General features: G+C 49.1%; 1 protein-coding gene across 1 annotated transcript; it reads left to right on the forward strand.

Moving 5' to 3' along the window:
* The first annotated feature begins 3,958 nt into the window (after positions 1-3,958).
* On the forward strand, positions 3,959-58,637 carry LOC122384825 (neurogenic locus notch homolog protein 1-like). The gene is made up of 2 exons (XM_043372600.1): positions 3,959-4,225; positions 56,677-58,637. The coding sequence occupies exon 2, from the start codon at positions 56,686-56,688 to the stop codon at positions 57,985-57,987; it is 1,302 nt and encodes a 433-aa protein (XP_043228535.1). The 5' UTR covers positions 3,959-4,225; positions 56,677-56,685; the 3' UTR covers positions 57,988-58,637.
* Positions 58,638-72,089: the final 13,452 nt, after the last annotated feature.

A 72,089-nucleotide genomic window follows, 5' to 3' on the forward strand; every position in this document is an offset into this window, starting at 1 on the left:
CGGCTGGTGACCGGCTACAGCCAGACGTCGGCCCAGTTCGTCGGCGGGGTCGGGCCGGTGCGGCGGTCAGTGTAGTGGGGTCGGGACGGCAGACCTGGAGTCGGCGAGAGGGTAGGGACTAGTGGGGCTGTCGTGCTGGGGCTGAAGGAGGGCAGCCAAACTGCCTTTTAGAGTCTTAGTATGTAGGCTAGGGCTGGGGGAGGGACAGGAGCCGGTGGCACTGGGCTGGCATAGCTCGATTCGGTGAAGTCAGGACTCACCTGGGGCTAGAACATGGGAGCGAGGCCGGTTCGAACCGAACCATCCGTCGTCGACACTTGTCCTTCTGACGGCACCTGTGTCGGTATCAGTATCAGCACCGAAACGAAACGCATTATATATAAATGAACAGACAGGCGTTGCCTGTTGGTATTCACATGTCATTTATCTATAAAGATGCTAAAAATAAGAGTACTAAATAGGAGATACGTATAGACTGTCTATCTTCCTATAATTGGCCTGACCCAAGCGCTTCTGTGTATCCCCTCCCCTCGCACCCCTTCAAGGAGCCGGTTTCTACCAGTTTCAACCAGATACCGGGTCACGGTCGGGTCAGCCACTGTGCCGCGCCCCGGTCGACCTCAGCAGCGGGCCCGAGCCGCCTGCCTGACCCGTGTGAGTGCGAGGTCAGAGTGGCGGATACGGTGCCCGCTGCTTCCTCGGTCAGGCGTTACCGGCGCGTGACGGTCAGAGGTGGGACAGTGAGGCCAGGAGGTATCATGTAGGCAACAAAGTGTGTGGATTGTGGTGGTATGTGCTAGTATGCTATATGCCCAATGCATATTGAATTATGCATGTGTTGGCGTAAGTTTGCGTTGTTTCCCTTGCGTTTGAGTGCGTGCTAGTCCGTATTTGAGTGAGCAGGACTCAGATGTCGTATGTGTCCGCATCAGCACAAACCAAAAGGGAGACTGAAATGTGAGATTAAAAAAAGACGCATAGAGCAGTAGACATATTCTGCCACATAGCTGATCTACATATACATATAGACAGTATCTGCACATATTCTCATTACATATTAGCATGATGCTAGATGGAAAATGAAAAATGACAATAGCACCGGTTTAGAATGGAGACTGCAATAACCCACGCGACAAAAGCACCAGACTGGGTGGCGACTGCAGAAAAGCACACAACCGTAACACCATTTCAATGCAGAGACTACAATACGTCCCACGTCGCTAACACCAGACTGGATAGTAGCTGCATCAAAGCACACAACAGTATGTACAATCAGTTCAGTACGGAGACTTCAATAGTTCACACGGCACTAGCACCAAAATGGGTAGAGACTGCATCAAAACACACAACAGTAGCACCAGTTCAGTATGGAAACTTCATTAGTTCACCCGCCAATAGCACCAAAATGGGTAGAGACCGCGGCATAGCATATACATAGAGTAACACCATTTCAGTACAGGTCCTGCAGTACCTACTACCTACTACGTCGCGTTTCACTAGCACGGAGCACCAGTCCAAATTAGCATTAGCGGCCCGCGAAACACCATTTTAGGTGAGCCTTGTGTCAATTCTAGTTATTCAGAGTCGCTGCCAGGTTCCATATTTCAGATTTCTCTGTACTCTTAGTTGGACGTTCGCTGCTATGCAGTGAACTGGTTCTGAGCCTATGAGCTGTGTGTTCAATAACAGCACGCTGCCACACCATCCCCCGTCCCATGGTTCTGTGCGCCAGGCTGGCGGCAACCAACTGCCAACAGCCAACGATGAGATAGGGCTTAATTGACAGCCCATGGACCGGCCCTAGTGGCTGTTTGCCTTGTGCGTGCCCGCGGTAAAAACTTTGGTTTCAGTTGGTTCGCCCAATCAATGTCTTGTTACGCAGCTACCAGTTATTAGGATGCATAAACAATGGGTTTATAGCCTGGCCAGCTTAGCTTCTGAGTCAGGTATACCACCAGTTCAAAGGTAAAATGTAAGTTTAGCTTTTAAATATATATTAACTACATGGAAAACGTTGGGTTAAAATGCACATAAAGTTGGTGTTCACTTTTAAGTATATAAAGTAAGTTATAAGAAGTGTGTCCACTGTCAAGTCATTTTACTTTTAATGCTTAGGTACCTTTTTAACAACTCTTGAATATCTTCCATGGTAGCATGAATTAGAGACGTAAAATAGAAGAAAATAAAGGGAGAATATTGCAAGAAACAAAGCTGAGGGCTGAAGCAGAAGAATGCGGTACTGAAATGAATAGTTCCTGTTTTCACCAGACTTGAGCTCGCAACGTTATGGAAAACTTTACCTAAAGAGTTTGCATGAATTCCATACCCATATGCATGTCATAAAACATATCCTGATATTCTTGTTGGATCCGTCTACCAAAGCGATTCAAAGATTATAGTAATCGTATAATGTATTACTCCAACTGTTTTCATATATAAATTCAGACATTCAGGGCTATCCGACCTTTTGTTCATCCGTCAGGGCTGTAAAAAAACCGGAACCACATGCGCATTACCGAACTGTTACGTCAAAATTGATCACTCACATATATTTTGAAAGCCATTCTAAACTTTACATAACCAAGATTGTTTCCTTGTACGTTCTAAAACCATGCGGCATGCTCAATCATAAAATCGTGCATTTATGATAGGGCTTCAATAAATTTTCATGTATTTTTTATTCAAAGCTAACTGAATATAAAGACCGCTGCTTAAGCTTTGAAGCATTGCCTTTGGTTAAACGGGCTTGGGTTAATGCATCAAGTTCATACACAAAACACCTACATATGTGTGTACGTTTGAAATATACGTTTTATGTCCGTTCTTAGATTACGTATAACTATGAAATGATATAGCCAACTGTTCCTCAGTCCCTTCTAAATCCTGTTTGCACAAACATACCTCAGTTAGCTTACTGGGATCAAAGGGCGTTGTCTGCACTCTGCGCCACTTATATCTTATGTGTTCTTTCGTCATTTAAATCTGCTTTACGCGCACGTCTCCCTCCGGCTATGACGATCATCAGATACAGCCCGCGCCTGCCTGAGTCACTGAAAACACAGCCGTTTACGACGTCCCGGCTCATCAAAGTCCAGTCAGACTGATCGCGCCCATTTAGAGTCGATTCCATCATGAGGCTAAATCGGCATTAGCCTGCATTCAGAGACTCCGTGTCCACCACCTGTGCGCCCTCGGGCGCGGTTATAGCCGCCCCGGGCTGAGGCTCACAACACTCCCTTCACCCTTCCGTCGGTGATCCGGCCGGCCCTCCGATCCATCAATAGTGAAAGCCATATCCACGCCGAAAACAAGGTCACTCGCGAAATGAAGTGGATCCAAAAATGATAAACGGTTTGTTGTTTTGACCAGTCTCGGCGTCTTCTTCTATGTAAGTGCAAAGGGGTTGATATCTTGGAATCGAGAACAGAAAAGTCAGACTAGATGCCGTCCATTCGCAGTTTATACAATACATATTCATTTAAAGCTACCACAATCTGCACTCTAATTCATCATTCGTTAATAATTCATCATTTGCATACTCATCAATCACGCTGCGCTCGTGTTGTAAATTGATCCCGGAAGGGTGCGTGCGCCTGAACACCTGTTCAATGGTAGTTTAATGAATCAGCCGAGTATTTCCTTTCGAACCAAGGGTTATGTCACCGGTTCGCTGACATGTGAATGTAAAACAGTAGGCGGAACCGAACCGACGCACGAGCCTCTTCGAACCAGCCTGAACAATCTCAGTGGACGTCTCTGGGCTTGGTGGGCGTGCGTCATTTTTGTCAAAACTAAGCTGTCCTTCTGTGTGCAGCGCCCCTAGACGGAATTCCTCGTACATACACATCCTGTCGCTGCCACTGCATACAATGCGTACATTATATAACCGTCCGAACCGTCCGGTAAAAGTCTATTTCCATAAGCCGCGCTGCAGTTCCCTCCTTCTCCGCCAGGCGGCGGTGCGGGGCGCCGGTAGACTTTCCGTCGAGCGGTGCCGGCGCGGCGCGCGGCTGAGGTTAGTCCGTCGTGATCTCCCGCAGTCTCCGGCAGCGCACCGCGCCACTGCACCGCACCGAGTCCCGACCCGGACAAACAGACCGATTACTGTAACGGTATCGAGCAGCGGGACCGCGGCACCGGCCACCGAGACGACCCAGAGCGCCACCCGAGGGCACAGGACGCACACACAGCGGGGAGGGACCCAGTCAGGAAACATACGACACAGGTGAGATTTGAGCTGTGACGGGGGAGGGCACCGGGACGGGACTGAGAGATGACCGGCGGCTCCCTGTGCTAAAATATGAGTAATAAGTCTTAACCAAGGCTTAATGGGTGTTTAGTAGCAAATAATATGAAATTTCTTAGCGGTTCAATGCAATAAATGCATTGACTATTTCAGATTTTCAACGTTAAAGAAGAACTACACAGTGATGACCACATAATGTCTTATTATGCGAGCTATGCGGTGTGTACAATTGTTATGACACCTGAAAGGCTTTGAAATTATTCTTTCACACTTCGTCGGCTCGACAAAATGAAGAGTTGAACAGTCAATTTTGCAATCTTGTTATAAAGCATTAAAGTTGATATCGGGTCGGTTCAGGCATAATTAATGATTATGTAGAGCCTTTTTTAATGTGTGTTTTTAATGTAAATATTTTATTGATTGCGCTTCAACTTTTTACTTTAATATTATGATTTATGAACATAAAATTAAACATGATAAGCATGCTTGTGATGTTTAATATTCCTTTCTTTCTCAATATTCCTTTCTTCGAGGATAAACGAGCGGGATACCTTTCGTTCTTTTGACCTTTGCTGGCTGCACCTGCACACCAAGCATGAAACAATCAGTTTCCTATTCACGTTTACCGCTCCCAAAGCCTGCGGCTGGAACAAGTCGTTTTACTCCTGCCAAGCCACTCCTCCCAGCACAAACCGGTTTTCGCAATAGTCCAGTGCCCCAGACATCCAAACAGCGGTATGAATGGCCACCGGCGGCGGAACTAACAGCTCCGCTATCCCACATTATCTGCCCTCCCCGCGGCCCGCCCGGCTGACTCCCATGTGCTATAGACGGAGCTTTCTTCGTCGTGTCGCTCGCCGGGCCGCGACCGCCGCCCCCCCCCCCCCCCCGCCGCGACGCCTGCTCACAGGTCGTTCCCCGGCGCGGTGCCAGCGTCGTTTTTACAGTTAACGCCAGTGGAAAGTGGCTTCCGTGTTTCACTAGAGCGTCGGCGGCGGCGGGGCGGCGCCTCGTTTCACCTCTGTACCACGTGACTGAGCCGTGCCAGGCCGCCGCTGCCATACAGGCGGTCACGTGGGCGGCAGACGGGTCGCCGACGGGTCGCTGGGTTTGATAGGGCGGGAGGGTTCTGCTTCATGGTTACTGGAACGTGGAAAGCCAAGCAATTATTTCGGTCGATCCTGGAACAGATGACGCGCGATGGGGTGCCCGCGCTCGCGACGGCCTGCACTTGTGGCTGGTTTTCCCGTGTGAGGCTATCCCGTCTTCGGACTCTCGAAGATGTTTTCGTGGATCTGGAGAGAGGGATTACGAGTATACCATACAGGCTACAGAGTCTCGGCTCAAAACATGTGCAGTATGCACGGAGATAAGGATATGCTTTCCGAATTCACGTTTTACCATCTCCTTGCAATTTGCATGTAGAGATAGCAAGCAAATGAAAACATGCAACCATGCCAGGTGCATCGCTAATCGCTATACAATGCACCTTATTCTGATGTTATTCATCAGCGGCATACCTCACACGCTAAGATAATCTCTTAGATAATTTCAATTCCCCCCCCTCTCTCTCTCTCTCTCTCTCTCTCTCTCTCTCTCTCTCTTTCTTTCTGGGGCTACCGCTGAATTTATTCCGGACGTTGTATTTCCGTGTCGCAATGGAGAGAAGAGACGGGACACGGGCTCCTGGCACCGTGTCAGGAGACGGGTTCGTGGGGTCCGGCCGGCTCCGGGACGGTGGTCACGTGACCAGATGGTCATCGTGAGTATAGTGGGACCGCCTTCCGGTGGCTCAGAGGACGATAGTCATGTGACCATTGTTCCCGGGCAGGTGGAAAATATACATTCATTTTAAAGTTGATACAAAAACACCTGTAGCATACTACTGCAATTATTTACATAAAATATACCTCGTCTTGAACTATACGAATGAGTGAGGTCGGAAGATAAAATTTGATATTAGAATGTGTGCCCAAACTTCAATTAGCCACGATCCCTAAGAGTAAACCTTGCTTTTGGCATGCTATATCAACTCCTAGCTCAGGCCCATTATCACAAGAGGATTGATAGCGAGCGCCTGGCAAATACGCTGGCAAGTGAAAAAAGCCATCTCGCCTGGTAAAATAATACACTGTAAAAAAAAGTTTAGCACCATAGAGGTACTTTTCAATTGACTAATTTTCAGTACCCTAGCGGTGCTAAGCTAAGCATTTTATTCGTACTTAACTGAGATCTAGTTTAGTATCAAGGTGCTAATATAAGTACCCATATTTGTTTAGCACCCGTGTACTAAATGTAGTACCCTACACCTGCTAGACCAATTTTCAGTACCCTAGCGGTGCTAAACTTTAAAAGGTGCTAAGAATAGCATGCAGTTAGTACCTTCCGTACTCACATATGAACCGTTTTAGCGCTATTGTTACCCCACGACAAGTAGAACAATGCTAACGAAAGCATTGGGGCTGAAAGTAGAATATCTATACTAGTTAAAGCTGCTGCATGAAAAGTTCGCAAAAACTGCTTTCTTTAGCAGCACATACTTTCACTAGTTACTGCAAAAGGACTAATCAATTACCAAAAAGGAAATTGTGTAAGGCCGAAAAGACGTGCAAAAAAGGTTATATCCTATAGATAAGTGATAACTACAAGTCTCAATGATTATGTTTTGCATTCTGCAATATTCCCGTGTAAGTGCATCTTTCAAGCATCCAACACATTATAAAATTAAAAAATAATAATGGAACATTTATTAACACTTCATATCATCTGCATGAAAAAACAAATGTAAATATATACACAAACAAACGCACGGGAAATAACGAAAAGTCGCTCATACACCTGCACACTCGCAGTGACCGACGATTAACGCGAGATCGACTGGGGGAGGCGGGGGGGGGGTCGTTGAACCGACGTTCCGTTCATGGCCATAAGTTCGACCTCATCCACGACCAGACGGCGTTTAGTGATAGACGGAACCGGAGACCCCGTGTTGTTGTCGTAGTTGTCCTCCATTGTAAGTGGAAGTCGACGGAAGAACTGACCAGGCCCCATGCCTGGAGCAAAAAAAAAACTGGATCAGTTCCAAGATTTTTTTTTCTGTTGGGAGCTATTTTCGCAAACAACACAACTTTCCTTCAGACCAAGAAGCGCGATTTGCCAAAGTCGGAATATGAAGCACTTAAACAATATAAGATAATGTCAAAAGATACAACGTGTCAGACTCACCAAAGTCGATCAACGTCGGTGTCGGTGGCATGTGTCGGTGGCAAATGCTCATGTACCACCCGGCCCCGGAGCACTTCACTTCACTGCACTGCTGCACTGCACTTCCCTCCACCTCACTGCCTCCCGGAACAGGGGCACGCACTCCCATGCCACGCACGACGGATTCCACCGATAATAGCTGATTTAAGCTATCATTCCAGAGCTATCACTCGGTGGCATGTGCCCGGAGCACTTCACTTCACTTCATTTCACTTCATATACCGGAGCACGTGCACACACTCCCACCACGACCAACGGACTCCACTAAAATGGCGCAACACGTGGCCGGAAACAGCTGGCACGCGCATGCGCATATCGCTCTGCGCCGTCAAAACGTGCTAAAGGGCTGGTGATAAGACTCCCAGAGATTTGTAAAGCAGGGCTTAGCTACTTTCTTTGGCGCCAATTTCAAATTTGTTTCCTCTGTAAGCATGTCCGGTTCTATTATGATACTAACGTAAGCACCATATTCAGCATTACCAACTTCTAAAACACTTAAAATGGTTCTAATTAGAAATCCAGCTTGAAAGAGCACTCACTGATGGACTGGGTACTAGCAGAAGTAGACGTTAAGCTCAATAGAAGAATAGGTGATCTAAACTTATAATATTTGATGGTAATGTTAGCTATCATTAGCACAGTATTAGCACCATGCTTCTTTGTAAATACGTCGTAGGGTTCTTTTGACGCTAAAAGGTGCTACGAATAGCAGCCGCTAGTACCCTAAATGCTAAACTTTTTTTACAGTGTACGCCCAAGACTGCAAGTGATTCCCCGCTACGGTGCAGGGTGGCACAACCCGGACCATGCGCTCTGTCTGTAGGACGGCGGTGGTTGTAGAAAGTGCGCCGTCACCCGTCACGTGCTCATCCATGGAGAGGCACCGCTGCAGAACAAACCAATTCCAGCTGCTTCATCATAACACTGAACGTTCACCTCATGACCGGCTCACTGTTTGACGTAAAAAGACGTGCTTAACCCTCGCCGGCCGAGGGGGGGGGGGGCGGGTGCCGCCCCCCCATAGGCTTTTTTCGCGATAGCTCTAAACACGCTGGCGATAGAGAGCTGAGACTTGGCACACCTGATCATTGATTCAAGCCGGATCTTTTGACACCAACCGCATTTTTTGGTCAGGGCAGGTCACTGACCTACGACGTCATAAGTGAACCTCTGCACGGTCTTCAGATGTCGCAACTTCGCAACGCCCTCACTGCCAGAAGAGATGTCACAGGGAAATGAAACTTGCAGGATCTAGTATCCATTATGAGTCTCATAAGTTGTATATCTCGGATTTTTCCTAAAGGTCATATGAGGTCAGGTCATTTTCGTGACCTCACCATTATAAGTCAATGGGGAAAAATGAAAACTGCTATTCTGGCGCCGGGAACGATCTCCAACTATCTTAAGCACACAGAATCGTGATTTGATGCACTCCTTGCAAGGTTAGATGCGTCACTTTTGCAATGTTTGCCTTGCGTGACGTCATTTATGACGTCATCAAGGTCATATTAGTTTTTCGTCAATAACTCTTCATCAAATTGAGCTAGCGAGTCGGGAAAGCCACCAATGGACTTAGGAAGACCTGCCAAATCGAATGATATGCGACATGACCTCTTTCGACCAGCTTCGTGACCTGGGGGTGCTGACCTGACCTTGACCTGAGGTCAACACCCTAAGCTGACCTGACCCGAACAAAAAGTATATCATTCGACGCGCCTGAGCGAGGCAAACACGATGCTGCCAAAATCGCGGCTTTGCGGCCGTTTTTTGCGAAGTTATTCACCAAAAACTGAACCGTATCCTGGGGCACTTTACCTGACCTCCGAGGTCACCGGTTGACCTAGGGCCTTAAAATTGGGTACCAATCTCTGTGTCTCGTAACGGCGCACACGCTCGTTTTTTCCGCGACGCGCTAGCTCGACCAGGGGCGAAACGGCGAGGGGGGTCGTACCCGCCCCCCCCCCCGGCCCTCGGCCGGCGCGTATGTAGAAAACCAATAGGTCCGGCGAGGGTTAAACGGAGGTTGGCTAAGCAAGATTTTATACAATTATGTTGGGACTTACGTGGAACGTGTATCATTTTGGTGAAGAACCAAATGCAAAGGAATATCTTTCAAGCTGTCCCCTACCCGCCAATTGCATCGAAAAGAAAGTCATTTTGAAATTACGCGAGTTCTTGGTAGGGGAGAGTGGGGTAAGATGCCCAGGGTGGGAAAGACGCCCCACCCCCTCTAGCGGGGAAACAAAGAATCGAACCTGGAAATTAATGTTCTTAGCGTAAAGCGGAAGCTTGCCTTGTTAACTGCACACAAATTTGCGAAGCTCAGTTGGGCAACGGCTGGCTGGTGATTGCATGTTTTTTATTTGCTGTTTTCAAAAAATATTTTGGCGTCAAAACATTGTAAATATCAAAGAGGGTAGAAAATTTTTGCGTCCCTTGCTATAGTCGTGATACATTTACATGCTTGTACTGTGTCCCAAAGAGTTTGTTTCAGGGTGTAGTTTTATGGCTAACAAATTGTGCTGATTTAATGTTACTTCGGTACCTTGGGGTAAGATGCCCCCTGTCCTGATGGGGAAAGACGCCCCCCTAAATCCGTAGGCTGTCCTTCAAGCAGCCCGTCAAATCATTTATTACGTACTTGTGATGAGAGACAAAAGCCGATCTGGGACTATTGAGAGTCCGGTACGGTCGGGTGCTCCCCATGCCGGTCTCTCGGCCCACACAGCGACTTTTTGGGCGGCATCTGACTCTGAGAGCCCTCACGACGGCCTCTGTGGACCCCATTATTGGCTCCAGGGCCCCTCACGACATCCTTTGAGGGCTCCCACGTTGGCTCCACGGGCCGCGCTGGCATCTGAGGTCCCCACGATGGGCTCGAGGGCCCTCAAGCATGATGAAGACCTATAAGGGCCCCACAGTGGTCTCCGAACGCCACCACGGAGGCTTGTTTGGCCACGCTGGACTATGATGGCCCTAACGATGACCTCTGAAGCCCCTTACGACTACTTTTGAGGGCCCTTACGATGACGTTTGGTGTCTACTGCAGGCTCGAAGGGACTACTGATTAGTTCAGGCGATTCACGTGCCCATTTATGCCACTTATAGTGCAGGGGGGCATCTTACCCAACGCCAGGGGGCGTCTTTTCCACCCTGTGGGGTAAGATGCCCCCTTTCACTTCTTCAGGAAAATGCTTAATAGCAAAAAAAAAGTTATCATATTTCAGGCACAAAAGTGTGATATTTTTGGAGAAAAATGATGTCGGCTTCCGTTGAGACTCCAAGTTTTGGCTTTCCGATCGTCATTTTCGAATAATAAATGACATAGTCAAACCCTGGGCATCTTTCCCCACTCTCCCCTAATGATATGCATACTTATTTTGTCATTACACAGTACACGAAAGCTGTAGGCAAACTGAAAATGAAAACTTATCATAAAAATGATATGGTGGGGGGTGGGGGGCAAATTAACTTGTAACACTTAAATGCATGACCCTACGCAGAATGCTTCCCACATTATTTGATGTAGGCATTCCTGGAAGTTGTAAGCCACCAACCACAAGCAACCTGGTCCCACAGATCAGTTTTATTTCTTGTATACCTACTTACAGTCGCAAAAGAAGCTTACTCCCATCATTCCATGATAAGACCAGCATCCAACCACATAAAGGTGCGATGATTATAGTTTTTCTTGGTCGTCATTTTTTCGTTCTTCAGCAAAATCTAGATAAGCGGAAGGCCAAATTAAATTTGCACGCAAGGTAGACGCTGGGTGTATGCATGTACCAGAAGAATACCTACCGTTTTAGGACATTTGTATTCAAGTATCTAAATGGGTTTACTTATCCATTTCAAGTTTGTGTTGCTTAGTGGTAATGATTCGCATTACGATTACAAGCCTTATTTAAGTGTAATTGGAGCCTTTTGCATTGGAGTACTGTACCTTCAATATAAACAACAGTTTTTTTACGCAATATCACATAAAAATGCGTCCGAGATGATAAACACAAAACAAAGCTGTTACACGCAGTGGCGCGGGAACCGGGGAGGGGGGCTAGCGGGGGCTGAGCCCCCAACTTTTCGGCTGGGGGGCTCGTAATGTATTTGAGCCCCCCCCCCCCCAGCTGAAGGAATCGAAATCTGAAATCTACCAACATAATTTCATAGATTCATACATAGGCGCGGGAACCGGGGGAGGGGGCAGTGGGGGAAGCTTGCCCCCACAACTCTGCGGCCGTGGGGGTGATGCCCCACAACTTTTCATGAGGCCAGGAACCGTTGGGCAGCTTGTATCCCCAAATTAGGGGTTGTGGGTTACAAAGGAAGAAAGCATATAAGTGAAAAATCCACCTCTCTCACTGGCTTGGCAACTCATTTGGCAGATTAAAGCCTTATTTCCAGGTTGCCAAAACGGTAGTTTCTTCACTCAGCTGAGACGGAATACCTCACTTTTTGCAAATATATATTTTTTTTTGAAAAGGCCAAGGGCTGAAAAATAAGTGGCCTAAAACCGGTGAGAAAACTAGATTTGGGGGTACCCTAGGTTGATCTCTATTATGGTTCAGCCCCCCTCCCCCCTCCCCAGTCTGGAAGAAGTTCCCGCACCACTGGTTACACGTTTCAAATGCTAGCATAGCAAGGTCCAAATTATCACTTTATTTCAGGTACTTGTTCTTAATGACTCATAACCACCACTAAATCTGGGTCTGAACGACAGTTAGTACTGACAGGGCAGGCCGTGACCGATTCTTAGAGCATCTCCTTTTGCAAAGCTTTCATCAGCTCACCTATTGCGCCATTTCTGACTCAGCTGGCTTCATCGTCGCCCCTGTCTCGGCAATCCCGGGTTTGTTTGGCACTCGACCCCAACACAGCTGAAGGGCATCCAGATAATTGTGACAACAAGTTCACATCGCCCTATACTCTACAATGTTTGTTTGTAGCCCACTCGAGCTTTGGTGCCTCAGGCTCTCGAGCTATTTATTCTCGCGCTGTGCATTCGCGATTCTGCGAGGGCAGGTCGAAAACAAGTGGCGTCGATTAAGCCGTAGGGTGAGCGCATAACAAACCACAGTGGGGAAGGTCGTGATGGTAAGTAATTGGTGGGTGCGTGGCGGTTGTAAATTGTTAGCTGCACGCGTTTTCTGCAGTTGACTGGCGTGCGTGGGCAGGAGGAGGAGATTGACTAGACGGCAGCGTTGATACGCGAGACGAGCACCCACCCCACTATTTGTGCGCAGTAAATTTAGCTTGAGATAGTTCGGCGATGAGCTAACGTCGCGGTTGGGCCTCTCCCTAGTGGGACTGCGCATTTCGCAGCAAGCGAGATGGTAGCATTCTCCGCCCTTTGAGCTTTACACTCGGCTATTGCGAAGGCACTGATGATTAGCAACTTCTGAGCGGCTGGTTAGCTCATGACGTCGAACTATCACCTGTCGAAATCTGAACGCATCTGCTCACTGCCGGCTGTTGACTGTCAACGAAATGCTGTTATGACTGCCGGCGGACCACGAACGGTGGACTGTGGACTACTAATTACGAACAGTGGACCTCTCTGTGGCCACGGCGCGTGACTGGTGAGGTAAGAGCCGGCACGGCCGGCGCGGCCTCGTTTTTGTTCGCGGCCCGCCGCCGCCGCCGCCGCCGTCGACGTCGCATCTTTGTCTGTGGATATTCAATGGCACCGTCGGCCGGTGGTCTATGAGAACGATATGCTGACGTCTCCGGCACGTCGTAATGAGGTGTGAGGTCTGCTGGCTTGCCGGTGATGTCACTGCCCGAGGCTGCCACTGTGGCTAACCATGATTGTAGTCCCTTCAGGGGTAGGTACCAACTAGGCGAGAGATAATACGGAGAAGAAACGGGACTCTGGAATATTGGATTATGGCATCCAGGCGTTATGCATGTCTCTAAACAAAAAAATCCGGGAGGTCGAGATAAGATCCAACAAACAGAGAGAACACCGTAAGATAACGCTTTGCAAATGGTTGAACTATCCCTAGTGAAAAAGTCCTATAGGATTCCTGTAGGATCGTCCTCCATGGATCATGAAGGATTAGTCCTGTATGATTCTTGTACGAAATTGTTACAAGGATTCATGTAGGACTCCTTCAGGATATCCTACAGGATGTCGTGCAGGAATCCTATAGGATGTCCTACATGAATCCAATAGGATGTCCTACAGGAATCCTATAGGATGCCCTACAGGAATCCCATAAGATGTCCTACAGAAATCCTGTAGGATGTCCTACAGAAATCATGTAGGATGTCCTACAGGAATCCTGTAGGATGTCCTACAGGAATCATGTATGATGTCCCACAAGAATCATATAGGATGTCCTACAGGAATGCTATAGGATGTCCTACATGAATCCTATAGGATGTCCTACAGGAATCCTATATGATATCCTACATGAATCCTATAGGATGTCCTACAGGAATCCTATAGGTTGTCCTACATGCGTTCATACAGGGATGCTATAGCAAGTCCCACATGCCGTCATACAGGAATCCTACATAATGCCCTACAGGTGCTCTACATGAAACCTACATGTTGTTATACAGGGTGTCCTACAATACGTATGTCTCACGGATATCAGTCAGTAGCTGAACCAGCCATTCTGCGTGAGCACTTAGCACCCCACTTCAATGACGTAATCACAGTCAGCTATCGGCTTCAACAAAATTCGTAGACTGCCAAATGTATTCCACATAATGCCCATTTTACACTTGGAGGTCACCGTCGGACTAGTTAAGTACAGTCACCAGCACTTGCTACTAATCACCTCGTTTTTGTTCAGTAGTTTGAAGACCGATCAATTGTCAGTCGCGCAAGATACGTCAAACGATCCGTTTGGTCCTCCGATTTTCGAATATCTAGCTTGTTTTTGTATATTCGAAGCATTTTGGGATGGGGAGCCAAAAAAACTATTTTCTGCCCTAAAGTGTGCCCCAAGAAGTCGTAGAACCTAGCCCCGCCTCTGATCCACAGACCACTAGTGCCATCTCTTGTCAGCCGAACAAGCCGCAGAAGTAAATAATGTCACGTGACCTTTCCACACGCTACAATTACTACGCAGCTGTAGTGGGGGAAGCGGGGCGGAGGCGTGGAGATGGACGCGATCGGTCGGCTGGGGTCAGGTCGCCGAGGTCAGAGGTCATCCGCCGGAGGGTGTTTGAGCGGTTAGGCCGTGTGGGCTGGGGCCTGCGGAGTGGGGAGCGCCTGGACCGGCTCAGGCCCGGGTGACCTACGCCCGGGTGGCCTACGCCCGGCTGACCTACGCCCGAATTGCCTACTCCATCGAATGTCTACGCCCGGGTGACCTACGCCCGGCTGACCTACGCCCGAATCGCCTACTTCATCGAATGTCTACGCCCGGGTGACCTACGCCCGGCTGACCTACGCCCGAATCGCCTACCCCATCGAATGTCTACGCCCGGGTGACCTACGCCCGGCTAACCTACGCCCGAATCGCCTACTCCATCGAATGTCTACGCCCGGCTGACCTACGCCCGGCTGACCTACGCCCGAATCGCCTACTCCATCGAATGTCTACGCCCGGCTGACCTACGCCCGGCTGACCTACGCCCGAATAGCCTACTCCATCGAATGTCTACGCCCGGCTGACCTACGCCCGGCTAACCTACGCCCGAATCGCCTACTCCATCGAATGTCTACGCCCGGCTGACCTACGCCCGGCTGACCTACTCCATCGAATGTCTACTGCTCCCCTCCTGTCCGATTAAAGAGTGAAGATTTCGCATACCAAAGTGACCCTTCCGGGGGAACCGGCACCCGCAAGTCAGGTAACAATGGGAAGGGTCGGAGGGACCGACCGCCGCGCCGCATGGTGACAGGTGATTCCCGGGACGTCCGAGCGTCGCCTTTCAGACGCATCGCCGCCTCCCCCCCCCCCCCCCCGCCGCGCCGTGCCGCGCCGCACAAAGCAGACGGACCCTGTCGCGGAGCGAACTACCCGACCAGGCTGTCATCATCGGCGGAGAGCCTGAACTGCTTTTTTTTTTAATCGTTGAGCTGATCAAGCTTGAGTAGCCATGCTTGCGTATTTCACGCTTCAGCCCTGCTGTGAGCCATGTTTTATGATTTCTCATTTCAGATCTTAACAATGATCTTAGGTAGGAAGAACCGTGAGAAACGCCCCTCCCCCTTAGCCCTCGCCGGTATAAGGGGGGGGGGGGTCGAACAGCCCCCTCTCGGTTTTCGATAATAACTCGTGTAAAAACTCGCTGATCGCGACGGAACTTTCATTACCATCGCGTTCATCAATTTTACACCTACCCTAACAATTTCATGACCCTGACGCAAATGACCTTTGACCTGTGACCTTTTTTTCGAGACCATGTTTGGCCGGAATCGCGATTTGGCGTATATGTCGTCTCCTCTTAGCCGCGCGTTTGCACTCTTTTCGTGGTTTCAAGCGTTCAAACATGTGATATGATATTGCTCCTATGCGTTAGGGTGGGTGTCTAGTTCACTTGAAGCTCAGGACAGGTCACTGACCTTAAATAAGCTCGGTTAAATTTTACATGTTTCTAGGCTAGTTTTTTTTTTTTAGCTTAATTCGAATTTAGCAACCATATGAGCATTTACGAAGTAGTTTTGGTGCCATCGTAACATGTTACGAAGCTGTCAGAGGCGGTTGACACCTACTACGAATACCCGGCAAAACCACTACTGGTTGACCTGAACTGACCTGACCCGACCTGGCCTAAAAGCATGAAGACATCATCTGTGATAAAAACTAACATGATATTCGTGATCAGAACCCCGAATAACCTCGTAGCAGCCACACTTTACGACCCAACTGGTCTCGATTTTTCCGACTTTTGGGCCAATGACCTGGCTTGAAAGGTCAACCAATGACCTAGGACCTTAAAATTGGGTATCATCGGCTTCCTCTTGTCACGGGAAACACGCTCGTTTTTTCGCGAAGCTCTAGCTCCATCAGGGGTGAGACGGCAAGGGGGGTCCAACGGACTTTCCCCGCCCTTATACGTTTGCGGCTGTCAAAACACCAATACTGGCGAGGGAAGTGTGTCACCGCTAGACTAGTTATTTGACCATATACTATTAGGTATTTATCTATATTTATTTATTTACGATCTCAAGCCTCCACGTGGTAGGTTTTAAAGCTTACGTCATTGCACAGTATGTCTTAAAAGTACCGCGCAAAGTAACAGTGGATCCATCAAGCCTGACCGAGGAAGGACTGCTAGTCACCGAAACAATGGATATCCTCGTCCATTCCCCAGGTCAATTGGTTCGGTGACTTTCAAATTATAGCAGGCCCTTCCTCGGTCAGGGTTGATGGATCCACCGTCACTTTGCGCGGTACTTTTAACCCTCGCCCTGGCAGGGCATTTTTCATAACACGGCCTGGCAGGGCGGGGGGGTCGATGCGACCCCCCTCGCGATTGGCTCCTATGGCACCTAGAAACACCAAATTTGGTAGGTAGGTGGGCCCCCTAGATTTCTCACCCCTGTGCAAATTTGGCTGCTCTAGGTCAATATTTAGGGAGTTTTTGGGGGATATAAATGTAAAAATTTCGCTAAAATAGGTCAAATGTTTTTCGCTTATAACTTTTGATCATAGATAGAGCAAAAAGAAAAGCAGACTGTACATAGGTACATTGGAGTGTTATGCATACATACATAGGTACAAACCATGGTCACAAGTTCATCGGTGCAAAACTCACAGCCTATATAACGCACTATGCCATATACTATTTTAAAGACCTTATCTTTCAACCATTCAACAAAATAATGCATAAAGCACTGGTATGCTGCATTCCAGCGTGATTGAGCTTTTCCAAGGCATTTCAAAACGGGGTGTTTTATCCAGAATTGGAGGATCAAAAGCATGCGAAAGCATGTAGTATTACGGGTATGGTAAGACGCTATACTTTGGTTGTCACCTGATTATGAGTTTCGTTTGCATAGAAAATGCATTTAACCCTCGCCGGCCGATGGGGGGGACGGCGGGTGCCGCCCCCCCCCCCGCCCTAGGGTTTTTTCCGCGATAGCTCCTAACACACTGGCGATAGAAAGCTGAAACTTGGCATACCTAACCTTTGATTCAAGCCGGACCTTTTGACACCAACGGCATTTTCGAGTCAGGTCAGGTCACTGACCTATGACGTTATAAGTGAACCTCTGCACGGTCTTCAGATGTCGCAACTTCACAACGCCCTCCCAGAGGAAACTCACAGGGAAATGAAACTTGCAGGATCAAGTATCCATAACGAGTCTCACAACTTGTATATCTCGGATTTTTCCGAAAGGTCATATGAGGTCAGGTCATTTTCGTGACCTCACCATTAAAAGTCAATGGGGAAAAATGAAAACTGCTATTCTGGCGCCGGGAACGATCTCCAACTATCTCAAGCACACAGAATCGTGATTTGATGTACTCCTTGCAAGGTTACATGCGTCACTTTTGCAATGTTGACCTTGCGTGACGTCATTTACAACGTCATCAAGGTCATTTTAGTTTTTCGTCAATCACTCCCGATCAAATTGAGCTAGCGAGCCAGGAAAGCTACCAATGAACTCAGGAAGACCTGCCGAATCGAATGATATGCGACATGACCTCTTTCGACCAACTTCGTGACCTGGGGGCGCTAATTTTACACCTATCCTTAAAATTTCATGACCCTGACCCTAATGGCCTTTGACCTGTGACCTACTACTTTCGAGACCATGTTTGGCCGGAATCGCGATTCAGCGCATGTCGGCTCGCATCAGCCGCGTGTTTGCAGTCTTTTCGTGGTTTCAAGCGTTCAAACATGGGATATGATGTTGCTCCCATGCATTAGGGTGGGTGTCAAGATCACCGGGAGGTCAGGTCAGGTCATTGACCTTTGATGACCTCGGTTTTCTTTTTTGGAGTTTTACATGTCTCTAGGCTAGTTTTTGGATCTGAATTCGAATTTAGCAACCATTTGAACATTTACGAAGTAATTTTGGTGCATTCGTAACATGTTACGAAGCTGTCAGAGGCGGTTGCCACCTACTACGAATACCCGGCAAAACCCTTACTGGTTGACCTGACCTGACCTGACCTGACCCGACCTGGCCTAAATGCATGAAGACATTATCTATGATCATTATTAACCCTCGCCCGCACATGGGGGGGGGGGTTGCCACCCCCCCCAGGTAGTCTTTCTGCTCTGCACTCAACATTTTTAGAGCTAGAGAGCTGATTTTTGGTATAGCTGCTCGTCTATCCTTTCTTGATGTCCACTGAAAGTTTCAAGTTTCTGTGATTTTTGGTTTCGGAGATATGACCTTGTTTGTCAGGTCATGTCATGACCCAAATGGCCAATTCTCAACATCTTGCGTTTGCCATGGGCCTTGTGAGCTTTTGACACCTTGATTTCGGCCTTTTTTGCCAGTCTTACCTCCCACCTATCATGGAACATGTTGTTCGACGATGTACAGGGGTCAAGGTCAGGGTCAAGGTCAACCTAGGTCATCTAAGATAATTGCGTTTTAGGCAAGCTGAATTTACTTTTTGTGAAGTTTTTTGCCTGCATTTTTGGTAAAAGCTTCTCAGATCATGATTTCATGTAATATGGACACAAAAACAATCGGTGCACACATCAGTATACACACAGACACACACAGACATACAAACACATATAACTGACCTTGACCTAACTTGACCTGAAATGACCTCAACAGCAAAAATCTGGTCGGGTAGTGTGACAAAGAGGTTCTAGCTGGCTTGGCACCAGAAAACGGCATCGTCATCGGTATATGATAAGCAGCGCACTTGATATCCAACGGTGACCCAAAACAGCAACATTTTTTAGTTTGACCTGACCTGGAAGGTCAATGACTGACCTGAGAAGGTAAAATCGGGTATCATTGGATTTGTCTCTTCCCAAAGAATCTTTTTGGTCTTTACCGCTAAGCTCTATCTCCAACAGGAACGAAACGGCGCGGGGGGTGGCAATTCAATTCAATTCATGTATTTAGCAACTTTCCACTTTACAGTGGCTGTTTAAAAGTCACACGTCTTGTGAATAAAAAGGTGGGACATAAAACGAGATAATATAAAAGATGACATGAAAAAAACACACACACACACACAACATCACCACCACTAGGGTCAGAGGTCAATCGGCCAACCAGACACATCCGTATCATCGCCTCACATCATAGGGGAAGTTGGGGGAACGCCGAATACTTTTTTTTTCTGACGCCCGTAGCACGCAAGGTAGACAACTTAAGCTATTCTTGTTGGCGTCATTCGAGAGGCCAGTCTTTTGCCTTTCAAACATACCAGGCGCATTTGATGAATTCGCATACCGTTAAGCGCACTAACTAAAAATATCAAAGAAGTGACTTTTTCGGCGTTGCCCCGGACTGCGGGGAAAGCCGAAAATGGGAGAAATGATCTACGGGGAATGCCGACATTGATGTTTTGCCACTTTATCTCAAACTTTATCCAGAATTTATCAAAGCTGACACGCGTTTTAAGAGCTTGAGGACGCTTGGTGCACACTGGAAGTTATAATTGTGTGATATAATAAGAAAATGCCAGGTAAATAATTCCTTATAGGTAACAGGCCGTTGTGTCGGTTGAAAGTGTAATTTGTGTGACTAAAAATTCGCGTTGCTATTCTACAGCAGTAAAGTCCACGTAGCGTGCTTTAACGTGCGTAATTGCACGTTTTCGGCATTACCCCAGCCAGCCATACTTTCATTTGCAGACCCATAACTTTTCAACGTGCCGTATAAATTTCAAATAGGCAGCACACTTATGCAAAGACATGCTGAAGATTACTTGACCGAATTGGCCAGACAAACGGTAGCATAATGAGTAAGAAATGCAGCTTCAAAGGCGCATGTAGTACAAGGAACGCGTACCTTGAAAACGCTTTTGGCGCCCTCACAGCCGAAGTATTCCGAATGACGACTCGTAACAAACATGCGATAATTGTAGTCACTTAAGCTTCAGAGCATCACTGACAGGTGGCATCCATGTCTTACGGTTTTCGAAATATCTCGAATTTCGGCTTTGCCCCAACTCCGGCATTGCCCCAACTTCCCCTATCATCGTCTAGAAGAAAATCTTTAAGACGGCGCTTGAACTGATAGATATGCTGGGCATTACGTACATCGGGTGGGAGGTGGTTGTACAAATCAGCTGCTCTAAAACTAAATCGGCGGACTCCTGAGGTGCTTACAGCATGTGAGCGCCTTAGCTGGTGAGATTGTCTCGTATCATAGCCATGGTCAGCAGTAGTCAGCATCGCGGCTATATCACCTGGCTGACCCGTGAACATGACTCTCTTCAGCAGGCAGAGAGTGTGATAGCAGACCAGTTGATCAGCCCTAAGCCAACAAAGGTCCTTTACGACATCAGATATGTGATCGTACTTCCTCCTTCCGCTCACAATCCGCGCACAAAAATTGATCAACTTTTGCACTCGGTGGAGCTGCGTTACACCGCAAGTGCCATACAGTGCGATGCAATATCTGATAGAGGAGAGCACAAGTGCACTGACGATACGAACCAACGTCTCTTTGGGAAGTACATGTTTGGCATGAGACAGGGCGATCAGTATACCTGTTGACCTCGCTACAAGCTGATCGACGTGCGGTTCGAAGGTAAGGTGTCTATCCATCACCACGCCAAGGTTCTTTACTGTGGGACTCTCAGTAATGACAGCTGAGCCGGGAGGCACATGGCAACCACCCCCCCCCCCCCCCCATGTGCGTTCTAGGATGGGAAAATGGCATGTGCGGGCGAGGGTTAACATGATATTCGTGATCATCACCCCGAAAAAAGAAACCTATAGCAGCCACCTTTACGACGTTCTAACATGTCCCGCTTTTCCCGACTTTTGGCCTTTGACCTGACCTGGAAGGTTAGCCGATGACCAAGGACCTTAAAATTGGGTATCATCGGCTTTCTCTCGTCACGGGCAGCACGCTCGTTTTTTTTCTGCGGAGGTCTAGCTTGATAAGGGGCGAAACGGCAAGGGGGGCAACAGACTCCTGCCCCCTATACGTTCGTGGCTGGAAAAACACCAATACGGGCGAGGGTTAAGAGTGTGTCCTTTAATAACCCGCGCCCTGATGGGGGGCCATTTTGGCCCCCACCCTGTGGTTTTTCTTAAATAGTGAGAAAATGGCGGCACGCAGCGCAGCCAAATTTTGGGTACCTTACCGGGCATCAATTCGACACCTTCACACAAAATTTCAAGTCACAGGTCACCTCAGGTCAGGAGTTATTGAGGTCAAACTGAGGTCATGTTCGAGTAAAAATGAGCAAAAAACATGACATCTTGAAACGCTCACCAATTCTACAGTTAATAAGCAATTTTAAAGTTCTTTATGTGGTTGTGTAGAGAAAAGACGGCGCTACAAAACTGCTATCTCGGAATTTCAAAATTTTGGAATTTTGACCCCCAAAAATAAAAAAATGATTTTTTTTAGAAAAACTCAAAAAATTTCCAAAATTTTTTCGAATTTCGAAAAAACCGGAATATATGTGATAGTCCCTGCGCTCTTCGATATACATACCAAATTTAAGATCGATACCTCTTTTTTTGGCCAAGTTATAGCGAAAAAACTGTTAAAAATTGATGACGTCAAATTTTTGAACTCAATTTTTAGCAATTCTAGACCTTCTAGCGCAAAAAAGAGACCACCATTGAACTCCCCGTGACGAGCTGCATCGAATCGGTACCCATTTTATGCAAAAATATCAACTTTGAAATTTGACCTAATTTGACCTGACCTTGATCTGACCTTGACTTGACCTTGACCAAAACGTGACCTAAGCTGGCCTTAAAGTCTGCCTGATCCACATAATCGCATTTTTCATGTAAAATGGACCATGAAACATGTATCACACGACACTTTCATATTGTGACCCCCAGTGACCTGACCTCTGTGACCTGACCTGGTATCAGTGACCTCAAATAGCAAAATATGTGTTTGAAGAACATTTCCCCATCGATGATTGTCAATGAAATGCATTTTACTCGATTTTACAACGCATTTCTTGAAATGCCTGTAAACGGTGAAAATTCGACCTTTGACCTGACCTGTGACGTCATCGGTTTGTACGAGGTCAATGAAATTAGGTCACAAGGTAGTTCCCCGTTGGGGCTATCCAACGCCGTTTACCGCTTGTCGCTATGTTGCGTGGTTCTCGAGATCTTAGGGGGGCCAAAATGCCCCCCCCCCCATCAGAACGCGTTGCTAGGCAGACCCCATCAGGGCGCGGGTTAACACAAAAGCTATTGTGTATTTGTGTTATTGTGTATTATTGGGTTTCTGAACCTGTTGATGGTATGCAATAAAAACAAAATAAATACAAGTGTAGAAGGTAACGGATGTGGGAATGGTAGGTCGTTACAGGTCTCGCGGGTTTTAGCGGTAGGTTTTGCACCTAGAAAATTTAGTGTACTTCAGGCTATATCTTCGTCGTCTTAAGCTTTTAAGTGTTGAAGATGCGATCGACTTGTTGGGTAACAAGCCGGCCACGATCGTGTAAAATTACTTCATTGTAGATCGATTAGTTTCTGAGATATAACCGGAAATGTAAAAGTGCCAAACCTACCGCTTAATCTCGCGAGACCTGTACAAATAAAGGCTTGCATAGTATTGACGGTATTGACGATATTTCGGAAAGTTTGGGCCCCCATCTTGTTTGGGCCCTTTTTCTGAAAACCTGCCCCCGCAAGGCGAAATCCGTGGCGCCGTCCCTGGTGCTGGGGGGGGGGGGGGGTCCTGGTCGGCCTGTCCATTCGGACGGGCTAAGCCCCGGCGACTCTAGGCCCTAGGGTGTCTGCCCAGACAAATGTCTCCCCCTAATTCCTATCATTCTTCCGGCTCTGAAATGGTCTTGTCAGACCGAAAGGGCCTAACCCAACAAAACAAAAACAAGCAAGCAGCGTGCGCCAGTCGCAGCTGGGCTGGCTGTGCAGCGCCGGCTCTCGATGACACGTCTATGGCCGAGTGGGAATGGGCGTGAATTGGTGCGTGTGCCTGTACTATAGCATAAGTGACCAATCTGAGCTGTTTCTACTTTGATATATTGAGCCTGACTCTGGAATAGCCACACTTGAGTGGAACGGATCTAATTGGGACGTGAACTGAATAAATGTATGACTATGACTAAGCAAGTATGAGTAAGCACACAAAATGCAACATAAATCGGTTTCTTGGTTGGTGATATCACGAAAACGTGTTGGCAATAGTCTAATTATGTTACAAAAATGCGTGATAAAATTACTCAAATTAATTTGAAAATTTATAGATGGCGTCAGGGTACCGAAGTTGGCAGGTGAAATCGATCTCCCTTTCTTTTCCGGGGTCCACCTATGATCCACCTGGCACCTCTTGTTCACTTGTGAACCTACAAAAAATGTTCATTTCAATCGCTATTGCATTTGTTATTTTACATACTTAACGTCATGATCTGAGTAGAAAATATTCGCTGTGTGTAATTACTTTCCAATACCTTCCAACATTCACTGGACGCGCCTAGATATTTTTTAATGTATAGCTTGCAAGTGTTCCAGAACTTAACTGAATTGAGTCACTCCAGGACAATCTAACTATTACCAAGCCGCTCATCAAATGCTACGTTGCATATCAATATCACACCCCTTTTTTGGACGCCTAGATCGTGCTATTATAACCCTCGCCCTGGCAGGGCATTTTTCGTAATGCGGCCTGGGGGGGGGGGGGGGTGATCCGACCTCCTGGCATTTCGAAACTAAACGTCGTAGCGCTTCCCAACAAAGACAAGTCGATTGCTCTTTACGAGTATTCGCGACTGGTGATACCTATATTTTTATCCTAGGTCAATATTTGACACCGTTTTGGCTAGTCAACGATCAATTTACGGGGAAAAGCTAAAATTTTCCAAGCTATTTAGCCAATAATGGCAAATCCATGAAAGATATCAACATGAAACTTTCACGACCGTGTTTCCCAATGAATTAGCAACAAAATGATGCATAGCTCACTGCAGTTCAGTCAATACTGGCGTGACATAGTCCCCGGGAACACGAGAGTCACACCCGCCGCTGGCGAGGACGGTCCTAATTGACCTGAGGTGACCTTGTACAGATCGAGGAACAATTTTGAAAGCATTTAGATGAAGATTGAACCACAGATTCGGATTCAGGACCTCAAGAAACCCCACTAAACACAGACATGCGAGGTCAATGACCTTTGTTGACCTTAGAAATGTCAATATACAATGTAATGTTTCATGTCCTGTCAAAATCTGACATAAGTCACACAGAATAATTTCGTTCTTGTCGATGGGATCGCGTCCAGTTACGCCAGATGTACGATTTTGTCAAAAAGAGTCGGAGGTTTTACCTATTGTGAGGTTATAGCTCGGTGACCTGACATGACCCGAAAATATTTTTTACCGAAAGATTGAGCTGAAAGTTAGCAAGTAGGTAGGCACCCACTAAGCCATGCATATCCATGTGCCAGATTTGGGGTGCTGTTGCACGTGCGCACGTGCAGGGGTCGATTCCAGATCTCGAAGACGGCTGGACCGATTGCGCTCAAATTTGGTACACGGTTAGGGAGCAGTTGGTAGGGTGCCGTGCAAAAGTCAGTTGGGACCCAGTTGGCACGTGCGCACATGCAGGGTGCCGCTTCCAGATCTCGAGAACGGCTGGGCCGATTGCGCTCAAATTTGGCACATCACTAGGGACCGGTTAGTAGGTCTTGGGGTGCAGTGCACAAGTTATTTGGTGGTACCCCCTCGCAATTTCGCACGTGCAAGGCCCACCCTCCCGCTCACTTCGTTGGTCGCCCCAAAAGGCGTTTTACTGGTGTGCACGATTACTTTATAAAAATGCTGAAGTGTTGCAAGTGATTGACAAATATTGTCCAAAGCATGCTGCCTTTGTCCAACCAAATTCCGATTTGGGCATAGGACAAAATCGGAATTCTGAAGGTTCAAAATCCAATTGGCACCACTCTAACAGATGTGGTAAGGTTGTGATAGGTTTTACCGAACGGAGATATAGACGATCTGCACAACTGACGAGAGAAGCCAACCTCTGTCAACTGGCTGGTGTGCAGCAAGCAGATATTGATATTCTGCAACGGTTATTTTTGTTGTTGTTTTAATCTTTCTTCAATAAGGTACCTATGTTAGAGCTGTTGTGCCTATTTGTTTATACACCAAACAACATCGGTGATAGCCAGATAACTATTTCATGGCGTGCAAAGAAAGACTGTTCAAGTTACCCAACGGTCGGGCTATTTGAATACACCGTCACTTGACGGAGAAGCAAGGCTTTACTTCACATTTTTCAAAAAATATGTTCAACTTGAAACTTGATGCACTCTATGGCAATGACTCTTGTGAAGTTGTTCTTAGGAAAATAAAAATTTATTTCATTGGCTTCCACTCGCCAAACCCGCTTTTCCTATAGCTTAATCAAGGGATGAATCACTGGGTGGTTCTTTCGACCCCTCCTCACCCTCCTGCAATTGAAGTTAGCCGTTGGCAAAGACACTAATTCGTGCAGGGGCTCATTTTCACTTGTCCTTTTAATGTAATCGGTGACTTAAGCCGCCGGCCAAATGAACAAAAATCCATACAAACCCAGGTGATGCCACAGGCCCACGGCCCTCATCCTTGTCAGCGTCCACTCCCTCGGCGGCTTGTCAGCGTCCACTCCCTCGGCGGCGGCGGCGGCGGCCCGCCGTGCCGTGCACCGCGGCATGTTACCTCTCGCCGCGTCAGGGGCCGCGGGGCGGGACGCTACCCCCCACTGCGACAGGCGACCCCTGGGCCTGGGCACCGCCGCGGCGGGCGACGGACGACAATAGCGCAAACAAAGGATGGGGCCGCCAGTCAGCCGGCGTAGTGAATGGGTAAATCCTTACTCGATAACACAGCAGGGACTGCTCCACGAACACGGGCAGGCCGTACGGCAGTAGACATTCGATGGAATAGGCGATTCGGGCGTAGGTCAGCCGGGCGTAGGTCACCCGGGCGTAGACATTCGATGGAGTAGGCGATTCGGGCGTAGGTCAGCCGGGCGTAGGTCACCCGGGCGTAGACATTCGATGGAGTAGGCGATTCGGGCGTAGGTCAGCCGGGCGTAGGTCACCCGGGCGTAGACATTCGATGGAGTAGGCGATTCGGGCGTAGGTCAGCCGGGCGTAGGTCAGCCGGGCGTAGACATTCGATGGAGTAGGCGATTCGGGCGTAGGTTAGCCGGGCGTAGGTCAGCCGGGCGTAGACATTCGATGGAGTAGGCTATTCGGGCGTAGGTCAGCCGGGCGTAGGTCAGCCGGGCGTAGACATTCGATGGAGTAGGCGATTCGGGCGTAGGTCAGCCGGGCGTAGGTCACCCGGGCGTAGACATTCGATGGAATAGGCGATTCGGGCGTAGGTCAGCCGGGCTGATCCCCCTGGACCTGTCTGGAAACACGCCCTACAACGCTGTGACAGTCGATAATATTGTGAGGAAAGAGAGAGAGAGAGAGGGAGATGGAGAGGAAGAGAGAGAGGGAGAGAGAGAGGAAAGAGAGAAAGAGAGAGAGAGAGAGAGGAGAGAGGGAGAGAGAAAGAGAGAGGGAGAGAGAGAGAGAGAAAGAGAGGAAGAGAGAGAGAAATAGAGAGAGAGAGAGGGAGAGAGAGGGAGATAAGGAGAGCGAGAGATGGAGAGCGAAGAGAGAGAGAGAGAGAGGGAGAGAGAGAGTCAGAGCGAGAGAGAGCGAGAGAGAGAAAGAGAGAGAGCGAGAAAGCGAGAGAGAGCGAGAGAGAGAGAGAGAGAGAGAGAGAGAGAGAGAAAGAGAGAGAGAGAGAGAGAGAAAGAGAGAGAAAAAAAAAACTGAAAAGGAAAACCAGAGAGGGTAAAATGAGAAAGAGGGCAATGGGTAAATCAGTGAGAGGGAGCGAGAGAGGAAATATTTAGTTGTGTCAGCTTGTTTCACATGTAAAATGCAAATTGGCTTTCCATCATTACAGCTTCGGATTGGAAATTAAATCTTAGCATCCTTGTGATAAACCCACGTTGACGGGATGCAGTAGCGGCGGAACACCTTCAATTAAGGGGGGGGGGCACTGCCGACTTTTGGTCCTATTATTTCCATGCAACGCTCATAGGGCTAATGTTGAAATGCCAAAATCAAACGGGGGCACGGTGCCTCGTGCCCCGGTGCTCTCCCCGTTCCGCCGCCTATTACGGGATGGGGACGCTTTTATGGTCGTCGTTGGGAGCTCGGCACTAATGGGATCTGGGGATGATGTTGAAGGTTTCGCAAATGTGTCATAAAAGATGCTATTTTTTTGCACATCCCATTAAACATTTTTTACGTTTGCTATGAAAATGTTAGGCCCAGTTCCTTCAAGATCAGGTCCACGACTCCACAGCTTACAACAGGAGCTAGCTAACATAACAATTAACCCGCGCCGTGTTGGTGGCATGAACTTTCCATCGAGTGCTGGGGGGGGGGGCGTTTTACGCCCCTCCGTCTTCCATCGAGTGCTGGGGGGGGGCTCCGTCTAACTCGGTTCCTGGGCCACGTAGCGACACACGGTAAGCGACAATCGAAAGAGCGTCAAAAATAAGGAGGAAAACACTCGGTCATTTTAAGGTCAGGGCAAAGGTCAGGTCACCAGGGTTCATCAAAGGTTAAATTTTGTTGATTTCAACGATTTCGAACACCCGACGGCTAACTCGGGAACCAATAGAGCTACAGCGCCGCGGAAAAGCGCATTCGATAGCTCTTTTAACGCCAACATGTCCTCAAATTTGACCTCAGATCAACGGTTTAGCCCCCAGAGGGCACCGCTCTGATTGACCTCAAATTTGACCTCAGATCAACGGTGTTTTCACCGCTCTAGCACGTCTCTGTCAAAAGTCAAAAAAACTGCTGAAGACCTTTTATGTCCTAAAATGACCTCAGGGGCACACACAGGGGTCACAGGTGCAATTTTCCGATTCAGTGTGTCATGCTTACCTATGGACCGATGTTTGAGAGGGTGTAGAACGAAATTCGTCCAAAAGAGGCCCATTTCAATTTTCTCCCATTGACTTATACCTAATGGAGCAGTCGCAAAACTGACCTGACCTTAGGTCACAGACATAAAAATCCAAGGTATCCATTTTATACATACTGTTACCCTAAGCAATTACTGAAAGTTTTAAAGTGATCACTCAGTCGGTGTAGCTACAACGAGCTTTCGAATTTTTTCTGAGGTAAGGTCACTTGACGTTACCTGGTGACCTGACCTTGAATGAGGCTACGCGTCGCGTCGCCGTTTTTGAGATATTCGCGAAAAACCTGAGGGGGAAGGGCGTAACCCCCCCCCCCCCCCCAGCAAGGCGCGGGTGGTCGACTCGGACTGAACAAATGCCTTTAACGTTTCAACGGTTGAATAAAGTGAGAGGATTGAGGTAGGCTTGTATCGGATTTTCTTCTGCTTGTCGGTAGTTTAGGTTGAAGTTAATTTCGCGAGCTGTCCATAATCATTCAAGAGGGAAAATTCAGCTGCACATCGTTCGGGTCAAAGTAATACCAAACATTCTCAAATTTTGTAGTAAAGAGCCAGTAGTCTACGAATATATTTAAAAAAAACAATTAGAAAAAGAATAAGCGGACCGGTTTCGTCTATCAAAGACTTCTTCAGCGCTTTTTTTCAAAAACGTATAAGAAGAAAACTAGCACAGTGATAATCGTTTGAAATAAAATTGGATTCAGTAAGAACTAAGAACTTCATTGTCCGAAAACCGCTGACAGTTGATAGCTCAATGACACTTAGAGCCGTGCACTGCATAAGGATGCGTGAAAACACTCCTCATCTCGTTCTATTACGAGAGGACCATGTCATGGCGTGAGAAAGGTGTTCTCAAAATAAATGACACTGTATGAGTGAATAAATATTCCGCGCCCCCTTGGGCTATTGGCGGACCCTACCACCTGATCGGGTGGTGCAGCCGTTTCGCCCTCCACCTGAGATCTCGGAAAGTTACCGACCGATTTTAAACATTCAAAGAGCATTCGATAGCCCCACCAGGGAACTACCTTGTTACCAGGTTTCGTTGACCTAGGTGCAACCCATGACGTCACAAAGCAGGTCAAAGGTCGCATTTTTTCACCGATTTAGTCTAAGGAATGCGTTACAGTCAGTTAACACATCAAATAAAAGGCATGTTATCGAAAAACATCGATGGAGCGTTGGTTGTCTAATACATATGTTGCCTAAAGAGGTCATTGATGCCAGGTCAGTTCACAGAGGTCAGGTCACTAAGGCTCACAATATGAACCCAACTATGCTAGGGTCGTGTGATGCATGTTTTATGGCCAATTTTACATTTAAAATTCAATGGTGTGAGCTAGACGGCCATTGGGGCCAGGTAAGATTACATTCTGGTGGAGGTCAGGTCAAGGTCAGGTCAAAGTAGGTCAAATTTCAAAGTTAATATTTTGCATAAAAGGGGTATCTATTCGATGCAGCTCGTCACAGGAAATCCAATGGTGGCCTTCGGCTTGCTTTGTGTGTTCTGTGACGGCTAAAAATTGAATTTGAAAATTTTACGTAATCAATTTGAGTAGTTTTTTTTTGCCATAACTTTGCTAAAAATAGAGCTATCGAGTTTAAGTTTGGCATATCTAGAGCAGATAGTTCTATAACATATATTTCAGTTTTAATTTTGAATGTTGTTGGTATTTTCGGGGTGTTATACTTCTAATCCATAGTTTTGATGGTCAAAATCAATTTTTGTTTGGAAATAAGAGTTAGCAGTTTGGTAGCTCGCTGTTTATTTTACATCTTTTTGATCTTGAATGTTTTTCGTTATCTTCAAAACTGTAAGCGTGACAGCTCTTCCCGCTAAACCGTTTATTGGGTTGAAAATGACAACATGGCATCCCTCTGACGTCATTTGTGACTAATCTTTCATAACAGCTCTAGAAAATTCTGGTCACAAGGTGTAAAAATGATGCCCGGATGGGTCTTGAAAGTTTGGTGGCGACATTTGCTATAGGTACTTAAGGAGATATCGACTGAAAAGGAGAGAGGGGGCCGTTTCGCGCCGCCCTCTCCCTCAACTGGGCTTTCAGTTGCTGCTCTCACAGAACTCTTGGTTATATTACAACGTAGTGGAATTGCAAGTGGCAATATAAGCTTCCTGCCAGCGCCGGACCAGAGTTTTAACCCGCGCACCGACGGGGGTCTGCGCCAACTTAGTACCGACGGGGGGGGGGCGGATGACCGCCCCCCCCTGAGATCTCGAGAACGAAGCAAGATAGCGACAAGCGGTAAACGGCATCGGATACGCACGGCCAAGATCTACAATTTTTACTAAGGTCATTTTCAGGTCAGGTCAAAGATGACGTCACAGGGGTCGAAAAAGTCAAAATGGCGGCGCTAGATATGGAGAGAGTTTTCCTCGAATAACTTTCGAATTAGTCAAGATAGGAACAAACTAAGGGCATCATCGTGATCCTCTCGTCAATCCGCATCGAATGATATATATGTTGACCTCGAAAGGTCAAGGTCAAAGGTTGACCTCAGGTCACGTGACCTCGAGGTCATCATGTATATCATTCGATGCGTCTTGACGAGCTGAACACAATGAGACGATCCACGCGTCTGTATCTTGTTCCTGTACGGAGTTATTGGCCAAAAACCTTTGGTGACCTTTGATGACGTCACATGACCTCACAGCTGCCCAACAGCAAAACAGACCTCAAGGTAGTGAAGGTTGATCGTATATGAAGTCATGTATGGTATATGGGGCCATTCCGACCCGTTTTAGTGGTAAAAACAGGGAGTTGATTTTTCCCCCATTGACTTATAATGGGGAGGTCGCGAAATTGACCTGACCTTAGGTCACCGATATCAAAATTCCGAGATACACAAATTGTAGCTACTAATGACCTAATAATATCCTGCGACTTTCAAAGGCCTCCGACATCTACTGTAGCTCTGGCACGGTGACAAAGTTGCAAAAAAGTGACTTGAGGTTGGGTCATTCAAAGTGACCTGGTGACCTGACCTTAAATGTTAGGAGGTTCAAACTTGCACACCATGTGTAAAATTGATGAGGTTATAGTCATACCAAATTTCGGTTTTCCCGCTATTCGCGAAAAACCTCAGGGGGGGGCGGATATCCGCCCCCCCCCGTCGGTGCGCGGGTTAACATGCAGGCTGAATTTTAACATTTAACTTTTGAATTTTTAAACCGTTGAGCTTTTAAGAAGTTGTATGAACTGTTCAGCTCCTTTTTGGTCCATCACAGCGGGCCTGTATGGCATTTGTCAACCAAAATCGAATTAAAAACTTTTTATTTGGTCTGGCTACCTCGCCAACTTCTTAACTGGATCGTTTAGTAGCTTTTGATTGGGCACTGCCCACGTTGTCTGTCTAGCTTTTCGTGTCATAGACATTCTCTATGACACGAGAAGAGGCTGCTGACATCGTTTGTCGCGGTTGGATAATACCAATCCACGTCCCAGTGGCTGCTCGATCGCACTTTTCCTGGCCCACCTCTCCCACCAGGCGAGACTTTGCCCGGCACAGCCGTCGCCTCAGTGCCTCGGGCGGTGACCCGTTCAAAGGGGCTCACAATTCGTATGGTGCCGTGGCTCTCAAACCAATACAGAACAGTGAAACGCAAAGGCTCACTTTCCATATAAGGCGAACGGCTGATTCTGGCGCCGAGGCTTCATTCATGCCAAGGCGCCCACTCACAGCGCCGCATTTCAGTTAGCGTCGGGCGCAAAAGCTACTATGCTCCGCCCCTCCGTCACGTGACCCTGCCCTCACGTGGCCTCAGTCACGTGGTGTTTCCACTTCTTGGCGCATGGCGGCGCTAGTCTCGCAGGGGCGGTGGTAGCTTGCTCCCCCGCCGTCCGGGGGTGATGGGTAGCAACTGCTGGTGACTGTACATTGCCGGCTCAGGTGCCGGGCGCGTCGCAGTCCTGCGCTGCAGGAGCTTCGTTTCGTCGTTGACTTTCGCTCTGCAGATGACACGCAGTTCCGATTTCTTTAGTTTAAGTTTCCTGTGAAAAAAGATGAAAAAGATGACTCATTCAGATTTAACACCCGTACAACTTTCCCCATCACTAGGGTACAATATAGATACATACGTTATAAAACCACGATGTTTGTAATATTTTATTTTTATTTTTAACAGCCCATTCCTGATGCGAACCGAGTAATTTAAGCGTGCAGTTAAACTTACCGATCATCTCGTTCAGCTTCACTTGGTCCATCGCAGGCCGCGCTGCAACCTCGGCCCCGTTGGCGTTGCTGCGGCCTTAATATTGGCTTCCTGTTCTACTTGCCGCGTGAAATGAAAGGCCCTGTTTTCACGTCGGTGCTTCTGTGTTCCTTCTCATTTTACGTGTGAGTGTGGTTTACTTTGAACGAGTTTGTAGATGACTTTAAAACATGTAAAAATGATTATTTCAGTAAAATAGCGTATAATGTCAAACATTTTGAAGAGAAATTGTCTGGCATTGCGCCGCTTTAGTACCTCATATGTACTTCTAGCCATGAGGACAATGCTCAAAGTTAACAGCTCAAACAGGAGTATTATACCCCCCCCCCCAGCACAACATTACATTACTGATCATCCAGCGGTTTGGATGGAAATGTGATGGTATTTTAGGTGGTCAACTTGATTGAAGTGTGGTCCTGTCTGGAAAATATTATGATAGTAGGTGTTTCAAATAATTAAAGCAAACCTGTGGTTGTCCAGTATGTTCACTTCACGTGCACACCGCACCAAACCTCTCGCCAGACTGACCCCTCTCCGCCGGAATGCGGTAAGGGGGACGCGGCCGCTCGGACAGACCCCCACAGCGAGACGCGCCACCGCCGGCCCGGGACGGCCGAGGGGCTCACCCCCGCCGGACCCGGCACAGACCCCCCACAGCGAGACGCTATGCCCGCCAGGCCGGGGCGTCCGAGAGCGCCGCCCCGCCGCGCCGGCGGGGCCGCCACCGGCGGCGGCGCGGCTGTGCGGAGGACCGTCTCGCAGCGGTCCGGCGCTACGCTAACATTTAACAAACGTTATCTTCCGTTAACCACAGCACCGCACAGACTCTGCTCGAACGTTACATTGGCTGATGATCAGCCGGCCGCCCCTCTCACGTTATGTCCATTTCGTACGCCTGAGTAGCAGATCCGCGGTCGACGCGTTCATCTTACATGATAATGCCTAAGTGGACAGGGCATATTTCTATAAGCTTTTATGAAAGGTTCTCCAGGGCCCTTGTGGATAAAATCCTTTAAGGTACTGCGAAGGAAAGTCGAACAGTGTCCTGCAGGACCATGAGTCGTACCTATAGGATTCTGCACTCAGTATCCTACAGGATCATAAACGACAGAAACCTATAGAATCCTGCTGGACAAAATCCTACAGGATTGGGTCATACAGGAGAAATCCTACAGGATCCTGTAGGAATAAAATCATGTACGACTTCATATTAGAGGATCCTGTAGGACATCGGTGTGGGATTCAAATGTCCTTCATGAAAATCCTATAGGATTCTTCAATCCTTCAGAGAAATCCTTAAAATCCTACAGGATCCTGTAGGAGTTCAAGGACTTCAATGCAGTCCTACAGGACTTTTTTACTAGGGATACCTCCGTGCTTTTGGGAAAAAAACTGCCGACCGTCATCTACGTGATATTGTGACGAGGAATGTCACCCTCAGCTAAAGCCAATGTCACCCTGAAGAGCATCTCCAGCTTCCTTGTGGTCGCGATATCTTCATAGCGACTTGAGAAGGAAGACAAAATATGCTAATGCTCCATGAGCTCGGCTTCCCATCACCCATGCAGATAATCAGTAAAGCTTATTCGCAAACCGCTTAACTGTCTTGTGTCCCTCTCGCGTTAACATAACAGTCTCGCGGATACCATTTTTCAGCTGGGACATATGAGACGACTCTAAAACCCGTCACCGAGACACGATTACCCACGGACGGATAATTTATCCACACTGAGAAAAATCCTGACTCCGCATGACACCCCCAGGGGGAGTTCACCAAAACGACACCCCAAAACTCCCAGGTGGTACTCCTCATTACACCCCCTCTAAAACTCTCCATTACACCCCAAAACTTCCCTCGAGAAACTCTCTGTAACTCTCCCTACAGTTTTAGAAAACTCTTCATTACTCTCCTTTACCCTATCAAAACAAACAACATACTCCCTGAAACTCCCTTCCATTACTCTCAATGACTCTCCTACTGCCTCATAATTACTCCCGATTACTCCATTCCATGATTCCCCAAAACTCCGTTTACAGCTTCATGGTATACCTCTTGTTACTCCCCATCAAACTCACCCAAACTTCCCATCACTCCACTCCAGCCCCTCCCCCCCCCCCGAAAATAAATATTGGACGAATAGCGTAACCACCCAAAGCTCGTGTACCGAAGCACAGATAAAAAATATATCTCAAGAAATGTGTATTCATAGTCCGGGGCGGTGGGAGGCTTAAAAAATTAACAAACGCTTTCGACATCCCGCCACGGCACGCTCTCCGGGGATCTCACTCTATATGCTTCACGGTCGCGAGTTTTGATGTTAAGAATCCAAAAGGCGGCCTACCACAGCAGGAATGCTTGGTCTGGTGGTGCCGCTACCCTACCACCTCCTGGGCCTCGACGAATACTGCGTCTTCTTCGTCCGGCTCTCCTTTCACGATGGTGGGATGGATATTTTGCTGGCCTCCGTTGGCTTCCGACGTGTCTTGCGGGATGCGCTGCAGGCTCTCCAGCTCATCCCCTGCAAAATGTTAATAACCATGAAATTATAGGTACACTTAACATTGCGTGGGAGGAAATGGAGGAGAAAGAAAAAAAGAGAAGAAGGGGAAATAATGAAGGAGAAAGGGAGGGAAGGAGAGGAGGGATGAAGGAAGGAAGGAAGGAAAACAGGAAGGAAGGGAGGGATAGAGGGAGAAAGAAAGGGAGATAGAGGGGAGGGAAAGAGGGAGTGAGAAAGGAAGCGAGGAAAGATGGAAGGAAGAAATGAGGGAGGAGACTGAGAGGTAGGCAGATGAGACAAGATGGACGAGACGAGACACGCGACCTGACGTGTTGGCACTGATACTGCATTTCGGCACATGATGTCAAAATAATGAAAGCAAGAGATTGCAAAGTTAGCATACTTTTTATGCACTACAATTTTGATAAAGTTAAGTTTCAGTGAAAGTCTAAAGGGCAAGTTAACAGCCTCCATCTTAGTTGCAGACACAGTAGGGCAATGCTATGAAACGTACCTACTTGAACGCTCAAAAAGTTGAGCAGGTCGCTAAAAATAAGCTAAGGACGTTATATACGCTGCATAGGTAACCATGTTAACATTAAAGAACGAATTCAATTATGAACACTTTCTAAAAACATACAACAATTTAGACAAAATTTATTTAAACATGCTGGTTTGTCGGTGGTTTTCATCATTCATGGGCAGTGGCAGTGGTAGGTAACTGATTTTTTTTTTTATATACCTATGTAGGGGCTAGGAAAATCAAGGCTTTTATGCCAAGATAGTTTTATTTTCTGGCTCATCTTTGCAAGCCCTTCAAATTTGATGTTTGTCATTGGTATAGATATTAAAATAATTGGGCAATAACAATAGGATCCATGACGTGTAAAGCTTGTGTAATCCTAACTTTCCAATTTATTCGAGGGAAATAATGTATGATATTTGCCAATACCTAGAAACTCAGAGCATGCTGTTTCCGATCTTTATCTTACTCAGGAACAATACAAATCAATTACCCTTACAGAGACCATTCCAGCCCATCAAGAACATGGGGTTACCATATGTTCTCATCACAGCATTATAACACTTTGCACTATAAAAGCATGATGAGAAATACAGCTAAGCTTACCTTTAAATCCAAAGTAAGGTCCAATTATCCGTCACTGTTAATATAGGTCAGGTCCGTCTAAGTCAACACGCTCTTCACTAACACCTCGCCCGCCGCCCCGCACAACGTGCTGTGTACTACGCGCAAAAGATGGCGGCCACCGGCAGCTCCTCGCGACGTATGCTAAAACCCCTTCGTAACTCCCCTTTTACTCCTGTCGGAACGTTCGGGAAAGGTTTTTCGGAAGTAATGGAGAGTTGCGTCACAGAGTTATGGGGTGTCACACATGGAGTCATTTCGCCATCCATTAAGAACTCTTGAAAACTCTTTCGCAAAATGAGGAAGGCTCGAAGTTACCCTAGAACACACTCAATAACTCTGCTGGAAAGGGAGTTATCAATGGTTTTAAGGAGTTTTCAGGGGAGCATTTTCAAGAGTTTTGACCCATATTGGAGTCAATTTTTTTCTCAGTGCACTTGACATCATCTGAATATCGTCATGAAAGCGGCCGACTGAATCGGGATCCTCCTTTGAACGGCTGCCTAAGCTGCCAACACGGAACCGGGGACGGGTTACCAGCAGTCCGTCCTCTGTCACCCGCAGAGACGCATGAGAGAACTCACCGGCCGCGGTATCTTTCCGTACTTTTACAAACCTGTCCCGGCGACTTGACTCCTAGCTGGTGGTGGCCGGTCGGGGGCCCCGATAAGCTCTGTCACTAGGCAGTACGCAGGTGTTCTCCACTGTGTCGCCCGCTGAGGAGCATGGCTCAGTCGACCATAGAGCCCGTTCAGATGCCTGTTTACGCCGTGGAGCTATCCTTGACACGCATCAGAGGTGGGACCACCGGCTGTGTGCACACACATTGTGCGCCACTGCACCGGGACAGGGGCACGGCCGGGCCGCCCGACCGCCGACCCGACCCGACCTGGTCCGGTGCACGTGGCGCGAGTATAGATCACCTGCAGAGAGGAGGCGAGGAGATGGACGACAGAGGCTGCTGGGCTGGTTAGTGCTTTTATAAAGCCACTTGGAAAACGTTTCCATTGATACAGTTAATGACTGTTAGGCTGGGCACATAGGGCTGCCATAAGTCTCTTCGTCCAGCATTCAGGCTCACGCGTATGTTTTGTTAACACCCAGGCATAAATGCCAGCCCGTGTTGAGATCAGAGGCGTCGACCCGATCCTTCTCGGCGTGCATTTGTGCTACATACAATGTAATGCATACAAAGGCTGCCTACCTTTATATAATGCTCCATAAGATGTCTGGTGAACCGGCAAAATAGCTTATGGGAACCAAATTGACACCAAATTGACTATTAGGACTAAAGCTGTGCTGAGTGCGTCCGGACGGGCAAGGACCGAGATTTCACTCAGTTCTCTTGAGAACTAAGCACATGCCAGAGGTGCCTGCCTGTGAGAAGGTATGGGATACAGCAATTCACGTGGGAAAACACTGCACTGGTGGCGGTAAGTCAGACCAAATAATAGCGGAACTTCGCTGTCAGACACAAGGTTAACGCAATTACGCTACCGACTGTGACAACCCAGTAGCTAGCCCTGGTGAAAAACTGCATTGACTAGATTTATATTAAAGCTTGATAGAATTTGTCTAAAATGTTATATTCATGCAAGGAAAATAGTAGTCATGCCTATAACAGAAAACGGCATGCCTATCTCAGGGTCAGATTTGCATATTTAACCTGATGCCAATCCCAGCCAAGCGGCCTAGCTTCGAGGCATCTGCGCTCAAAACAATCGCTGGTATCAGACATCCACTTTCAGCCAGCCGACAGTTATCCAGCGATCCTATCTCAGGTAGCTGGTATTTCTCTGTTGCCGAGCTGGCGCGCGGAGCGGGTCTCTGGCGTCAGTATGGCAGCTCTGTTGTGACGACGGCACCACGCACAGTGGCAGTCGGACAGACGCAACGACAGACACGTGCCGTTTTTCACGGAGCGCCCAGCGCCGCTGAGCGACACGTGTTTTGAACGATGCATTCCGTCTGTCAGGATCCTCCTCAGCAGAATGGCCTATCACTGCCGTGGAATCGAAAACGCGGCGCTTTTTCGAGACACCCCGCAGGTTACAACCGACCCCTTGCTGCAAACCACGCTGGATAGCCGCTAACGAGAACGACTTGCTGTCAGCTAAATGGCCTCCTGTTGAGACAGCACGCGCCGCTAGATACAGTTTATGTGCTGAAGTCAGTTCTTTCGATCAATCCGCTTTTATGTTTCGGGATTACAAATGAAGTAAATGCTCTGAAAATATCGTGATGCATTTTAAACTATGTCGAATAGCTGTTTGCCATCAATTGCCATTGAAAAATTAATCGATTATATGACCTCGCACTGCGTACCGAAGGTACTGCGGCGATCGAGAGTTCAAAGGAATAGATCAACATATCAAAGCCACCGGCCATTGCTGGCCTTTTTAAAGCCTAACACTTCCTACCGTCCTTACCGTTTCAGTAACATTCACTTTTGCATTCGTCAGACCCGTTCTCTGCAATACAGCAATCAAAACGGACGTCATTGTCAAAACGGGGATTCAAACATGCGCATTCATTTGGATTGGATTCACTTTCATTGCGCGCTGTTGCCAAGCAGCCCATCTACAGGACTCGTTCAGAAAGCGAACGATCACCGGGGAATCACTCTCACCTTGAATTAAATCAGCCACCGCTCTGCACTTGGGTGAGACATGGGTTTGGCCAGGAAGTGCACTGTAATTCACGTTTCCGTCGGCGGCTCATGCATCCATTGATCCGCGCGTAAGCGTGTCATTAGTTGGTCGGAGCCCGCTGCAGGAGCGACTGCAGTCATTGTTGGCGTGCTATCGAACGCCGCACATTGGCGGCCTCTCGCCACAGTCACGTGCTATATGGTCAGACGGGTGCGGCCGAGCCGTCACCCCGACCTCCGCGGTCGCACCCTGGCTCACGCGATGTCGACTTGAATTGTTAGCTTTGTGTAGACATTGCTGCTAATCGAGATAAAGGGAAGGTTGACTGCAGGGAGATGTAAATGTGACTGATTTTTATTTCAGCAAGGAACTTTAATGCATGTATGGCATTATATTATACTCGTATGGATGATGATGTAAATAATAAACCAAATTATTACAAATGCATTCAAATATATTCAAAAAGACACACAAAGCTTTCGGTTCATGGAACCTTGATCACTGTGCAAATGAGTATAACAATCGCTGTAACCGTCTAAAAATTCTTTGAAATTAATATGCATGTTATTGCATGGCTTTAGCAGGCATCATTTAGATAGCGTATTCGAGCTATACAGCACGAGGTACTCCTTATGATAGCTCGGTCATATCAATAACCAGACACTTTATGATGGGATATATGTCGAAGAGTGCATTAGCTACGTTGCGTCCTTATAATAATGGCCACATGACACGTCTGCACGAAACGGTCGGTGGACGTTTTTTTTCCCTTATCCTAGAAACATGGAACAGTCACGCAAACTGTCACTGCCAACGTTGTAAAAACATCAAATAGCGGCGGAACCCGCCCGGATTATCAAATTTCATTTGAGCTTTTTGTTTTGGGACCAGATGGATGAGGGTTTCAAATTTTTGATTATTCACTTGGTTGCTGTGCAGCTCGTCTGAGATGTTTTATTCATTTTTAAGGACAACTTCATTTATTTGAACACACCCAGGAAATTCCATGGCCTTAAGCGGCAAACCTCAGATGGCTACTGCAGGCTACCAACCGAATAAAATACCCATGACCGTTAAACGGAGGACAAATTCCCTTTCAGAAATCCTTGACAACCGGCTCTCTGGTGAGACCAGATGACAAACCCGCCAACACTCGCAGGACAGAAGGTAGGGACTGTGCGCTCTAAGTCACCGCTCAAAGCCGGATGCGACCGTGGAGGCTTGTAAACTTCACAAGGCGCGGCGCCTGCAAAGCCAGTGCCGTCCTGTAACAACCACCGCAGAAAGGCTGAGGGTGTTCACTCGTGAACCGAATCACTAAATCGGTGAGAATCGGATTGCTCCTCTCCCGCCTGCTCTGTGCTGCGGATGAGCAGAACTACAGGGCGAGTGCCGGGGCCGGGAAAGTCACCCTCAGAAGTCGCGGACTGTGCGAACTCAGGGTTAGGAGCTGACCACAGGCCGTGTCTCCGAGATGTGACCGCGCGGGTGCAGCCGGGCGATCCTCTGAAATATAATCTGTCCGGCGCCTCCACGGTAACGTATGCGGGAATGTCGTCCCACAAGGTGGAGAGAGAAAACATTCTGGGTAAGATTAACCACCAGCGTTTTTCAAGTTACCGATCTCTGCAAACTTCGAAACATCAACAGTTCAAACAGTTATTCCCAACATGCTGGAAAAATAGCTCGCAAGGAATTCCCGAAATTTTAGCTAAACGTACACCTACCACAGTAAAAACAGCTGTGCTTCTTCAGAGAAAATGTTTTTTCTTGAAATATCAATGCATGCATCTTTGAAAGTATCGCTATGCCAACTTTGCCTTTCGTCAAAGTTGCAATCGTTCGGGGTGAGGAGCGCGGAAGCATGTCCCAATGGGCACATATCATGGTCACAGGCATCAGTCCAATCTGAGCCGTAGCTCGATAGGCGGCACCAGCCAGCCATGAAGTTGTGATCAGGTAACCGAGCGAACTGCACACTACCTCGACCACCGCAATCCGGTGAAAGCTATAGTCGATGTTTACCTGTTTGCTCCAGTAAGCCAGGGGATTTTGTGATAGTCAGCTGCAGAACGTGCTTATTCTAGATTGCATCCCTGTCAATGATTTTGCAACTCGTGCCCTAACCGACCGATAGGTATGGTTGTTTTTCAGAGTTGTGACAAGCAAAGAATAAACTTTCTTGCAAAACTTGACGGGTGTAGATGCAGTAGACCGTTGTAATACAGAGTACATTCATCTCCTACATACGCCTGAAGTTTAAAGGGCAGTGAAGGTCATCGTATAGCTTGCAAACATACTCTGAAACCGATATCGACCAAGCCTGTAATTTATGAATGAAATATGTAATATCAACAATTGATGATATTACAGACTCTCAAAACATTGTAGCCTGAAGTTTTGCCTTACCGTCCAGCAGATGAGTGACGCTCAACAGTGTTCAACACTCAACAGATTAAACAGCCAATATATTTACGCTATGCACAAAAGTATCCAATTTAAGCTAAGTTTATCTTAACACCGGTTTTTAATTATCTAAACTATCTCGACTGATGCTCCATCCAAGTCCCACAACCCGCGGACATCGGTCAGCCCCTTGACCACCTCACGGTTTCACCAGGCCGTCCTTGCGATGGAATGTGACGCCCTCATGGGTTTCTAGTAATGACGAGGGCCGCTCCGAGCACCGGCCACCGGACCTAATTGTGGCGCTATAATCTGCTGTCCCGGTTTCTCGAATTGGATCTCACGGCTCAAAACCGCAGAAGATCCATTTGTCCGGCAAAGCCTTCACGCATAACTGGATAGTTTTCGGGGAAGACAATGCTGGTTTGTGTTGGCCTATGACCACATGATCTGCATGGAAATCGGTGGGCATTTATGACAGACGCTTACCACTGAACGCTCTCCTATATTGTTTGTGTGTTTCGTAACTAGCTTGATTTGAAAGATGGTTACCGACTAATTGTTCAGTTGTCGCTTGCTTGCTCGCAGATATAGTTTTTGCTTGTTAGTTCTGAGGACGGCAAAGTAGCCTATCATTGTTATTGTATTTGAAGTTTGACTGCTTATTACACCTTTTAAGATGACTGTTTATAAGTGGCAGTTTGTAATTATGAGCTCTCAAATCACATTCACCTTTCTACACCCTCTATGTAAAAAACATCCAAGCGCTTACCTTGCGAGCCGAGAACGTTCACTGCCGGTATGTCTTCATGCAGTGCAGCTGATGCGATTTTTCGCCGATTATCTCCGATCTCGCAACTCGGTCCGACCCGGTCCGCTCGGCCGTCTGTGGCCGCTGGGCGGCACAAACCGGAAAAACGCGTCTAGTCACAGTGACGGCGCGCTCCTCTGTTACAATACCCGCCCTCGTCCACGCGCCAGTCACCCCACCTCCTCACACTAACAGTTGTCCCGGTCGTGGACGATCCCACTCGCCTCTCGTTCGATCTTGTGTTGACTCCCTTCTAACCGTCTCGCTCATCCGTGCGGCGCAGTATTGCAGCCGCGAACGCGGCAGAAGCGACGTGGTACGACGTCGCAACAGCAGCGAGTTGCGTAACTCGGAACCATCCGACAGGAACCATCGTTTTCCGTTGTTGTCGGTTACGGACGGCGCAGCTGACGTTTCCAGACGTGAGGCCCACCAGATGATTATTTATATCGGGAGGGTCGAGACCATTGGAGAAGAAAGGAGCTGTTTGAGTGATAAACTGACGCCTTGGGCCTCCGCAGGGCAGGGAAGAGAGAGAGCCAGAGAGAGAGAGAGAGATGAGCAAACTGTTTGAATGGTCGCCGCCTGCGTGTGCGGTGAGAAACGGAACCGCCGTCAGTCGGATCCGATATCGCTTCCTGTGGTAGATTTCGCAGGCGGCGTCGCCGTGTGAAGGCGCGGGTCGGTGAACCACTGTCGCTTGTTACGTCATTGGTCCGGGCTAGCCAGCTGGATGTGACGTCATACAACCGTCTGCGGAGCGAAAGGCTGGCCGTGCAGCGCGCGCTCGGACGGACGCGATGTGGACCACTTCGCATCGGCACTTTCCAGCGCATTCACCTGTGATTCAGCTGACTGCATCAGCTGACGATCGGCGGCCGGGAGAGCGCGCCCGCCATGTTTGTTTGCACTTTCGCTCGTATCGAACAGAGCGTCGTGCCCGGTACGGCGTCTGAGCGGCCGTAGAGAGGGCAGCTCGGGACAGCCGGTTCGCATCGGTGGCACAGTCGAGTCGAGAAGGCCCGGCGGTCGTGTCACCATTGCAGGGCGCTGAGCTTACAGTGTTCTTGCGACACACGGAAGACCTGTCGGGTGGTGATGGTGAGAGTCATAGTTCTGATACTGTGCCAAGCCGCGCCGGCACGACTGTTCCAGACGCCACCTGTAGTTGGGTGTCGTGTCATCGGCAGTCGTAATTACGGTGTTACGAAATCACACAAAAGTGTCCCGTATTTTGCTATGCCATGCAGAGAACATGCCTATATCAAAACTCAAAACTGGATCATGACAGGAGATTTTGTTGATTAAGCAACAAGCATGTCCAGATAAGTGTTGAACCCATGCTATCACGAAATCTGGACCAGCCTGGCCAAGGTTAGCTGAAAACAAATACACGAGGGTGTAAGCCGACGAAATACCCCTCAAACCCTACGAGAAAAGTCATGATTAGGCATCCTACAAACGTTCTAGCGAGGTTCTCTAATGTATTCACTATTTTGAGATCATACCATGCATAAATTATGCAATTAATATACCATTATACAGGATATTACTGGGTTTAAATCACCTATCTCATTGTTATGTAATTGCTTGAGCAAACCTAAGAGATGTGATAATTACGTTTGCCCGTTTGCCACTTTCTGCCGAGCAGTTGAACTCAAAATTGCATTTTATAGCCCTTTCACTAGTGCTCTGCTTCGCGAGGGACCCTAATAGCTGGTGCTTATTAAACGGTCTGATCATTGCAAAGTTCTCGGTAGCTAGACATGACGTTTAAAAATAGCTCACAAGTATAGGCCAAACTCCGTAAGAGGATAAAGGAATTACCAATGTTCATTTGCCATTTATCTCTGCTAAACCTTAAAGGTAGTGTGCCAGCTTTCCTGGACCGTATGGAGTTAATGGCCCAGATAAGGAGAACCGGATTTTTAGAACTTATCCATACCTTCAAAACTCATGGAAACGTCTTAAATTCTTCAAATTTTGAGTACCCCAGTGCGAAATTCGCCCCGATGGGTTGTCGGTCGTACCCCAACCACATTTCACACCACTATGAACAATAAATGCACACACTGAAATCGCTATTACCGATATGCTCATCCAATCAAGTTTCGATAAACCCGTTCATCATCATCTCCTGCGGTTTCGAACACGCCTGTTAGGTGGTGCGGTAGACCGCGCCCAAAGCCAGGGCCCCGGTAACGTGAGGTAGCCGAGTCGGGGCAGCGTGCGCTGACCCAAGCCGGGGCCGCGCGTCCTCCCGGTGTCATGTGATAGCCCGGGGCTGCCCGCGGGGATGCGGTAGACCGCGCCCAAAGCTGCGGCCCCGGCTTGGGTCAGCGCACGCTGCCCCACCTCGGCTACCTCACGTTACCGGGGCCCTGGCTTTGGGCGCGGCTTCTGCTCATACTTTGTGGTGCGGTGGTGGTGCGTCGGGCCGCGCGCTCTGACTTCGGCCAAGAAAAATGCGTCAGCTGATCATTGTCATTTCTGCCACTTGCGTATGGTGAAATGGGGTCATAACTTAAGAGACGGCTTTTTCATATCAATTATTTTGCATAAAATCATATTTCAAACCATGAATGATGTTCGACAGCCAAATAAAAGAAACAATACCAATACAGGCTTACAGTTTAAGGCTCGACATTGTGTTGTCTACGATTAGACAGCTGATAACTCATTCCTGTACGTCGTAACTCTATAATGACCTTTGCTTACTGTCACATGTGCGCCGCATTTGCGATTGTTGCCGACGCCTGTTTGCAGGTCAGCCCACTACAGTTGTTATACATATCGAAAAACCGATAAACTTTTAGGCGAAAAAGGCACTATTCCAGGCCCATTTTTGATTATTTTTTTTGCGATATTAGGTAAAAACAGAAGCTTCTTATCCTAGGAAAAATAAAATGGGAAATCTTTCAAAGGTGGCACACTACCTTTAAGTCATCTTTAGATTCAGGCCAGAGCAAAGTGAGGTGCGAACACCATTTCCAATATAAATGCATCTGTTCGAACTGTACGATTTTTAGAACATCGGTCAAAGAGATACAGGTCAAGTCCCGCTTTACTTCACATTATCTTTCTGAGCTGTGAAATAATTGGCATCATGAGCCTTGCCCCTGATTGACTGGGCCAGCAGCTCAGGCACTCAATGCTCCGAGATTAGGCTTCAGGAAGAGATAACAGCCGCTGCCGACCGTGCCGGGATTCTAGCTAGCGATTTGCATGGACATTAGTGGAGACACGCCGAGCTGGTGCAGTTGGATGTGGGGTCGGGTTAATTGGGCTCCTGGAGTCAGTAGGAAGAAAGTCCAAATAGCATGCAGAACACAATAGGATCGGAAGGCCCTTGGCACTGACCTTAATCCGATGTTATCGTTTAGCTCTCTTCCGTGAGAGAGTGACGGGCAAATCGCCATCCTGATGTATTTATAGATTCGCATTTGGTTTGTCATCCCTTTAAGATGCCCAGCGGCCATTCCCACATAGAAACTCTATAAATACGGGTAAAGTAAACGGTACGTCAACTATAGGTATATAGGTATAGGTATACGTAATGTTATATTTTAGGTACTAACATTTTGCAAAAGTTGATAGACGTTACGAAACATGAAGAACTATCACTTCGGAGACCTTTTCGTTTTCAACACTTCGTTGCAGCCGAGAATTGACGCTTATTGCTGCATTGGATGAAGCCTGTAAAACTATTCGGTGAATGTTTTCATCTGCATAGTGTGCTAGTTATACAACTTCATCGTGTAACCATGCTAGGGTTTGCAATCCATTCCCTCGACACAACACCGTATTCTACAGTTAATAAACCTGGCAGCCTGCCAGGCAGGACTGTGCAGCCTCTCTGACCTTCTGCTGGTGACGGGAAGACAGTGAACTGTCTCGTCAATGAGCCTACTAACATTATCAGAAATGAGATCGAGCTGGGCGCCATAACCAATGTGCGCAACTAACTGTCCCTTCTCAGAAGTTCTGTCGCTGGTCTTGTAGCAATGTCTCCATAGTGTGTCACCAGTGTGATGCAAATTGCAAATTTTGAGCTAGTTACTTTCTACGGACGTAGCATTGGGTTCATACTCCGGTCGACATGATTGATGACAATGACATGTATGAGATGGGGTTGTCCAGCTGACTGCAGGGTGCTCATTATAAGAAACTGAAGAGCATGGTACCACCACTGTGTCCTTCCCCGTTTTCAAAGCAGTGTCACCAGCCAATCATTTCCGCCAATCCAATGCCCACCGCGTCTCCGTTTCTGGCGCCTGAATCCCTCTGACTTCAGAATCACTATCTTCCTGATCAGATATCGTGCCCATCCGCGCACGTGGCGACCAAGTTGGGACCGCTCAGGGTGATGTCACACGACTATAGGAGGACAGTTCCGCACACGACGCCCGGGAGGACGGTTCCCAAGGTAGCAGCGGCCACCGACACGTGCGGTGGTCTGTCTGGCGCCGTGCTGATGCCAAATCCCAGACTTGTTAGGCTTTTCACAATCACACCTGCCAGACGTGTGTTGTGTTAGCTATTCCGCAGGGCCGCTGGGGCCGTGATCCCGCTAGGGCTGTGTTATCTGTCTGGATTCAAAGAGCGTCGTACGAACGCACTATGGTTGGAAACGGCCTCACGGATGGCCGTGGGCAATTTCGGAATATATGTATATTTGGGGTGTCATTCTGTTGGAAATTGATGAAATGTTTTGAATTGGGCAGAAAAAAAAATTATTTAGTTGCGCATTTAGTCTCCATTATTGTACGTGGAATCGGGAGTTTCTGACAGTGACTTTTTTGGTGCGCCGTCAAAGGTTTAAACAACCGCGCTGGTGATAGCATGTGGAGTACCTCCATGACGTTGTAAAACTGGATTATTATATATCAAAATAATCCTTGTTATGTTGGCTATCGAGTGGAGTGACTCTTTTTCCCATGCGTGTTCAAAATCAGGAACGGCATTGCATTCTGTTTGCAGTGTCACCACAGCAATATTTGCAAAATTGCGTTTATGTTTCATTGGACATACAAAAAGTTCTCCATCGACCTCCATTGAGCTTTTTGGCAGAATAAATCGCTGTTCAATTCTGCGTAAGGGGAACGTAAAAGCAGACTGCGCACTTGTGCGCAAAATCGTCCGTGAAGCGTCATCTCCCGAGGCGTACCTACCCGTCGCTTCGTTAGCACCAGGTCGGCTCGTCAGTCTTGCAATCGCTTATCCTTATAAATGATGGTAAGAAGCAGGGTTGCGGAGTCGTGGTGGCGCCAAATCCGACTCCGACTACGACTCCGACTCCTGACTCGTTGCCATGACTCCGGCCGACTCTGTCTCCGACTCCGGACCCCTGCCAGTGTTTCGGAGTCGCGATGGAGCTGTTCCGATTCGGACCGACTCCGACTTCCACTGCGGGCTCCTGACCGACTCCGACTCCGACTCCTGGCTCGTTGCCACGACTCTGGGCGACTCTGACTCCGACTCCGACTCCGACTCCGACTCTGACTTCGACTCCGCACCCCTCGTAAGAAGTAACTGCTCGCCCCTGCACCTGGAGTATGAATATCGTGCAAACGTGTATGGATATCCTGGAGTATGGATATGGATATCCACTGACAGAACAGACATACAGACATGCTGTAAACTCCATTACACTGCCAATACCATGGCAAATCAAATGGCTATCTATGGTTTTTGATCATCGTTCTACAGTTTCCAAAATCTTGAACTGAATGTTGGCAATTTCTCGTGACTACTTCACGACCATGACGCATGCATTTCTGAAATTGATCTTTTTTCAACCAGCCACGTACTCGTATGATAAAATGAATGTCACCATCGTGTTCTACGCCCAAAAGTACCCATAAAACATGTGTCATGCATGGGCTGCGGATAGGTACCAGTTTTAATTTTCGGGGTTATGTGCTTACCTGATTGACCTGACTTTGACCCTGGCCAGTGGCCTATGCTTGACTGACCCCTACATTGATCTGACACTCTTTTAGCACTTATATGAAGGGTTGTGACAGTTGTGACAGTTGTGACAGATTGTTTAGGACCAACTGATGACTGAATTTATTTAGGACCAACTGATGACGATATAATCGAAACGCGAAACGCGAGGCACCGATTGCGAGGTTCTAAAGTCCATGCTACTGAAAGCCCGATTTCAAGTGTTTGACCTGACCTTGACCCGACCTGTGACCTCGAAATTCAGCTTTAAAGTATTCATGTGAATCGTCTCGTCGCGTTCTTCTTTCGTTTGCCGCGCCTCGTGCGTTTCGCTGCGCCTATTTGTTCGCGAGTTATCGGCTGGGGGCGTTGAACGCCCCCCCCCCCGGCAAACGGCGGATGGGGAAATACCCCAGCAACTGCCGGGTTAATCTGACGCATGTTTTGTCATTTGATCGTCATTTTATTTCTTACTTTTTTGCCTAATCTAAAAAAAAAATCATAAATACTCTTTCTCCAAATTTGTGACCCTTTATGACCAATAGTAAGACACTGTGCGTCACTACGTTGATATTTCTCGCCCTAAAGCATAACAACAATATCCATTCAGTAATAGCAGTATTCAAAACATGTTCAAAATGCCTCACGATATCGATAACATAACGAAAGACATAGGCGACTTATGACATACTTGCAATGATGACGTCACACACGCGTGACGTGACGTGACCTCGTCATTTCTGAGTTACTGTATGATGCACGAAAGACACTGGTATACCTATGCAAAGTTTCATCGCAGTCGGTCTACGCATTAACAAGTTATGGGCAAAACATTTTTTCGCGTTGACCCCCGGCCATCCGTGAGGCCGTTTCCAACCATAGTGGAACGGTGCAGTACTTACAGTAGCGGACGCTGTCTGGAGCCGAACAGACCAATGACCGGGTCATGACCCCGCGACCCTCGGTCACGGTCAGGACTGACGTAACGGTCGTCAGGTCAGCGCCGGACCATACGTCTGGTGGGAATTAGATCAGCGGAGGCAGATGATCGACGATGTCGTAGGGCCGTCATTTGCCGCACGCTATTGTGTCGAGACTGAATGATGACGCTCTGTTTCAACAGTTGGAGCTCCTTGCCACTCCTTGCAACGTGTCCTCGCTCATTACATTGTTCTTTCTCGCTGCGTAGGTCCTGCGCACAAGCGGGGTTCATTTGTGGTCGGTACTATTCTGCGGCCGGCAATCATTGTCGGTAATGCGGCATGACGCGGCGCTCCGGCCACCCCTCTCGTCAGACGATAGTGGAGCGACGAGTCCTAAACACCGCCTGACCCGATGATGCTTTTCGACACCGCGTGAGAACCACTTACTCAAGAGTGTCGCAAGCCACGAGTAGTGTTCAATGTCAAAAGTGGATTAGGATGAGTGCCAGCCGGCAGGTATCTGGATGAGCTCCAGGCTACTGGCGCCACTCCGCCGGCGACGCGACTTACCCAAGGAACTCTTTGTCCTTGTCTCCGAGTCCTTCACGGAAAAACAAACCGTGAACAAAGTGATCAGATACTGCTCGCCAAATTCCAGATTGTCCGACGATGTTTGATTTGATCCAGAGCGGGCGATATCTTTCACAATCGGCTCCACTCCAGCCGTCTGCCCCCTCGGGGTGCGGCGCGGCCCCGCCCTGCGCCGCCCGTGAGAATCGACCGGTCCGGGGCAGCTCCAAGGCCCGCGGCGCGGCAACGTAATGAAGTGGGCACGCCGTATTAGAGGAACAGTGTCAGGGGCGGGCCGGCGAGCGGTCATCCTGACCTCCTCAGAGACACCCGAGCGGATAGAGTGCTGAGATGGTCTGACCGCGAGGCGTGACTGGCCGCGGCCGGGGCAGAGGCGCGGACTGTGGCGGCAAACAATGCACCATGAGGTGGCAGCTGCCAGCGCAGAGACCGAGACGAAGTGGAGGCCAGAGAGGGTGGAAGCGCCACGGCCGTCTCAAAGGGCACAGAGATGATACAATGGACACACAGGCCATGATGTGATACAATGAGCTCAACGGCGTCATCACAGCGCGAGCAGTGGAGGGGCGGCGCGGCAGGGTGACCTCGACTCGCCGGACGCCGCCTCCCGGTCCGGTGGACTAAATACCATGCTAAACTGGATGGTCCGGTCGTTGAGAGCAAACCCCTGTCGTTCTCGGGACACTGGCGGAGCCGCCTCGACTAAACACACTGGTCACCGGGAGGCTGTCAGTCATCAGACAGCCGGCGAAACGGTTCGGTCAGGGGCGACCAGCAGGGCCGGAGGGGGGCGGGGCTGACCCTGACCCGCCCCCGGCGCCGGAGTCGGCACTGCCATGACTGGTCAGCTCCACGTCCAGCCGCGCACAATACACCGTGACCAGCCGCGCCGGATCGTGCGATCCAGAAACGGCGGAGTCTGTGTCCGCTGTCCGTTGTCCGTTGTCCGTTGTCCGCTGTCCGCCGTCTACCGTGCGCCATCCACCGTCTACCGTGCGCCACCCACCGTCTACCGTGCGCCGTCCACCGTCCAACCAGACCCAGACAGTCCGCCATCCACCGTCCGTGTCCTCCGCGTCCTCTGTTCGCCAGTCACCATCCATTGTAAGCCGCCCACCGTCTACAGTCCAGTGTCTATCATCTACCGTATACCGTCTACCGTCTTCCGTCCATCGTCCACCGTCCACCGTCCACCGTCTAACGCCCACCGTCCACCGTCCATCGTCCACCGTCCACCGCCCACCTCCCAGTTGGTGTCTCAGTACCGGCCGACCGGGGCGCGTGTGACACAGGCTGAGACTGCTGTTGTGAGGCGGCCGGCCGCCGTCCCGCGCTGTGCCGCCGTGGGCTGCTGACACAGACTGCAGATGGGGGCTGGAGATGCGCGCGCCAGTGATTTATGACCCAGACGGCCGGACAGCGGCTGTCGCCACCGTCAGGCGCGCCCCTGCACCGGCGGTATGTGTTTCAAGGGTACGCGCCCCCGTCTGAGACGTGGCCAGGATGAAGCCGCAGAAGTTATGGAGCTGTGGTTAGAGCTAAAGTGAGGGATTAGGAGCCACGTGTGGGGTGTGGACCATGTGACAAATTAGACGTGATGAAGGGGACAGGATCAGGAGAGTCAAGGTTACATGGTACACGCAAGTGACGGGAGTATTGTGGTATGTCTGCGCGCACTGAAAACTTTTTTACCATTTCCTGAAGGGTAAACCCGCCATAGCATGGTAGCTTGACACACAGACGTTTTTTACCACCTTCCAGATGGTAAATTTTACTCTTTCATGAAGAGTAAACTCGCCAGGGAGGGGTAACATGACACACAGACGTTTTTTACTATCTTCTGAATGGTAAACTCTTTTGATTTACTCTTGTCTAGAGTGTAACATTTTTTGGGTTACACTCTTTGAAAGGGTAAATCTTTAACGGAACCCTTTTTTAGGGAGTAACGCATCATCTACTCTGTGCTTTACCCTCCTACGGAGAGTATATTCTTATGGCCTACCCTTTGTCACATGGTAATGTTTACTCTTTCCTTTAGTGTACCCCCCCCCCCCCCCCAGAGGATGGTAACAGACCCACAGACGCTTCCTTCAGAAGCTTCACGAAGCTTCTGTTAACCGGAGCTCACCAACTAAAAAAATGCTTCAAGAGCAACAATGTAGGTATATTTGGCTTCCGTACAAACAATACGAGGGGCACACCAACCATGAACATTGTGAGACTCTTCACTTATTCATACAAATTTATACAAAGCGTTCAGCAATGCACAAGCGGTAAATAAACACCATGATACAACTTGAATGCAATTTGAATATGAATACAAGACATTCAGCGCCCTCATATTGGATTAGGCAGAGCGCACAATATTTGAAGTGAGCGACGGCGTTCCTGGGTGGTCGCCCGTCTGCGTGAGATAATGAGACTGGATCACTACAGTGCAAGGCTTTTTCAAAGTCACCAACAAAATGCATAAACTTGTAGCATCACAACAAAATTAATGTACGTACTCACAACACTAGGCCACGTGGCCGTGCACGGGGTCCTGTTAACCAGGTCAAATTAGCACCACTCAACGGCACGCAATGCTCTAGCACAGGGGTCGGCAAATGGTGGGGCATGCCCCCTTTGGGGGTAATGACGCCCTTCGGCGGGGGGTAATGAGGGCCGCTGAGAAAGCCTCATCTTTTTTAGAATTAATGGCTCCCTTGATGGGACAAACATCGCAATTGTTGTGCTTCAGGATTCAAAGATTAGTCGAGGTCAAACGCACAAAGCATGAACTGATTAGCAAGCGCCTGTCAATTTTCATGTAGCTGCTCACCATTCCGTACAGTCGTTGAAAGTAACTGTCATGTACTAACCGGCGCTCTTCTATTGGCGTTTTCACAGTCACTAACGCAAGGGAGAGGAGTCGTCCATTGCACCCTGACCTGAGCATCTCTGTCTCTGAGCTGGAGCTTTGCAGAAAAATTGAGCGTGTTGCCCGTGAAGATAAGCAGCCGCTGCTACCCAATTTAAAGGTCGTTGGTCATTGGGTGACCTTCCATAGGTCAATAACAACTGCCGAGTAAATCGGGTCCTGCTGTAACTTCTTGAAGTGAGATTTTTGGCCTGCCATGATCTCAAGAAAGATCTCACAAATCAACGGTTATTCGGGTTAAGGTCATGCCATTTTCAGGACAGATAAAAATGATCGGCTCGATGGTACAGTTTTTTTTTGTAATCCGACCCTTTTAACGTGATCTATTCCCGAAAAATACCCGCTACCCCTATACGTATGGGGGTTAACCCGCGCCCCGCTGGGGCTCCTGGATTTCCACGCCCTGCTGGAGGTGGAGGTTGAACACCCCCTACTAACTTGGCTCCTGGTTCACTAGCGAAACGCCGTAGTCGGCGATCGAAAGAGCGTAAGAAATGATGAAGAAAAAATATGGTCACTTTTTAGGTCAAATCAAAGGTCAGGTCACCAGAGGTCATCGAACGTAAAATTTCGCTAATTTCCAGGTCAACCTTTGACAGTTTTCGACAAACTGGCCTATAGCTCAGGAAAGGATAGAGCTACAGCGCTGCGGAAAAACGCATTCGATAGCTCTCTTTAACGTTTTTTCTGATACCTGCCCTCAGATTCAACCGAAGATTAACGGTTTAGCCTGCAGGAGACAAAAACTGCCAAAATGTACGTTGCTTGCTGATAGTTTTTCTTAAATAACTTGTCACTCAAAACTTGCGCAAGAGCTCACTTTTATCAGCATCGTGATCCTCCCGTCGAGAAGCATCGAAGGTTTTGTTGCATATCAGTCGATCCGTATCGTCGAGCTGAACACATCTAAGGCATTTCCATCGCTCTGAGATGCCTTTATCAAAGTTATTAGCGAATAGCTGTTAGATACCATTCATGACCTGAAATGACCTCAGGGACATACAGCGGGGTTACGGGTGCAATTTTCCGGTTCAGCGGTCATGTTTACTTGTAAATAAGAGTGTCACAGTGTTAGGAATGACACTGGTCCAAAAGAGGCGCCTTTCAATTTTCTACCATTTGCTTTGCGTCCTCTCCCATTGATAATGGGAGAGGGCGTGTAATTGACCTTAACTTTGGTCACCGACATCAAATCTCCGAGATACAAATTTTGTACATGCTGTTGCCTTTATCAATTCCTGAAAGTTTGAAAGAGATCTGTCACTCAATGCAGCTAAAGCAGGCGTTACAGTCTTTACTGAGGTGAGGTCACTTGACGTGATCTGGTGACCTGACCTTGAGTGACTCTGGTCTGAAATATTCACAACATGTGCAGAAACGATGTATGATCAATTGTTCCAAAATGGTGGCGCTCTGTGCCAACGTTTTTGAGATATTTGCGAGAAACCGCAGGGGAGGGGGGCCTGCGGTTTCTCGCAGATATGGTACCCAAAGAGTCACGGAAAAGTATGGAATTTCAGCAACCTTGGTTGTATCACCAATGGGGTCTGGTAGGTGGGGGTAATGGCCCTGCCTGGCGCCAAAAAAGGGGGCACGACCCCGGAGGACCTGCCGACCGCTGCTCTAGCACATCGGTACTTACAATAAAATGTCCACAGAGGCTCTATAGGCGATGAACAACACACAAGCACAATCACCAACGGCCACGCCGCGCGGCACCGACACTGCTCACATCCGCTCTCGGAGACCAACGGCCGAAAACTGACAGATGCGCGCGGCCTTCAAACCGCAAACGGCCGATCTCGTTTCTGATTGGCTGATTGTTTCCATTTCAAATATCATCTTCACGAGGGTAAACAAGATCCACGCATGAAACGACTATCTGTACCCGAGTCACGATACCCAGGAGGGAAGAGTTTTCGTGATGTTCTGGATCGCGAGAGTAATATTGATATTTACATGGTAATAATACTCTTCGCTGGCGAATAAGTTCATATTAACCACGTACCGTTACTATGCCCATAATGGTAGCAGCGAGTTACCCTTTCAATATACTATTATCTTGCGGGTTTGATGAAAATGAACTCTCCAGGAGGTAGTAAAAAAGTTTTGAGTGCGGTGCGTTATTTTTTGGTCTGAGGGGCTTACGGCGGACCAAAATGAGACAGTTCCAAAACTTACGACTGTTAGAAATTTAGATGTGTCACGTTATAGACATTATGGGCTATCGGTTCTGAAGTTAATCGCACATTATCCTGTCTGTAAGAATATGAGCTGCTGCTCCTCAGTCCTCATCCGTTAGATCAATAGCTGGTAAAATTAAGAATAAGTTCGATGCTACGTAAAAAGCACCTTTTATCGGAGCATTGATAACTTTCCAGTTTACCTTTACTACCTCACATGATGTAAAGTAACGGTCATACCCGGTCATACGGTAACGGTCATAACGGTCATATTAGTAAAGTAATCTTGGTCATACCTACTTATAGGTATTAGACGATGCATGATATCCTGGTGGATAGAATGGTCAGAAGATAATCATTTAGTTTAACTCCCCTCGTATTATTTATACTCTTCAATATCGTTGCATTTCAAAATTATTTCTATGCAGGTTATGTCAGCATTTTTCTTCATATTTAAGCTACTTTTGGCAGTCCGATTTACCAAGTCCGTTCATTCATGCCTCTGCGGCGGCTGGTTGTCCCAACTGGCAACTGCAACTCCCAACTCTGTCTGGCAATGCTGCACTCCCGCATTTTGCAGCTACTATTGCACGCAGCAATGTTACGCAAGTCTCCGACCAGGAAACCTGCTTAGCCTGGTCGCTGAGGATAAACGATCCTCCAGTCTGTGTGCGCCTTGAATATCGAATCAATCGATCGGATATCTATCATATCGGCATTCCAAGTTGACACCACAACACGAATCGAGATGTCACGCGAGCTATCTCTCACATCACCCTCGCCCAACAACTCTGTCATCCTTTCAATCACGCATTTTGCACACATCGCTTGGCGCAACGCTTGTTTACCACATTCTCATATCATACTTGCCTCGTGAGTCGTGGACTGTGAATCACGGTCGGGAAGCCTGTCACGTGATCAACCCGCCCAGCGGGGGGAGGGGGTGACGGACTGACAACTGGGTCACTCGCTACCCGTCACACCGGCTTGTCTGTCACAATGCGGCACCTGTCATTGACCTGGAGACACCTGAGCGCGATTTGACGACTGGGCGGTATGCCAAATACGGCGGCCGGTTCGGCGTCCCATCCGGTTACGCTCCGTCTGTCCTGAATTGACGCGTCGAACGATCGACCCCGGGCGACTGATATTGCTTTGTGATGTCGCCGGATGCGTGTGGATACTTGTGATGTATGCGGCATGGCGCCGGTGGAATCCTGACGGCGACAGGGTCGCGGCAACAGACCGTTCTTGCGAACGCGCTATCGAACAGAATCGAACATAACATTAGCGCCTCGAGCTGCCGGTCTGACCTACTAGGGTCTGTTGGAGGCTGGATGTGACTGAGTGACTGGATGGAGGGGGAGGTCAGAGCACCTCGGACGGAGGCCACTGGTCCTGTCCTAGAGTCGCAGAGTTTGCATTTCTGCAGAGATCTAATCACCATGCAGCATGCCGCGGGTGCCGTGCATGTGGTTTGATTCAATGGAGCGGAAATTATTTCGTCATCGCTCAACTTGCTAAATGCAGACTGATTTATTGCATGCACGTTTGCAAGTTACGCAAATTTGCGTTCCATTTATGCTTCTATTCTTAGTCGTTTTAGAGGTAATTACAAAGGGATATAGACGGTCAGTGCGTTGACCTCCAGGGCCCCCGAGCAGATCACTTGTTCAGTGACCGGTGTATGCAGATCGCTGTCCCACATCCTCAGAGGTCACTCCTGGGTGACGGCACGACCGGAGCACTGCCCTGGGCCTCCCCGAGAGCGGGCCGCTAGGTGTGGCGCCGATCACTGACCCCGTGTTCCCTCTTCCGCAGGTGATCACTATGAGGGTGGTACTGGCATCGCTGGCGACGCTGCTGCTGGTGGCGGGGACGGCCACCGCCCGCACCGAGAGGCAGTTCCTCAAAAAGTGCCCACGGGGCTTCGACCTCATGTACGACCGCCAGGCGCGCAAGCTGACCTGCGAGTGCAAACGCAACCACCTCTACTGGAAGGAGACCGGCTTGTGCTACCGCGAGTTCACGCAGGGGCCATGCAAGCAGGGCAACAGGATCGTCCTGAACGCCACTAGCAATGAAGTCATCTGCCAGTGTCCCACCTTCTGGTCGCAGTACGAGGACGGTACGTGCCACGAGGACTTCACACGCGGCCCGTGTCCCGATGGAGAGCTGATCGTGTACGATCCGGCCACCGACCGCGGCGTATGCCGGTGTGACGCCTCCATGCGCATGCATTACTTCCCTAAGACCGGTAGGTGCTACCCCAAGTACAGCCAGGGTCCGTGCAATGACGGCCACATCGTCAAGTTCGACTACCGCAGCCTGGAGCCGCGATGCGAGTGCCGCGACGGCTACACCAAGTGGGCGGACGGCCAGTGTTACCAGCTGAACACCGCCGGACCGTGCGACCTGTCCGACTGTCCCGGCGCGCCCTGCCTGATCCAGAACCTGGAGACGCTGCGCACCGAGTGCACGTGCCTGCCCTCGGGCGCGCGCACCGCCGACGGCCACTGCTACCAGCCCTACTCGCAGGGTCCGTGTGACGCCGGGCAGTGGCTCGTGCTCGACAACGACGGCACCTCCTCCTGCGAGGCCAAGAAGCAGTGCACGCGCTTCGACAACTGGTTCTTCTGGGAGGGCACTGAGCGCTGCTACCGCCAGTACACGCAGGGTCCCTGTGAGCTGGGCCAGCTGTTTTACATGGACCCGACCACGGGCCAGCCGAGCTGCCGCTGCGATCCCACCTGGAACGCCTACTACTGGGCAGAGGACGGCCGCTGCTACGAACAGCACTCGGTTGGACCGTGCCCGCAGGGCATGTTCTTCGGCTACAACTTCACCCAGGAGCGCGCCGAGTGCAGCTGCTTCAAGAGCCACGTGCTGAACCCGGAGGACGGCACGTGTCTGGAGCGCCACACGCGTGGCCCGTGCGACCAGGGCGAGCTCGTGCACGAGAACGAAAACGGCCACCTCACATGCAAGTGCTCCAAGGATCTCAGCTCACACTACTGGGAGAAGGACGGCAAGTGTTACGAGCACTTCAAACAGGGTCCGTGCAAGGACGGTGAGACCTTCCGCATCGACCACCGCACCGGCCGGCCCAACTGCATAGTCTGGCAGGGCTAGAGGCGGCGCGCAGTCGCGGGGTAACTTCGATCTGAGCACAGCATTTGACAGTGGCGCGCGCGGGCCGGCTGCACGCGCGGCGGCTCGGCGGCGCGGTGCGGCCTGCATTGTGGGACGGACCGGGGTCAGAGGCGTGGTCTTGTTCAGCTGCTCGCGGGGAGCAGTGGCCCGAGACGGCTCCGCCGCGACAGGTGTCCCCAAGGCTGGCCGCTGACAGCGCACATTATCATTTGGCCAGAACCCGCCGCACACGGACGCTGCAGGCGCGCGGTGGTGAGCTGGCAGGCGTGCGTACGAGTGGATGTGTGGTATGGTGTTCCAGGGTGAGCGCTTATATAGAGACCGGGGCTTGATTGTAAATAAGACAGCGTGATAAGGTGATAGCAGAGTGCTGAGAGCCCATGTGTTATTGAACGTCATCGTATGATCTTAAGTTATGTTAGTGTTATGGTGGACAGGCAGTATTGAATCCGTTTGACTGGATCCCCGATCTGTTTTAACACGAATCTGATGTTGTGAGAGGAACATTCTCATAGCCTGTTCATGTAATCAGAGCAGATCAGTGTAAAATTCAGCGTTGATTGTATATCACTGTGTTTTTCTCAGTGACTTTGCTTGTAAATCGCTCGTGAATAAAGATTTACATTTCACTGTGGCGTTATTATCGACAATGATATTCTTACGACTAGGATTTCATTTATTCATTTCATTTCATTTCATTTATTTGTTGCACATCCTTCCATGCAGGCATAGTTATTTCAGGATGGCACATGATCAGGGAGCCACTATGCACAATGCACATGCTCTTTCCTCGAGCTGCGTTCGAGTTCACTAAGAGGAGAAAAAGAAAAAACAGGATCAAGGCAACACCTTAGACCACTTCAGCATCAAACTATACATTTCGTGGTGGCCTGATCGCTTTTCATTATCGAGGATAATGAAAGGGCCAGCGACTGGGGAAAGGGAAGGGTGATACCTAGGACGTTGATTGTCCTTTGAGCGCGCATTCAACAGTACGTAGTCAGACGAATGTTCCTGGTTATTAACCTTCCTTGAAAAGCTGAAACCCTTCAAACGTCGATAACTCCAGGCGAGTACGAAGGAAACCATTATTAACATGTCACTATCAAGGAAAACGAATGCTTCCAGAAGCGAATAAAAGCAAAAGACCATAGCCAGTAACCTTTATAAAACGAAATATTTAAACATAGCCCCGCCTTGACCCCGGAGCAGACAAGCACACTGCCTGACCTCAGAGAGGACATGACTTAATTGCTCTGTTTACAATACTTCGCTATTTTGATGTCAAGTTTTACGACCCTGATAAGTGGTAGCTAATTCAGATCGCATTACTTTAACGACAGTGAGTAAACCTTTACCTTTGGCCTACCTCGAATAATCCGACCGGACGGGCTATACAATTACAGACCTAAACTATTCATGAAGAATAAGGACACAAAGTGCTCGCTCCCTTACCGATCATTTTCCATGATCGGCCCTCACAATGTCGTTTCTCGCCAGCTCGTCTGTAGCTGACCTCCATCGCCAAATCACTCGTCACGCGTCAGAATCGTCCGCGCTGCGTCACGATCCGTGACCGTAGGTCGTCACACAGCTGGCTAGTCGAGACGAGACTCACGACCGGTCCACGGAGGAGGGGGGGGGGGGGGGGGGGGGGGTAACTCGGTCAAGGAAGGCACAAAAGTGACCCAGCAGGAACGGCGAATATCCCCACCGGGTCGGAAAGGGGACAACCAGACAGAAGTTTAAGGGTTTGACGTGGTAGAGACTAGCAGCTTTGAGCTAAGAGCGACAAAAAACAGCTTAAGTCATAAGTAAATAAACAGAAGCATATCTATCTCATTAGGTGGCTTGGTTTGAAACTAAGAGTGATTGAAAGTGAGGAAAGAGAGAGAGAGAGAGAGAGAGAGAGAGAGAGAGAGAGAGAGAGAGAGAGAGAGAGAGAGAGAGAGAGAGAGGGAGAGGAGAGAGAGAGAGAAAGAAAGAGGGAGAGAGAGGGAGAGAGAGAGAGAGAGAGAGAGAGAGAGAGAGAGAGAGAGAGAGAGAGAGAGAGAGAGAGAGAGAGAGAGAGAGAGAGAGAGAGAGAGAGAGGAGAGAGATCTTGGTCGGTCGATCTCGTGAAGCTCTGTACTGGGCCACTGAACAGCCAGTCACGGGTCAGCTCAGACCCAGCACACGTTCTGCTGAGCCGACGTAGCAAGGAGAAACCGGCAAGGCAGCTTTGGCGTCGGCCATGCATGCCCCCTCCTCTGAGCAGGGACCGCGGATTCCGGGGGGCAGGGTGTGCAAAATCCTGAGGGTGTGCAAACACCTATTTTTGCACACCCACAGTTCGTTGTGGGGGCCAATGCGGCCCTGGCGCTTGAGTGTCCCAAGCCGATTCTCGAGGGCCCCAGCGCGAGCCTGATGGTCCCGCACCGGTGCCTGAAGGCGTGAACAGGTTCTAGTGTTATCTCAGGAGTTATCTCAGAACCCCACCCACGCCATTTTTAGCGCTCCCACCGGCTCTTGAGGGCCCAGGTCGATGCCCGAGGGCCCCAAGTCGATGTCTAAAGGTCCCACGCCGGTGTCTGAGTACCTACATGGCTAGCTCAGGGATCCACGCCAGTTTCTGAGGGCCCTAACCGGCTCTTTAGGGCCCCTTGCCCCCTGCCCTCCTTAACCCCTCTTGGGGCCGATGCCTAAGGGTCCTGCATCAGCACCTGAAAGCCCACAGAGTTATCTCAGGGCCCCACACCAGTTTCTGAAGGCCCTCACCGGCTCTTGAGGGGCTCCAGACCGATATCCAAGGACCTCTGGCCGATGCCCGAGGGCCCCAAGCCGTTACCCGAGGGCTTTACACAGCTATCTCAGGGTATAATGCCACTTTCCGAGGGCCCTAACCGGCTCTTGAGGGCCCCAGGCCGATTCCTGAGATCCCCAGGCTGATGTGAGAGGGCCGACCGACTGAGGCGGCCCCTACGTCAGTTTCTAAGGGCGTCCACGACCGCCGTCTGGTCAAAGCTGATCTCTGAGGGCCCTACGCAGGTTTTTAAGTGCACTCAGCTCTTGTTTAGGATCTCACACCGGCCTCTGAGATCGGATGGCTTATGCATGACGCAGAGGATCCCTTACCGGCTCCTGAGGGCTCCGTGCTGATAGTTGAGGGCCCCATGCCAATACTCGAGAGTCACATTCAGTAATCTCAGCGCCCTACACCAGTTTGAGGAACGCCGTTCGGCCAAGGCTGACCTCCGAGGAAAAGCCCTTTGCAAGCCTCGGAGTGCCCTCACTTTCATTTTTAGGATCTCACACCAACCTCTGAAGTCGCAGGGCTAAAGGATGCTTCTGATAACCCTCACTAGCGAGCTGACTTTTCGGACCTCGAGACGCAGTTACAGCGTGTATTAATTGATTTTCCCAAGATTCCATTTATGATCTGTGGCGATTTAAACTGTGATATGTTGAAGGAGGAGAGTTTTCGTGCGCGTGTACACCTCAGTGACTTTTTATCGAATTATTCTCTTGAGCAGCTTGTAACCGTTCCAACGTACACTTCCGGCTCGTTGCTAGACGTCTGTATGGTTAAAAATAGAGAGCTTGTGCGTGATTGCTCTGCATCCTTTTGCCACTTCAGCCCACACAAACTCCTTCGTGTGTCTATTAACGTTCCGAAACAGCGCAAAAATCCTACAGTTGTTCAATCCCGCTCGATCAACCGTATAGATGTCGATGCCCTGAACTCTGACCTGATGTTTGCCGATTGGGAGGGCGTGTTTAGTGCCACGAACGTAAGTGACCAGTGGGATGCTTTCCTGACCGAATTTCTGCCGATTTTTGACGATCACGCACCTATAAAGAATATTACCATCCGTAATCCTACAGCACCACCAGTTACCCCCGCCACACTTAAAATCATGGATCAACGTCGTACCGCGTTACAGCAGTTCGGTAGAAAGTCGGAGGTTTACAAAGACTTAAACCGAACTGTCCGGGCCGCAGTGCGACGAGACCGACGCGGCGAACTTCACAGAGAGATTAGTGGGCGGGGTCCCAACAAGGTGTGGAAAAGTATTAGGTCGGTTGTGGCTGGTAAGAAAGACGGACCTAGTGTTCAACCTGATGTATCGGCTGACGTTTTAAATTCTTTTTTCGTTTCTGTGGGTCCCCGCGTCGCTACAGAGATCCGTGACCAAAATCCAGTTGTTAAGCAAATTGGCCGTTTGCCGCGTGTCGTAACCGGTAGATTTAAGCCCAGACCTATCTCTCTCGGTGAACTCGGTCACACCGTTTTCAATATGCGCAATTCTGCCGCCTGTGCGTCTGATGGCGTCTGCATTCGCATGCTGAAAACTGCTTTCCCATCTATCGGTGACGTTATCCTTCACATCATTAACACTTGCATCTCAAGGTCCGATATCCCCTTTCATTGGAAACACTCTATAGTTCACCCCATCTTCAAGTCTGGAAACCCATCTGATCCCACTAATTTCCGACCTATCTCCTTAGTACCTGTCATTATGAAGGTGGTCGAGCGAGTCATTCACAAACAGCTCTATCGCTATCTCTCCCAAAACCATCTTCTGGCCAATACCCAGCACGGTTTCCGACCCCGGCACTCAACTGAGACAGCACTTCTGTCCGTCAGTGACCAAATCCTGGCCGCCACCGATAGGGGGGATGTCTCTATGCTATGCCTTATTGATTTAAGCAAATGTTTTGATGTCATCAACCATGAGTTATTACTCGCTAAATTGGCAATGCACGGCATAGAGACATCCTGGTTCGCCGCTTATCTCCAGGGTCACACACAGAGTGTGTCATTGAAGGACGAGTCCGGTCGCCGGGTATTATCACAACCTCTCCCCAACTCTATGGGCGTCTTTCAAGGCTCGGCACTCGGTCCCTTACTCTTCACGGTATTTTCCAATGATCTATCACTTTATTCTGAGGATGCAGCAGTCTTCCAGTACGCTGATGATACTCAATTGTTGGTGAGTGGCCCTTTAAACGACCTTAGGGGACTCATCTCGCGCTTGGAAGCGTCACTGGCGTCTCTCGACCATTGGTTCAGTGCAAATGCTCTTAAAGTAAACACTGCTAAAACTCAGCTCATGGTTTTCGGCAGTCGGCAAAATTTGAGAAGCATACCTGCTTTCACCGTTTCTTTTCGCGACACCAAGCTAGTGCCATGCAAGCAGGTGGGCAACCTGGGCGTTATCTTCGACGGCACCCTGTCCTGGGACGCGCATGTGTCCGAGCTCAGTCGCCGATGCACGGGTCTCCTAATTGGCCTCTCCCATGTCCGCCACTACCTCCCCGACGGTGTCACCAAGACACTAGTGGTGGCTCTCGTCATGTCACGGATCCAGTACTGTCTCTCCGTATTTGGTAATGGTAGCCAAAAGAACTTCGATCGCATTCAGAAAATTCTTAACTTTGCCGCTAGAGTCATTTTCGGTCGCCGTAAATTTGATCATGTCTCCCATCTCCGGGACCAACTCGGCTGGATGGCACCTAAAACAATGGCTGAATACCATACCCTTATCACGGCGCACAAGGCCATCCAGAGAGGTGAACCCGAGGAGATCGCGACCCTATTTTCCAAAAATTCCCAAACACGAGCAAGGTCTACTCGCCAAGACCACCTTTTCCACTTACCGCGACCCCGACTAGAGACCGGAAAACGTAGATTCGCCTACCGTGCCGCGGCGCTCCTAAATACTCTCCCCCTCGAGCTAACGCAGTTGCCTCCAGCCAGATTTGCCCGTGCTGTAAAAAAGGGGCTTAAGCCTAGCCAGAGTAGCCATAGTAGCTAGCCTCATGACTCTTGGACTATGAAAGGCAAACGAGTCTGTGTGTACATAGTTATGAACGCGGCTTCGTGCTGGTTACACCAAGTATGTGCGTGTTCGGCGTTCGCGTTGTGTATTTCGTATCCGTAAGTGTGTGCGTTTTCTTGTGTAGGTACCTATTTCTTGTGTTATCTTCAACCAGCTCGGACTCGGAGTGTAATCGCCACGCCGATTGTGGATTGCTCTTGATTGTCAATACATACATACATACATACACTAGCTCGGACCCAAATCGATGCATGATGACCCGACAGAAGTGCCTGAGTAGCCCACACGGCACACAGTAATCTCAGGGCTCACACCAGTTTCTGAGGGCCTACACGAACGCTTTTTGGCCAAGGTCGATGTCTCGGGGCCCTATTCAGGCATCGAGGCTACTCGGGCGCCAAGAGACGGTGGGGGACCTCCAGGCGAGCTTGCTTGGTAGTAGTTGGTACCCCATGGAGCCGGTGAACGGTGTCAAAGAGCCCGGTGCGGGGGCCCAAGAAGCGGCGTGGGCATCCATATTTCTATGTACATGAGGTATTCCAGAGGCCGTTATGGGACCTTCAAAGACCGTGTGCGGTGCGCCGGTGACCCTTAGAATTGCCGTCGTTGGGTCTCAGGAGCTGGCGTGCGGCCTTTATGGGGCCCCAAAGCCAGCGTGCGGGCCGTAGAGCAATGGGGAAGCTAAGGGGGCCGGAGGCCAGACCCCCATAGGTCATAGGGGCCAAATCGATGGGCCCAAGTGTACCAACATCAACTGTGCAAAAGGGCTCTCTGAGGCCCGTAGGGGCCCTTGAAGGTCACTGTAAGCCTTTAGGGGCCTGTTTGGGAAAATCGGAGATCGATTTGGATCACGTTGCATGCATGCATGTGCATTTAGGGGAAGCGGGGGTAACACCGCCCCCCTAAGCTTTTCTAACGGAAAAATCTCAGTATGAGCGGCCCGGCCCGGCCCGGCCCGGCCTGTAACGCTTTTGAGAGGCTTATATCTCAGCAACCGCTGGACCGATTGGCCTGCGGTCTTTTTTGCTGGGTAGCCCCATCCCTTCTACCCCGTAATTGACTACTTTTGATACATCTCAGTGACCGTCGTGGCACGTGCCACGTGAAAAGTCAAGGATGTTCAAGCAGTTTTGCAAAAGTAATGATTTTGAGAGGCCCATATCTCAGCAGCGGCTTGAGCGATTGTCTTGCGGTAATTTTTATAGGGTAGCTGCATCCCTTCTACCAAAGGTTGGATACTCTTGATCTATGTGAGTGGCCCCCACTGCACGTGCAAAATAGAAAAAGAAGAGGTGCCGAATTTGCTCCCAGTTCAGTAACTCTGTAATTAGGTACTCTGTTAACCCGCGCGGGGCTGGGGGGGTAAATTTTACCCACCCTCGCGAATTTTTGCAATAACTCAAAAACGGCGGCGCGTAGCGCCGCCAAACTTTCAGTATCTTTTCTTACATCAATTTGACACGTCCCCTGAAAATTTGAGCGAAATCCGTCGGAAAGTTTTTGAGAAATTGACGTTTTAGTGACGTCATGTTCGCCATTTTCGCCTCAAAAACGGCAAAATTTCAAACGCCGCTAACATCTTCATTTTTAAAGGAATCAAGACGTAACAAAAAAGGTTATACGAAATTCTACTTTGTCTATCAAATGGCTATCTCGGTTTTTTGAAAATTTTGGATTTTGGCCAACATTAAAAAAAAACTGACTTTTTTGGGAAAATAATTATAAAATTCAAAATTTTGAGTGTATCGAAAAAAACGGAATATATGTCAGGGATGTGGTCTATGTGCACCTACATACCAATTTTTAGAAGAATCGGTTCAAAAATGTGGGAGCTATTAAAAATTTCATGACGTCACGACACACAAAAATTTTGAAAAATGAATTTTTTAGAAGTTCTAGACCTCGTACGGAAACAAAAATAGCACCATTCGATTCGCCGTGAAAACTGCATCAGATAGACACCTTTTTAGGCCTTAACAGCCAACTTCAAAAATTGACCTCACTTGACCTGACCTCGACCTGAAATTCATCCAGATGTGGTCCATATCACCTATTGAGTGTGCCTATTGAATTCTATGAATAAAATAACCCATAAAAGATGTGTCGCACATGCCCTTTTCTACATTTTGTTTTTGGTGACCTGACCTGACCTGACCTTGACCTTGACCTCTGAATGAAATTGTATGCAGCGAATATTGTCTTGGTAGCCTAAAAACACGTTTTGGGCAATCAGTCTCAGTCCATTCTTCGGCAACTACGGTGCAAGGCCGATACTGTAGAAACTTGCAATTTGTACCCTTGACCTGACCTTGACCTTGACCTCAAGGCTCAAACTTTAAATTAAGTACATGTTTTTAGTTGTTCGTGATGAGATATTTCGATTGGTGTTTGAATTTTCCAAATCGGACCATTAGTTCGGGAGATAACAGGGGGGGGGGGGGGGGGTAAATTTACCCACCCCCAGCCCCGCGCGTTCGGCTGGAGACCCCAGCCCCGCGCGGGTTAATGCATCTCCTGACCGTAAGATGCTCGCTCAGTCATCTTACGACCGTCAATTTTGAAGGTTTTCCCGCCCCGCTTCCTTAGAACCGGCTTATTCCGGAGCAGTGGCGGCGCTGACTTTTTGGAAGGGGCCCTGCGTGAGATGGGGGCCCAATCGCCACATCTTGCACACCCTACGAGAATTTGAATCCGCGGTCCCTGCCTCTGAGCAAGCAGATGGTGACCAGCAGAGCTGAGAAATAGGCCCTGCTGGCCGCGACCAACCAGGTCATGAAAGGTAGAATGCAAATATGTTGTTTGAAAGGTGATATCATAAAGAAAACGGCGCAAAATCGGGTAATGTCATTGAAAAAAGCTGCGAAATATGCAAATAACTGAATGGCTGCATTTCTCAGTTGCAATTTGAATACATAGCCTACCGATGCACGACGTTATGTTACGTGATCTTTGATTACATATGCACTTTGAGTCTTCAATCACAGCTAAACCACGCCGGTACAGCAGACCAGCAGCTCTAGGTCAAGGACAGTCTCAGTTTTAGTAGCTGGACTGGCTGGATTGCAATCTCAGGCGGGCCACGTTTAAGCTTCATCTGTCTCCAGACCTCCAACGAAATATTATTTCAATTTTTTATGGAGCATGATAGGATGTACTTACATCGTGCATGGATCGTATAGCCTCTAGAGACCCCGGGTGCACTATAGTATACATGGCTTCAGCGCCGTCTATATCGCTCCGATGTACTTCGAGATCGCAATAGCTATGGTCATACCTCAGACTGATCCAATGCCTGCCATCTGGTGCCAAAAACAAACCTTTGGTTGCAAAATTTGCCGCCAGGGGCCTTTTCGACTTCGCTATGTCGGGGCGACGGACGCGTTCAGGTGAGGCTCCGACATGTTTTCTTTTTTTCTTATTATCATGCCATGTTATCATCATTTTTGACATGTTGCTAGTTATGAGAAAGGTGCTGTGCAAATATGTGAATAGTTATTTTTGCTTTAGCCTTCGTAATTTTGACGAAATGTGTTATCGTACTTGATTGTATACTATAGTATACATCCGGACTTCAGACTTCATTTCATGCCACCCGATGATGCAAGTGCCCTATATCTTATATTCCACTCTCTTGAAAAAAAACTTTATTGTATCGTGACTGTAAGACACATATTAAGATAATTGTCATACCTAAACCACAAAATTAAATCCTACTTATTGAATGTGTATACTATGGTATCCATCAGGATTCGCTCGTTTCTTGATTTGTGTACTATAGTATACACTTAGGCTTACATTACAACAGGACATGTGCACTCAAGTATACATTCAGGACGTGAAGCGTAAACATACTTGTGGTTCCCACGGACACATCTCAATAATTATTGCGCTAAAACATGGCACAACGTTAGGGACCGGTTAGTATGGTGTTGCACACAAGTCAGACGGGGTACCATTTCACACTCAGGCACGTAAACGACTCACCTTTGCGCTCTCTCGTTCATCGCCCTAACGGCGTTTTACTGGTATTTGATGGTAAAATACTGTTCTTGAATGGAGAATAAATGGTCAAACTACCAAAAGGGATCGTGGCGTCACAGTCTGCATGCCATCACTGAAAAGTTAGGTCGGATTATAGAGCGAAGTTTGATAAACTGTGCTGTTTTATAGGTGGCCTATCGTCTGCCAGTATCAAGGCCATGCTCGAAGCACCTGATTCCGGATCCGACGTAGATGTCTCTGATTCAGGAGACGCCCAGTAAACATGCCGACGTTGGGCCGAGGCTCGGCCCGACGTCGGCCCAACGTCGGTTCAACCTCGGCCCGACATCGGCTGGACGTCGGATATGCCCGCATGTTCCGACGTCCAGCCGAAGTCCAGCCGACGTCGAGCCGACGTCGGGCCGAGGTCGTTTGCCGAGGTTGACGAGATCGTTTGTCGTTGGACCGACGGGGCCGACGTCGGCATCTTTATTGGGACAACGCGCCAAAAATATCAACCGGCGGCGGGATTCGAGCCCCCCAGTCGCCGACGTCGGCATGTTTACTGGGACAACACGCCAAAATCATCAGCCGGCGATGGGATTCGAACCCGGTGTTGTTCAAACGCGAGGTTAGTGCGCTAACCACTACACCACGCAGCCAGCTAACGAAATATGTTTGTTTTGTTGGGTTATGCCCTTTCGGTCTGACAAGACCATTTCAGAGCCGGAAAGATCATAGGATGGAGACATTGGTCTTCTTGGCGAGCACCCTGGATCCAGACTCCAGTTCATATAGAGTCCCTGGTCCCATTGCTGTTACGTGACACTTATTGGAAAGGGCGACCCCACAATGGATTCATATAGCCACTCTTACACACCTGCACCAACGTTTCCCAAAGTGTCCCTTTGATAAGTGGCACTTTGGCAAAGTGACACTTGCCGACTGGCCTTTCTATATGAACTGGGCCCGGCCCTGGTGAGTTGCCGGTGCTGAGCCTGACCAAAGGATAGGCCTGGCAGCCCCCAAGCAAGCACTCACCGCACCCGGCTACGGGCGAGCTCGGCTTACGGGCAATCCCAAATGGGTTAAAGTTTCCCGTCCAGTCCGGATCAGGGGGTTGCGGCGTGGAGGAAGATTTGAGTTTCTTGAGGATATTTGAATACAGAAGCTCTTTATGAAAAATCAAACATGCATTTTATACCAATACCAATACCAATTTTTATTCAGGCAAATCCACTCATAGTGGCTATTCCTTGCCATCAGTCAAGTTGTGAAATGCAGTGATATAAAAAGACATTCACACTTTCCACATGCACATAAACTAAAACGGGCATAATAAAAAGGGAAAAACTAAAATAAGACAATAATGACGACGACAGCAAGTAACTAGTAGTAAAACACGCATTCCTATGTTTCCCTCGTGCTAATAACTCGCTTGAGAGCGTGATTAAAATTGGCGACTGTCATCGTGCGCATTTCCACTGGGAGGGCATTGTACAGCATCGGTGCACGGTACAAGAACCGGCGCCTCCCAGTCTCCGTCCGTACACGTGGCAGACGCAGGTCATCATCATGTCGAGTGCTCCGTTCTCGTGCCTCACGGTTTGTTTGGAGTGAGGATGAAAGCGACACTGGTGTGTGATGCATGCAAATTTTGTGGAGTAATGCGAGCGTATGAAATTTAAATAGGTCCTCCGCATCGAGCCACCCCAGTGCCGCCCTGACGTCCGCTGAACGGCTGAACCTCCTTCGACCTGATACGACACGCGCAGCAAAGTTAATCACTTTTTGAATCTTGTCTAGATTCTTTCGGCTGCCGTTGCCGTACACGGGAGGCAGTAGCGGACGCGGGAAAGCACCAGGGCGGCTACGATGGTGGGGAGGACCTCGACCGGAAGATAGTGACGGATGTGCGACAGGCCAATGAGGATCCCGAAGCATTTGCGCGTAATTTCTTGCACATGGGCGTCCCAGGACAGGTGGCGATCAAAGACCACCCCTAGATTTTTAACTTCTAAGACGGGCTGAATTGTACGCTCGCGGAATTTGACGCCGAAAGGTGTGATGTTCCGCAGATTTTGTCTACTGCCAAAAACTATCAACTGAGTTTTTGTCGGGGTTCACCTTGAGAGAATTTGCGCGGAACCAGAGGTCGAGAGAGGAAAGGGCCTGTTCCATGCGCTCAGTCAGATCTGACAGGGCTGTCCTGTTGCCGCAGAGACCTGACCTGTCGTCCGCGTACTGGACAACGGTCGCATCCGGCACGAACAGGCTGAGGTCGTTTGAAAAGACGGTGTATAAGAGGGGACCTAGTGCCGAACCTTGAAAAACGCCCATGTTGTTCGGAAGCGCGGTTGATGTCTGCCTGTTGCCAGAGACATCAGTGAAGCTGACGCTCTGTGTGTGGTTCTGCAGGTACGCCTCAAACCATGCAGTGTCCACACCGTGTAACTGAAGTTTTTGAAGAAGCTTAGAATGGTCTATGACATCGAAACATTTACTAAGATCAAGCAGGCAGAGGAGCGAAATTTGATTTTGATCGTTAGCCAGGAGAACGCGATCCGAAATGGTGACCAGTGCCGTTTCGGTGGAATGGCGAGTGCGGAAGCCGTGTTGGGTGTCGGAAAGGAGGTGGTTGATAGTGAGGTAGTGGTACAGCTGTCGCTGCACCACTCGCTCAACTATTTTGGATATAACTGGGATGATGGATATGGGCCTGAAGTTGACGGGATTGGAAGGATCGCCGGATTTATGGATGGGATTGACGAGGGAGTGTTTCCACTCCGCAGGGATATCACATCGAGTAAGGCACGAGTTAACCAAATGGAGCAGTATGTGGCTGATCACAGGTAGACACATTTTTATGACTCGGACACATATGCCATCGACCCCGCAGGCCGAGGTTCCGGGCATGCTTAATATGACGCTGTTAAGTGTACAGAGGTCGATGGCAGACACGGCAAAGGCGCACGCTCCCACTCGCGGCAGCCTACCGGGGATACTCGGTTCACTCCCCTGTAGTCTCACCTCGTGCGCGACTTTCGGCCCAACGTTAACAAAGTAAGCGTTCATATCACCAGCGGACACCAGGGGCACAGTCCTCTGTGATGGCTGTTTTCCCGCTACATGCTGTCTGATATTGCGCCACAGTGTGTGAGGGCCCTGCTCCTGAATGCGGTTGGCAATGTCCGCTCGGCTGTCACTGCGTATTGCGGCCCGTACGGCCCGGTTGGCGTCCCGGTACGCGTCAGACCCGTGTCCGTCAGCCCGCAGCGCTGCCCGCCGGCGGCGCATCAGATCCCTGGTCGCGGCGGTGACAGGTGGGGCAGACGGGTTCCGGATCTTAACGGTCCGAGTAGGCGCATGGGCGTCCAAAATAGGGGTAAACACTCTCACAAAACTCCGCCACTGATCGGACACGGTCCGGGACGCAAAAACAGACTGCCAGTCGGCTGAGGCCAAATCGAAATGCAGTGATGGTACATCGACATTACGCAAGGACCTACTTTGGGCTAAAATGGGCTTGTGGCGTGGTCGGGGGACGGATAAATCAAAACGTACAAAGCGATGCGGGCTAAAATGGCAGTGGTACACTCCGGACCGAGACACAACACAGCCTGCATTGGTAATCACCAGGTCCAACAGGGAACCGGAATTGAATGTCGGACACGTTACATGCTGGCTGAGAGAATATCGCACTAGAAATTCACTTAGTTTATCGCGCCCGAAGCTGCTTTGAGTGTTGAGCATGTTACAGTTAAGGTCGCCGGCGAGTACGATTGGACACTGCGGATAAGTCATGAGAGCGAGCTGGAGCTGTTTATCAAGTTCATCGATGTCATGGTCGAGGGCGGCCTGAGTGTGGCGCGGCGGGCGGTACAGTGACGCAAGCAACAGCTGGTGCCGATCCCACTTGATGTGACACCACAGCGACTCAAGCTTGCATTGGTTATTGTCGATCTCAGGAGTTTTTAGCACCGTGGTTTTAATGTCACTTTTGTGAAGAATGGCCACACCGCCGTACCCGCGCCCATCAGGACGGTCGGCTCGCGTGACAGTGAAGCCAGGGAAGACCAGGAGACGGTTGTTGAGTCGCGGGCACAGCCAGGTTTCCTGGAGAAGGACGATGTCGTATTTGCATTGCTCCAGCTCGTGACGTAGCTCCACGACCTTGGGCTTGAGCGATTGAATGTTAAGGGTGCAGGCTCGCAGCTCTCCCCGCGCCGCCCCCGCCCTCCAGCGCTCGCCGTCCCTGCAGCCGCGCCGCCGGGAGCG

Source organism: Amphibalanus amphitrite, unplaced genomic scaffold (genome assembly GCF_019059575.1).
Source record: "Amphibalanus amphitrite isolate SeventyFive unplaced genomic scaffold, NRLGWU_Aamphi_draft 000199F_arrow, whole genome shotgun sequence".
Lineage (NCBI taxonomy): Eukaryota > Metazoa > Arthropoda > Thecostraca > Balanomorpha > Balanidae > Amphibalanus > Amphibalanus amphitrite.

Excerpts from the sequence above, each read along its gene's own strand:
- LOC122384825 (XM_043372600.1), top strand. The coding sequence starts at position 56,686 with ATGAGGGTGGTACTGGCATCGCTGGCGACGCTGCTGCTGGTGGCGGGG.